This window comes from Drosophila willistoni (genome assembly GCF_018902025.1).
Source record: "Drosophila willistoni isolate 14030-0811.24 chromosome XL unlocalized genomic scaffold, UCI_dwil_1.1 Seg141, whole genome shotgun sequence".
Lineage (NCBI taxonomy): Eukaryota > Metazoa > Arthropoda > Insecta > Diptera > Drosophilidae > Drosophila > Drosophila willistoni.
Window position 1 is genome coordinate 15,169,175 of NW_025814052.1, and position 72,089 is coordinate 15,241,263.

The 72,089-nt window shown below is 37.5% G+C and overlaps 3 protein-coding genes across 3 annotated transcripts; 1 reads left to right on the forward strand and 2 right to left on the reverse strand.

Annotated features, from left to right (window-relative positions):
* Positions 1–4,818: 4,818 nt before the first annotated feature.
* On the reverse strand, positions 4,819–40,834 carry LOC6638071 (high affinity cGMP-specific 3',5'-cyclic phosphodiesterase 9A). Its single transcript, XM_023175438.2, has 9 exons — positions 40,216–40,834; positions 37,819–39,468; positions 22,225–22,550; positions 17,417–17,568; positions 17,244–17,351; positions 7,005–7,131; positions 6,639–6,934; positions 6,156–6,567; positions 4,819–6,084 (listed from the first exon to the last, which is right to left on the reverse strand). The coding sequence occupies exons 1-9, from the start codon at positions 40,520–40,522 to the stop codon at positions 4,819–4,821; spliced, it is 4,644 nt and encodes a 1,547-aa protein (XP_023031206.1). The 5' UTR covers positions 40,523–40,834.
* On the forward strand, positions 12,546–14,972 carry LOC6638072 (neprilysin-1). The gene has a single exon (XM_002061157.4). The coding sequence runs from the start codon at positions 12,711–12,713 to the stop codon at positions 14,814–14,816; it is 2,106 nt and encodes a 701-aa protein (XP_002061193.2). The 5' UTR covers positions 12,546–12,710; the 3' UTR covers positions 14,817–14,972.
* A 22,019-nt stretch (positions 40,835–62,853) lies between the features above and the next one.
* LOC111518508 lies at positions 62,854–64,535 on the reverse strand. The gene is made up of 2 exons (XM_023175445.2): positions 64,487–64,535; positions 62,854–64,149 (listed from the first exon to the last, which is right to left on the reverse strand). Exon 2 carries the CDS (start codon positions 64,042–64,044, stop codon positions 62,923–62,925), a length of 1,122 nt encoding a protein of 373 aa, XP_023031213.1. The 5' UTR covers positions 64,045–64,149; positions 64,487–64,535; the 3' UTR covers positions 62,854–62,922.
* Between the last annotated feature and the right edge of the window lie 7,554 nt (positions 64,536–72,089).

Below are 72,089 nucleotides of genomic sequence, written 5' to 3' on the forward strand. Positions count from 1 at the left end.
CTTTGTTGTTGTTTTGTGTGTTTTTAAAGGCTTTCACTTAGTCCCGAGATTCAGGCTCTATATAGTATCTGGTATCTGGTAAGTGAAATACATATACTATATACATATATGTTTGTATATATAGAGCAAGATTTGTATGCTGCTACATATGCGCATATGTATATATGTACATAGATAGACAGAGACGGAAATATGTATCTAGGGATAGAGAGCTATAGATGCACTACTGTGGTCCATTATCGGTGGTTTGCCTGTTGTTGGAATGCGTCTCGACAGTAGATCGCCCAATCTCCCACTCGGAGAAACGTTAGCAGATTCAATTTGCAATGCACAAAGTGTAATGCAAAGTCCTTTCATGTGATCCTTGTCTAGACATTATGTATACTAATCTAGGAAAAATGGAGACTGGGACATACATATTTATACATTTTAGGGGAACGAGGAAGAGAGAGAGAGGGAAAGAGGGAGAGGGATGCAATGTGGAAACCATTTTGGAAGTTTGTAGTCACTTGTTGCTGGCATTTATTTTCCGGTTTTTGTTTTCAGTATTCCCCTAATGTCTTTATTTTTGTTACATATTTACCTTGTTCGTTTTAGTCACATAAAAAAGTATAAAGTAAGATGCACGCCTTGAGCTCGATTGCTACGGGTTTTTGTTTTTGAATTTATCTTTAGTTAGTAGTTAGGTATTTAGTCGACAGGTAGTTGTGGTTGAGAAAGATAAGACGATGAAACAGAGAGAGAGAGAGAGAGACACCTATAACAGATACGATTTGTGAGGACTACATTTACTAATATATATCATGTCATTGACGTTTCGGATGTATCTGCGTGTGTGTGTTCTGTGTGCGTAGTTGTGTTTATGTTTGCTTTTGGTCCAAATTGCTTAGATATTCATGTTTTCTTTCGAGTCGTTTGGGCACAAACACACAAAGCACATATGAATTTTGCCTTGAACTATGTACTATGTTAATTTTGTTCGCATCATCATGACAGGTAGACACGGAGTAGTGATAATGCGGGCACGAGGCAAGAGGTGGTCTGAGTTTTGGGGGTTTAAGCACTTTTAATTGACTGCCAAAAAATAGACCCTAACTTTGTCGTATCTTTCTATTTTGTTTTTGTTTTGTGTTGTATTGTTGTTGTTTGTACAACGAGAAAAGCGTTTGGTTTAGTTTCCTTTTAGTTTAGTTTAAGTTTTTTGTTCTTGTTGTTGTTTCTAAGCTAATTTAATTTTTTTTTTTTTTTTGGGGGGGTTTTCTTATACATTTTGTAAAACACCTAGAATTTGTTGTTAAGTTATACATTTATATATAATTTAGTTAGTTTTTTTTTGAGTGGAAAGTTTTTTGTTTTCTTATTTTTTACGTTTTTTTTTGGGTTTTGTTTTTTATTTGTATTTAAATTCAAGTTTTAGTCTTTATGTTTTTCAGTTTTAAAACAAAGGGAAGTTGTTATTTGTTGTTTTGCTCTTATTGTTGTTTGTGGTGGTGGCAAGAAGAAGGATTTATATATCTTCGTTTTTCTTTTTTTTTTATTATTATGTATTATTTGTTTGAACATTCGAAGTTTGAGTTGATGTTTAACGCGGTGAAGAAAGTCAATGTTGTACAAAGACATATTAAAGACCAAAATACAATAAGGCAACAAATCAATTTTTGATGTGTTTGTTTAGTTTTGGTTTTTTTTTTCTCTTTTTTTTTGTTAAGTCTAAAGAAATCTAAATCTCAATCAATTCGTACATGTATACTTACACATATACGTCTTGACGTATATATGTACATATATACATATGTATATAGGTAAAAGAATTGTATTTTTACTTATAAATTAGCTGAAGTTTGAATCTAACTACATTAAAAAAAAAACACAAAAAAAAAACACAAAAAAAGTACAAATAATTACACGTTGACATTACAGTTCACATGCATAGATATATATATGCATATGTGTTAGTTTGAGTGTGTGTAAATGTGTGTGTGCGTGTAGTTAGATTATACCTCTAATAACACAAAGGTTTTAAGACTTTGGTTCGTTATATTTTGTCTGATCGTAAGTAATTACCAACTACAATAAACATACATTCATAAATTTATATATATGTATATACATATATGTATATATAATAGATAGAAAGTAGTCAATTGTCGATACATACACACAATCGCGCATATACACATAGAAATATATATATGGAAGGACACACACCCATTTAAATATTTTACTAGACGTTTAAATATACATTTACATACATTTCAAAATTTGTTGATATATGGTTTTGTGAATTTAAAAAAAAAACATGTATATGTTATACATATGTATGTATCTTTATATATATTTTTTTTCCATGTGTACAAACAGATTGATTTTCATATGTATGTATGTGTGTAAGTTTTAATATACTGTACCAAGTGCCAGCTTGGTTCATGCATTCATACATCTCTGGGCAAAATCCCTCTCTATGTCAACAATCCACTAAATCATTTTTCTTGCACTTGTATATAAGTGTGTGTGAGTACAGTACATTTATTTTTAATTACATACATAAATTTACATTGAAGAATAATTAGTTCATTAGTTGGCATTTTTATTTTGCCTTTCTTCCTTTATTTGATTTCCTTCTCGTGTGTTCTTTGTGTATCAGGATATGTGAAATAGTTTATCATACATATATAAGATTATTTAAAAAAAAGTTGTTTTGATGTCGTTTGTATTTGAATTATGTGTAGTTACCTCTGCAGACATAGGCATGCAGGTTTCTTTTGTGTTAATTCCTTCGTTTTTTATATTTACTTGTCTGTTTCTTTGTCTGGCTTAGAGAGTAAATGCAACTTGTTGGCTGTTTTCAAAAAAAACAAAAGTTGAATGAAATTTAAATCAAAGTAACTCAACAAAATAGTTATATTAAAAATAATATGCTCATTGAACATACTCTTCGAAGTCATTTGGATATACATCGTCATTGAAATCATTGCAATGTAGTCAGTTAATCTGAAAGTCTTAGATCTGACATTCAACAACGAGGGGCAAACGATACTCCCCAAAATATATGACATTGTTGTAAAAGTTTTTAAAGCATGATAAGAGTTGAATAAAATGACATCTTAAGTTCTTAAAAATAAATTTTCAAAAATATTTAAAACTAGCTGTTAAGTTCTATGTTGACTTGAAATTCATTTGGCAAGAGGAGAAAAGGAGGAAAGCAGCGACACATTGCATCGGCGTCATAATCAACATCATCCATGGTGCCAACCTGATAATTGAGTGCTGCAAGCAACAGCTTTACTACAGCAGCAGCGGCAGCAGCGGCAACAGCACCGAGTTTTGTAAAATCGAATTTAATAACCGTGAAAATAGACAAACTCTGGAGCCCAAATACACGCAGAGACCCCAATCTCGTTGGCAGAGAGAGGGAGTCAAAATCCGATGACATTGACGATGACTTTGAATAAGGGGCACAAGGGAATGGATGAATATCGAACAGGATGAGTGGGTAAATGTTGTTGCTGGTGTTTTCGATGGAAATGCGAAAACCACGTACAAGCAAATAGAATTAGACGTACATGGACAAAATGGGGCGGAGAATTCGAAGCCAAGGAAAGAGAGAGGGATAGCCGACAAAAATTAGTTTTGCGCAGTTATGCAGCAATCCTGACAGCCAGAGCAAAAAGTTACTCAATTCGAATGCCAAGGTGATGGAATAGCACATCGCATGGACACAGCAAATGGCCACGACTACTAATTGTAATTAAATGGGAAGTTATTGTCCTATTTTCTCAAAGTCAATTACTATTTGACTAGAAATTACTGCCATCAAATATTATGGTGTTTGACATGATGGTAAACAACACATTCGAAAAGAGACTTAGCTGAATTTCGATTCGCTTAGTTATTTTTGCGTTCTCTTATCAGTGTAATTCGGTTAATTATGACATCAAATTCAGATTTAAAGACAGTATTTGATTTATTGCAAGCAGTCTTGTTGCCATTCTTGTTTGCGATTAAACCAGTTTCAAAGTTACAATGGCCTTTGCATTTGTACCAAGGCAATATGTTGTGCAATTTTTAAAAATCTTTCATGATAATATTGAAAGATTGAGTGTATTCGATTTGCTGTTTTAGTTCGATAAAGATATGCAATTATTTAATATCTCATCTTTGTTTCCTTAAGACTTTCCATTGAACATATGTATTAGTCTATTAGATTTAGAAAGTTTTGAAAAACAAAAACAACGAAGTAATACTTACAAATTAATGTGTACAGAATATTTAGTTCTTTTGTTATTGATTGGTTTGTTTAATAAATGCGAAATAATGATCCGTTTTACTAAAAACTAAACTTAAACTTTCGGAAAAAAAAATAATATTAATAACAGAAGCTACTAAAAAATATGTAATAATAATTGAATGATACGAATATGTATAATTAAAAATCCTTTTAACAATGAGTTTGAATATGTTTTTCTCCTAAACATTCTCGGGTTCGGGCAATTTACGCTCACAGCAATGGCAAATGAGGGCATTTAAACGTTGCCCGATGGCCGACCACACCGTTATGGACATAGAGGATACCTCACAACTGGAACCCACGTCATGCTCTGCCTCAGATGTATCCACTTCAGGGCTTTGGTTCCCATCTGCCTCTACTTCTACCTCGGCCTCGTGGTCGATGACCTCGGTCTGTTGTTGCTGTGGTTGGATTAGGGTCATCAAATGGCATTGATTAGGTATCAAACTGTTCTTGGTGGTTGCGGTTGCAGCGGTGGTGGTTATGGTGGTGTTGGTGCTGGTTGTGTTGATGCTAGTGCTCCCCTGTTGTCAAATCTTTGGTCCTGCCTCCAATATTGAGACACTGGCCAAACCCATATCAATACTTAGACTAGATGCCAGGGCGGCAGCATTTGTTGTACCAGCAAAAGTCCCTCCTCCCACTCCATCTGCAGTAACAACACCAGTTGCTGCCTCGGAGCTGTGTAGGGTATTATTGCTGCTGCCATCATCTAGACGTGACGATTTGCGACTACTATCGCCCGAAGAATAACGTGTCAGGCCAGAAATACCGCCGCGACCGCTGCAGGGTACATCTAGGCTATACGCCCGATGGCGATGGGTGCTTGTAGCTGTCCCAAGTGCATCACCAGCATTACCAGAGACACCACCGGCATTCGATATGGTGCAGCAGGTGCTAAATTTACCAACGCCGACACCCTCTGAGCTGGTGGAACCAGACTTTGAACCAGCAGCAGTACCACCACCGCCACCGCCACCAGCAGCAGGAGCTCCAACGTCACCTGCAGCAGCATTATTGTTGGCGCGACCCGGACAAGGACTGCTGCGTGTGCTACCGAAACGTTTATTGCCCTTGTCAAAGCTAAAACTAAAGTAGTCGGAGAATTGACGTAGACGAGATTTCCATCCGCTACCGCTGCCGCTTCCACTGACCCCTGCGGCGCCGCCGGCAGTGCTGCTGCTGTTGCTGCCAACAATTGCGACAGCAGACGCTGGAGTTCGAGTGCTGCTATCGCTGCTCCTGGTGCTGCCATTGCTGGCCAATGTCTGATATGGTTGCTGCTGACTTGGGGAGATGTTGCCATTGGCCGATGATGACGTTGCTACTGCTGCAGCTACCAATTCGATAGCTCCTGTGGTAGTCAGTTGCTGTTTTAAATTGGTATTGGCATTTTTATCCTCATGTGGACGCATTGCTGTGGTAGTTGTCGTTGCCGTTGCTGCCGCGGCTACTGCGCCCGCCTCTAGACTGCTTCGATTGTGACGTCCATAGAAGACATTACTATCGGATATTACCTGCGGCAGGCCATCGGAGAGACGACGATTATTGCTGCTAGTGCTATATTGATCTAGGCTGACGGCACGATTGTTACCGAAATGACAGCGATTGCTATGATAGCCATGTATATTGCCATAGGAGTTGCGTATACGCTGACCACCGCCGCTGCTGCACAATTCCCCCACCATGGAGGGGCGTTTTTCGCGTGAAGATTTCCGCGACGTCGAATGGGAAGATTTGCTTCGATTGCTGCTGCCCTCGGTGTCCACTTTGAATTTGGAAGTCTTTTCGGCCACCTGTAAAAAAGAAAGCATCCCAACCAATCATTTAGCAAGTAATTAAAGGAAGAGAAAATGTTATTACTTACATCCACTTCAGTGGCTGTTTCTGAATCTCCGCTCTCACTACCCTCGGGCAGATCATGCAACTCAGCGGCCATTCCACCTGGTTCATCCACTGAAGTTCTCGATGCTGATTTCTGTGATGGAATGCTACGTCGTGATTTAACACTGATGCCAGAGCCAGAGCGTGGCATTTGTGGAGAAACATTGCCACCGCCAGATGCACTGCCAATTGTCGGTCCTCCTCCACTTCCGCCTCCAGGTGGAGCAGCAGGACTAGTTCCACCACTTGTAGATTTATCCAGTGTCATCGTTGTTTTGTCGTTGCCCGGTGTACTAACCAAAGCGGCATTTGAGTCCATGGTGCCACTATTGCTGTCCGAAGTGTTGCTATCTGCCACAGATTTTCGAGTCTTTGTCTGAGCATCGTTAAGGCGCCTTAAGAGGGAACAAGTATAACGTTGATTCTTCTCTTTCTCTCTCTCCCACTCTTTCATTTCCACTCTCACCTGTAGTACTCGAGAGCAATGCGCACTGGTATGATAATCAATTCTGTTAATTCCGGCACCAATTCACCAAGAGCCTCGAATAGCGGTAATAGCACCAAACCAATAAAACGCACTTGAGATCCCGGCTTGCTTACCTTATCCGGATCCATAAATGGTGTCACTGGTAATCCCTCCGATTTTTCAGCCGCACTTTGTGCGAAAAATTCTTGCAACAAACGATCCAGCCAAGGCTCAGCCACATCCATGGGTCGTGCTTCATTCGATATGTCGGCCACCTTGATAAGTATCATACACAGCTACACGAAAAATCGATCATTGATAACTTACTGTTCAACATTAATGAGTTTATCCGATTATTTGGCTTACCAGATTAATGTGTGCCCGATTTCCATAGTCGAAGTTGGGTGTAACTTCCATGAATTGAGTAAGAATCTCATTATGGCGTGCCATATCGGTGGCCAGAATGCACCGAATGATACCCTCACGTATGGTACTGGAAAAAAAAAAACGGTTAGAACTGATGTCTAGTGAAAGCAAGAAAGTTATAAAACTAGAGACACAATAACATACATAGTCCTTTAAATTTTTGGAAATATCTTGGGATCAGTTCAGCCATTAATGTCGATTGATATTTCTTCGCTACGTTTTTTTTTGTGTTTTCGGTAGTTTTGATAGTTAGTTTACTTTTCATGAAAGTCACCAAAAATGACAAAATAAAAGCAAAGAAACGGCAACTACCATTTTTCTAAAATAGCCATTCTTAGATACACTTAAATATCTATGTATAGTACCTGCACATAACGCACTGACATAATGAGCAGGCAAAGCGGCAAAAGGAGCAAAAGAAAAATATCAAATTGCATTTTGTTTTATAGCAACGGCGGCCCAAAGATGCGTCGTTGGCAACAAAGTCTGTGTAAGACGGATGGAAAGAGAGAGAGAGATAAAAAAAATTGTCGCCCAATATAAATACGGCTTCGTCAACAGCATCAACAAAAGCGACTACTTCCATTCGTAGAAAATTGAATTTTTCGTGTCAAGTGGCATTGACATTGGCGAGATAATGCGGTGGCAAGGTTGGGTACGGATTGGGGCATAGTGCGAGGACAAGCAGTGGAAACTCAACACCTGCCGCACACATACTGCAAAAAGAGCGTTGCATTTTATGCACCCCCACTGTCGGAGTGGTAAATATTTTCCTGTTTTCCTCTCTTTACCTTAAGGAAGGGGGAAAGGCTGCAACAAAAGCTGAATGCTAAAGCAGTAAGAAACTGAAGTCTTGGGGTAGCGAGCCTGCTGTAGATTTAAATGTGCTCCTTATTGTTGCTGACATCGGCAAGATTTAGTTTTATTAATACAGAAATTCCATGGGTCCACCTGTTTCACTTATTTTTTTTTTTATCAATTTAAAAAAAATAAAAACAATAATTGTGAATGTTTGTTATTATTTTGTCTTCTGAATTCTGTTCAGTTCAGACCACCAACAGGACGGCATGCTCAGTTGAAAACTCCTGGCAGCCAGAAAAGCAAAAGATTCCTTTATAGAAGAGTACATAAATATATATATGTATGTACTTTGCAAAAATTCTTTGAATTTCGCTAAGCCAAAAAGCGCCTTTAATTAATATGAAAAAATGTAAACATTTTAATTACATAATCAAGGAAACAGTGCCTGGGCAACAGACAGATTGATGGAGAGACTCAGTAAGATAGTGATGGGAAGATATTTACATGTATAAAGGTATAGCATAGCAAGAATTTCAATCAAAATTCAACAAAATTATTATGATAATGACACTCTGCATGCTAATTATGATTATGATAGAAATGATTAAACGAATGAAGGCTGCCCGTGAGCACGGATAAAACTTAAAGCCCAGATGCTTCAACATAATCAAAGCCAAAAAATATAAATCATCAACAAAGTATAAGAGAGTGAGTGTGTAAAAGAGATGATGGCGGAAAGAAATATAAAAGTAAGAAATTCAACTGGGTTGTGGCAGCGAGGGAGTAGTTGGGGAAAAATTGCAAATTAGTTTTAAGTTGAGTTTATTTGGTGCTTTTCATAATTAGCGCATAATAGTTGCCATTCTAAGGCAGAGAAAACTTTACTTGACGCACAAACACGCACACATACACACACCGACCCACTGGCACCATTCATCATTATCATCATCCTGCTAATCCTGTTTATCATTTATCAAAAACTTTGGCCAACTGTAACCATGTAAATTCTATTTAAAGAAAATCCCTGCAACAACTGATGCAAAAGTGTAAAATCTGAACTTAAACAACAAGTTGCGTGGATTCCCTATCTTTCTGCTTTTCTTTCTTTCTTTTTCTATGAATTATTGCAACAAATAATTATTATAAAATTAAAAACAATAAGTAAGATGTTCCAAAGTAATATTAAGCAAAGTAAATATATATTCATCTGCATTTTAATATATTTACTTTGCTTATATATTAAAATGCAGATGAGTATATATTTGCTTATTTGCGATTTAATCCGATTGGCAGACAGATTGCCTCTCCAAGGCAAGGCAAAGCAATGAAAGCCATGGACAAGGGCATTTGAGCAGAGGAAGCGGAAACAGGACTGGATTTTAGGAATCAAGTTCAAAAACTGAAGAAATTATTTAACTGATTAAAATTTTGCGGCCTGGTCAATAGTTTTTCAATGTTTTAATAAAGTTCTATAAATTGTTGGCTTTAACTTAACAACAAAAAATAAGGCGAAAAGTATGCTGGAAACATTGAAATGGACAGTCAATCGAAAAATCTTTTCTACTAAAAGTCACACACATATCTATATGCATATGTATATGTTGCAAGAAAGGCCACCGTTTATACTGAAACCGTATCATACTATAGTGTGGTAAGAGAGAAAGAGACGAAGATCGCCTAATAAACAGAAATAATGGCAGACACGAAAATATATATATGTACATACATACATATGTATGTACATACATTGTAAATGCATATATCGGTTGTACTACCCTCTATTATGATGTCTGACGTTCAATTGGGTAAAATCCAATTTTGCAGTCGCAGTTGCAGTTGCAGTTTCAGTTTTGCAAATTGCAATATCAAAAGCCATTGGTAATCCCTTTCTGGCTGCTGCTCTATGCTTCGGCATTTGCATTCTCATTTCATAGCTGGACTTAGAGCCCTATTGCTTTGTCCATTGTTGTTGGGATTCAGCTTAAGTTGGCTTCGGTTTGATTAGGTCCAAAATATTTGCTTTGTTGGTAATTAAATCTCAATTGAAATGCGGTTGGTTGTCGAGTGGGTCCTTGGCTAGTTTCAAATAAGTACTAATTAATTGAAAGTTGTTACAAGGTGCCACTCTCTTGCACATACACACACACATGCATGTATACATTTAAATTGAATAGGAGTATATGACACTTAAAAGAATGTGCAAATTCTCAACAATTACATTATCTGCAGGTGTCATTAATTTGGAAGGCCTTTGTACATGTAATACTGATTGATTAACTATGTAACAGCTTATATGTATACCTGTTGATATATTGACTCTAGTACGAATGCATTAGTTTTTGCTACAACTACGATAGCTGGCAAAATATCGATGACTGTTCTTGAGTCCAATCGTTACATGTGAATCTAAGGGGAGGCTCGTCTCATGCAATGTTTATACCATGCACCCATAGGGTGAAATGGTATATAAACGTCGCAAAAATGTATGTAGCAGGTAGAAGGAAGCATATCCGATCCCATAAAGTATATGTATTCTTGATGAGGATCAGCAGCCGAGTCGATCCGTATGAACACGCAGATTTCGGAGCGTCACCAAATTTGGTACTTAGACTCCTGTAATACCTACGGTGTTCAAGTTCATTTCAAATTTACCACGCTGCCTTCCCCCTCGAAAATCAATTAAAACTTATTTTCTCGAAAAATAACAAAGCTAGAACCCCCAAAGTTGATATTAGATTATTGGTATTTAACATTTTTGTCACGCTTACTTTGGCCTCTAGAATCTAGAAAAAACCAATTGCCTCCTGCAATTTTTTGACTATCAAAACCAAATTCCGCACACTAATGAGCCCTATTAATATCTACCAATCCACCAAATTTTAGAAACAAAGAAAATATACGTATAAACGTTTTACTTGGCGGTCCATAAGGGCGAAGTTGGCCGTAGGCTAGTGGCGGCGCTAGAGTGCTCGTGTGTTTTTGTGCGGGTGAGCGAGATAGCACATGCTGTGAGTCGATTTTAATAGACAAGCATTTGTTGTTCGAAATATAAAAAATCTTTTTACCTGCTGCATGGTATACCGAAGTCGGCGAGACGACTAACTTACTTCACTGGTTTTGAATTCGTTGAAATAATCGATACTTGTGGCAATGAGTGGGGGCACATTTGGTTTGATTTGATCAAAGATATTGTAACATAATGTCAATTAAATATATTTGATTTAGATGTTCTTCTTTTATTCAGGACATCAAAGCAGTTAGGGACAGAGGCGAGACAGAGAGAAAGAGTCTGAAGATTGCAGCCCACGTGTAATCAATTAATCATCGCTTATACGCCACGTAAAATGAAATTAGCTACACATCTGTGCTGGCCGGCCGTACCACTCAATAGTAGCTTAAGCCCAATATCAATTCCAATCGCCTCAATCTTAAATGAATCCCTGTGTGGAATGCCGTTTCCCTACACCTCTCTCCTTCTCTATTTATTGATGGGATTTGCCAGAGAGAGGCAGACAATGAGCTCCCTGAACTCGCTTTTAATAATATTGAGACACAATTTTACACTTATCAAGCATGCTATATGCATTCACACACAACAAACATACAAACCCACAAGCACACAAACATATACATATGTACATATATGTGTTTGCATACACTTCAAATCAAAGCTTGGACATACACAAAAGGCAGATGCGCACCAAGGATAGTTGGTTTGATTTCTTGTAAGAAGGAGAAGTGGTGCTAAAACAGAGAAAGCCAGCCAGAGAAAGTAAGAGAGAAGGTAAACAAGTAGACATGGCCTGGCATTCATTCATTTGCATCCTTGGCTTTGCTTTATTGTCACTGACTTTTCTAATTTTTGTTCTTTTCTTTTCAATCCGCTTTTTCTTAGCAGGGCTCTTGCTTTAAAAAATTCATGTTTCATCTGTCTTACCGGGCATGGTAGAAATCGAAGCTCGTCAAATGGTTGGGTCATCGATTCAAACAAATCAAAATTAGATTAACCTTTGAATCTGTCATTGAAAGCCTAATCGACTATATATGGTATGGTAAATACTGTTTATGCTTTTCAATACTTAACAAAACGAATGATTTTATAATAGAAAACGTTTAGAAATGTTTTTAAATATATATCGTTAGTCGATTATCAAGTTTGAATTTGTAATAAAAATCGATCCAGTTTGACACAATAATATTCATTTAAAGAACATGCGGAGCATTAAGTATTTTTCAATGATGTTTATATATAATAAATTAAATTGGTTTTCGATGCGTTCATAAAAAATGGATTTTCTTGGCTTACAATTAAACCGATTAATACACGACGCATTTTATACGAAAAAGGGGAACATCTGCATTTGCAATTTCATGTGTTTTGGCTTCATTGACCCATATTTAAGGAAAAGTTTATGCAACGTTAATGAGAAGCAAAGTTTGTGAACAAGGAAGTCCAACAGCAAGTTGGTTTTGAATTGATTTATTTTGGTTTCAAAAACGTGAACAGTACCAGATGAAAACTGTGTGACAACCCTCGTTGTTTGAGAGAGGATGGGCTTGGAATTCGCATTGGCATTGCGCCAACCTGAATGTCAGTCGTCGGTTTATCAGTAGAAAAATGTTGATACTGTGCTTATCAACGAATAGCCAACGGACAGCACCGAATAGCGCGGCAACCTCAGCCGCGTGTAAAAATTAAAAAAAAAAAAACAACGCTTAGGAAACGCAAACACACAACTTTGGTCGTGCAGAGTAAACAGACGCAGCTAAAACTAAACAAAAAGTTAAATAAACTTTAGTTATTGCAAAGGAGAGAATACCGTCACCGAGGACTTAGAGCAAATTATGGCAAGGCAAAGGATCTTTCGATGGCTTTATCTGTTTATTTGCATGATTGCGTGCCAAGCGGAAACAAAATCAGATAATAACAATTGCCAACAACAGATAGACGATCAATTGGATACCAGCAAGGCGCAATGCGAAAACTTCTATGAATATGCCTGTGGTAATTGGTATGTATCCCGTGAACTGCGCACTTTGGGTGCCTATGATATGCGTACACAGATGAGAGCACTCAATAGGCAGCTAATAGTTAGATATTTCGAGAGGCAGCAGCTGCAGGAAAATCCGGCGGAAAAACCGGATGAGCATCAACAGTTGGTTAAATTCTATGCTAGTTGCCTCGCCGGACGTCAATCATTGCGCGTCTATACGGATGCTTTAAAGCAACTGCCCCTTATTGAATGGCCGATTTTTCTCCTGGCCAATCAATCATCAACATTGTCAACGGGAAACCATTTCGATTGGGCCAGAGCCAATGCTGGCTTACGGGGCTACGGAGCCCAGGGTCTGTGGCGCCTAGTGGTTCAGGCCAATTGGCAGGCCTCCGAGCAACAGATTCTCTATATGCTCGCACCCACATTCGATCGACTGTCCGATGAGGAGTCCGAGTTTCTGCATCAAAGATATTTAAAATATTTACTCCTCGAGTTGGGTCTCAAGGTGCGCAGAGCTGCCTCTCTAGCCGAACAACTGGTAAATTTCGAGCGACAATTACGAAGACTCGTTTTGGACAACAATGACCAGACGGAAGCCGATCAGTCTTTGGTGCTGCGCGAACCGCAAATGTTGCGGCAATTGTTGATCCAGCTGCCTCAGTTGCGTTTGCAAGAATATTTCGATTCTTTACTTGAACAACAGGCGCATGGTGAAATATTGATTGTGGCTGATATGCATTACCTCAAAGGACTCCAACGTTTGCTACGTTCTGCGGATCAATTTATAATGTCTACTTGGATGCTTCTGCAATTGCCTATACATTTTGAGTTGCACTCACATGAGGATGCCACATTGAGTCAACAGCGAATGCAATGCCTGGACAAGGTGAATCATTTATTGCCACGCCAATTGGCTCATTTGCAATATTCACTGTACCATCAAGAACTGAAGGCAGATGGAGTGGAAGATGCTCATGCAGTAATGATGCATCGTGTGCAGCAACTTTTCATCAATCTCAAACTGCAGTTCGAGCGTCTACTGAACGAAACAACTATATTTGATAGAGATTTAGTTACCCAAAATAGGGCCAGAGACAAGTTGCGAGCCATGCGTCTGATCCAGCCCTGGTCAGAAGATCCTAGACACAGAGTACCACCATCATCTTCCGCCGACACCGGTGGCAGTCATTTCCTACCACTCAGCAGCAACTATGATGAGAATCTACTGAGCTTATCAAAACGCGAGACTCTTTTGCAGTTTCGTGAGGTTCTAGATTGTGTTCATTTACCCTGCATTGTTTCCAGTTCCAGTACCAGCGCCAACTCCATATCATCCGGGCCATTAGATGTTAATGCCTATTATCGTCTTAGTCTTAATGCCATAGTTTTGCCAATGGGTCTACTTCGCTCCCCATTGATTGACAATTGCGCCCCTATTGACGCAGGCTTGGGCTATATACTGGCCCATGAGATGATTCATGCTTTCGACTATGATGGCATCAATTATGATGCCGATGGTAGCTTGGCTAACGGCCAATGGCCAGCTAGAGCCATTATACGGTTCGGTTTGCGTGCCGGATGCTATCTGGGCACAAGATACAGCAATGCTACATTGACCATTAACGAGAATATTGCGGATAGTGAGGGTTTGCGTCTAGCCTTTGAGACATATCGACACAGATACCAGCAATTAGTGGAGCAGCAGCAGCAGGGACAGCAACAGAAAAACCAATTCGCTAGTACAACCTTTCTGGACCAAAAATTCTTCATCAAGTTTGCCCAAAATTGGTGCGGACAGGCGGCAGGTAGCTCCTCCTCTATAGGTACACAATTGCATGCCTCGCATCGGGAACGTGTCAACAATGTGCTTGGTAACTTTCCCGAATTCGCTGAAGCCTTTCAATGCAAAGTGGGAAGTGCTATGGATCCAAGAGATAAATGTCGCATTTGGTAGGCAGACTGAAAAAGAGCCTCACGATTAGGGTGAAGAAGTCAATTATTCAAGATATGAATCAACCAATTACTTTACAAATACATCAATAGAGAGGCAATAATATAAAAAAAAAAATCAGATAAAAATAAAAAAAAATTTTCTTATCTATGCCAAAAATAAGTAGTAAGAAATTACTATTCACTGATATTTGACTGATTGCCGTAAAGTCTCGTATGTGAAATTGGGTAGGGGTTGCTTCAAAAAGTTTAGCTTTAAAGACCTCCGAATTTGGCTTAGTTTGGGGGAAAACAAAGAAACGACACTATGTTACAAATTGTTGCATTTGCCAGACGCCCATAGGAAGGATACAAACACCATAAATACACACAAACACACACGCATATATGCCTATATACACAAGTATTTCTCGTTTTTCGTTCTTGTTTCGAAAATGGCGGTTGGCCGCAATCAAATGAAATGCAGCCACACGGAACATAGTTTGTTGTGCTGTTGCTGTCCTCCTTCTTACCCACACACAAAACACATACTGCACAAACACATCTATATACATTCGGTTGCAACACGAACGAAATGAAACGTAACGTAACGAGCAAGCGAAAATGTACCAGCAAAAATAAAAATAGGTTTGGATGTAAGTGGGCGGCAAAGCAAAAGTATACATATTTCGTACCCTCTACGTAAGCACATACATAGGTATACCAAGTTAAATCAACAATATAAATCCCACACAACGATACGACGCAAGAAACATAGCATAAAAGTTGTTGCAACAAATGTTGCAGCATAACAAAAATTTGTGTGCCGTTTTTTTTTTGCAGCTTGTGTGCATTCAATCAATTGCCCCAATTTGAGCATTCAAATTTTCTGTATGTGTGTGTGTGTGTGGCCAGTCGCTTGAATCTGGCGAATTAAAAAACTGAAATATTTCGCACCAAGCTACTTGTCTTTGTGCAATGATACTGTTGAATAATCGGTAATGATAACTAACTGGCAACTGAGAACTTTTAATGTTCACTCATCATTCGCTCTCTCTCTCTCTCTCTCTCTGTCTGTACACATATTATGTATTTCCATGCTTTCCATACATATATTCTTGGGAAAGTTTTGCCATCAAAAACCTCCAAAAGTATGCAATAGTTTATGCAAAGCAAGCATTGCACGTTGAAGATGAGGGTGCAGACGAAAGGACAAGCATGAAAGGAATAAAGATGATTCAAAAAAAAAAAAAAAAAAAAACAACGAGAAAAACGAAGCGAAATAAGAAGAAACTGCCAAGGGCACGACAAACTGCTGTTGATTACAATATTACATAATGACGTTGTTGCTCCTGTTGGATGCTCGTAATAACTATAACTATCAGCATCAACATCATTATCATCATCAGCAGCATGAGGATAGCAATGAGAATGAGGTCGCTCTTCTGCCTGGCAGAAGAATCAAGTCAATCCTAACTTTAGGAACTAAACTAAAACAAAACAAATTTACAAGAAAAAATTAAAACTATTTTTACAGGCTAATCCTTTTAATTATAGTTTTTTGTTCCCGCATAATCGAATGGCAAAATATATTATTTCTCCTACGAACAAACGAAATCAAAATAGGCCAAGTTTAGTGAAGCCTTTTGCGTTAGCGATAGTACAAGATCGGTAATAAAGAAGCTGTTTTAAGAATTGGTCATGTGTAACCTCTATGAATTAAAGTCGTTTCAGTGCAATGAACTAAGTACATTAATAGGCCAGGTCGGAGGAGGAAAATTCGGGGAATTGTTCTCTTGAATATTTTGTCCAGAGCTTTTACAGTAACCACAGATATACGTACTTATAAAAAAGAATATATCAATAAATATTTGATGATCTTTTCAAGAAGATGGTGGTAACGGTTTACAGCTTAATCCCCATTTACCGTACACGCAATGTATTTCGCATGCATTTTGCAATGTTGGCAAGGACAATCTCATGAGTTCGTTGGCTGTGTTTCTGTTGACATTGACTATCCTTCACTTAAGTGGAACCTTTTTCCTTTAATTTTTGTTTTCAACCTCTCTTGGATTTTATTTTCTGTCTTTTCGTTAAATACCAAATCGATATACTTTACAGTCGGCTTGTTTGAACAGGGATTGGTGCAAGGTATACAGGAGGCAGATGGAGAGCAGAGCAAAACCGATGGAGGTTGGAGTGGAAAGCGCCGTTGCAGCTGGCAACTGTTAATTACCACGGCAATGGGGCAACATTTAATGCAACACCATTTCGTACGTGCCGCGCATAAAGTGGCCCAGCCCAAGTAAAGTTGGCAAATTAATTGCCTTTGGTGTTTCAACTGACTTGCAATAACAGCACACTCACATACACGCGCACACACACACTCGCACACTCAGTTGGAGTTTGACTTTTTTCTTGTTTTCTTCGGTGTTGCTTTTCTCACACTTACTTGAAGGTGTCACGGTTAAAGTTCTTGAATATATTACATTCGGGATGCTCCAGTAAGCGGAAGGCTATCGAACAATGATGATTCTCTAGCGGGGAAATGTCATTATATCTGAAAAATCACAAATAATTTTGTACACTCTTGTCTAACAATGTCTAACAATGTATTTGCATTACCTGAGTGCTAGTTCAGTTCGTGCATTAATCTGATAGATATTATTATATCCTGGATGGTCCAGGTCATGGCAAATGCAGGACACCAATAGTATTAGACATTCCAAATCCCCAATACGGGTTAGTAGATTTGCTTGACGTGTTATGGCATACATCTGCAGAAATAACAAGATAGAGAATAAACAAATTATAAGTAATTAGGTATACTATTTGGCAAAATGTATTATGTAATAACTTTGAAATCAAATGCCTTTCTACTAAATTTAGTTCCAATTACTGCTAAAAAGCTAACGTAACAGAAACCCGCAATGGTGGCAATCGTACGGGATTAATATTTTTTTTTTATTTAACAACAAGAACTTCATTTATTGGTTTCGATTATTTCGACCATTTTGTTAGGATATGTGTTGCGTGATCCTCTTAGTACTGATACTACTTAATAATTTAGTCTTGGCTTAGACACCAATATGCGATTTAATATCTTCATGTTGCATTCCTCGGTAGATGAGTTAATAAGTGATCCTGGTACGTTTTTAAAAGTTTAACCCTCTGTCATCGATTTGTTTAGATTGACTTCGTTGAGCGTTCCGTTTAAAGCGAATTTCTCCTGAGGTTTTTGTCTAATGTTACAAGCCATTTAACGTAAATCGCATTGGATGTAGTTAAACGTTTTTTTTTTTTTGCCGCTACCAAATGCAGGCAGGTGAATAAAGTTGAAGGCAGCCATGTCAGCAACTCCTGCAACTCTGTCACTCAGTCACTTTCTCCGTCTCTGTCTATACTCCGTGTGCCAACTTAATTTGTCTGCAGCGAAACCTTTGCAATTACGAGTTACCCATCACATTGAACCATCGAAGCATGGAAGCATTGAAGCACCCAAAACACCCAACACTACCCAACAAGCTGCTATCTACTTTCCCTGACATTGCCATTGGCAAAGTTCTCGTCATCGTCGACGTCGTTGCTGCTGCTTTTTCTGGTCTTGCCCCTGTTGCTGTTGCAAATGAAAATGACTTGCTCCAAGACCCTTAAGGAATTTCAACAGCGTTCAATTGAAGCTTTTTGAAATACAAAAGCAGCGTAAAGTTTGCTTTGCGCTTTGCTGCGCACCAAAGTTGCACTGTTCCTGTGATTCTGTCAGAGTGTATGGGTGTGCGATGAAGAGCCTGATGCGGACGGGGGCAGAGAGACACATAGAGACGAGTGGTCGTAAAAGTTGTTGCACAACTTTTGGCGTTGCTGCTGCCGGCTCTGCGTTCACTTTGCCATTAAACAGTCAATGTATCGGGTGAAGGGACGCAGTGAGCTCGTGGGCAGGGGGTAGCTATAAATTTATGCAAATGCAAATGCTGTTTGCATTTGGAATTTCACAAGTTTATCTAAATTCATTGTCAACAAAAACAGATGCACAAAGAGAGACTAGTGGGAATCCATACTTTCCCTCCCTTCCTTTTTTACTCCATCTTTATGTCTGATTCACTCTCATAGGAATTTGAAAACTTTCAAGGGAAATCAACTGCATCAGCGACGACAACAACGAGAGCGACTGCACTTTGACCATTTGCCTGGAAATTAGTCAAAGTGTTAGACCATGCCCTCAATCTGCGCCCCTAACGTTTTGGATCCTTCTGCCCACATTAGACCACCCTTTCCCACTTCGTCTCTACCCTGTTCTGTTCAATAATTCATTTTGACTTTTATTTCTCTCGTTCTTTTTATTCGACTTATTTTTATGCTTCTTCTTTTTTTTGTATGCTCCTCTTTTGGTTGCTGGTTGAGGAAAAGCCGCTTAACGGCTTCCCTGTCATGTCCTGTTCTGATACAAACACACACACAGACACACGCGTACGCACATATGGGAGTCCCACGCCTATGCAAATTGCCGCCCATTGAATTGTAAAATACGCGCCGTCGCATATGTATGCATAGCGGCCATTTTACAGCTTAGTTTGCTTCCTAACGGACACAATGGGTAAGGGAAATCGGAAGGGCCTAAGGGGGTGCTCTTTGAACAGATGTGTTGTTGTGTGTGATGTTATTGTTAGCTCTGCTGCCGCTCTGCTGTAGTTCGAAATGTTTGACATACAATAAAACTTATGAAATCCTCAAATTTGAAAAACAGCATTACGATCTCGACTTACCGATTTCCTGTAACCCGTAAGGATATTCAAGGTAAGAAAACGTGCGAAAATAGTTTTTGCCCTTATATACCCTTTGTTAGCCACTAAGAACCGAGGGTATGAAAATAAAGCTAAATAAAAATATATTTCTATAGGGGTTTCAGTTTAAAAGCTGTTCAATTATGCAGACCCACAAACATTTTTATTACCCTCCACGGGAAGGCGGTTGTTGGGTATTCCGGGTATTAATTCCGATATCTAGCCCTATTGATATGCGGCTTTTTGCCCAGAACACTAAAAACATTAAAAATGTCAGACTGGACACGTCACTAAAATTTTTTGTTGGAAAGCTTTTTTTAAAATATTTTTTAAATGAATGGTTTAATGGTCAGTAAATTGCAAAAGTGTAGAAACCTTGCATTGGACTGATTCGATTTCGATTTTATGGAAAACGGTTTTATTGAAAGTAGGTAATACTAATGGGAAGATATTTAATATCTCTCTCTCTGTAAGAAAATTTGCACCGAAAAATTTCTATTCAAACGCAATGCAAATGCAAAATTCATAATTTCCTTGGTATCAAAAGGGGAGGCTGTTAGTTCCTAAGACCGATCTGTAATGGTTACCAGGAATCAAAACCGCCTATTGTCTCAAACATAGTGCGTTTGAAGGCCGACAAATTTAGTGCCAAAAGCAAAAACAATAACAATGGCATTGACAACAATAACAGTTGTAGTTATAATAATAATAATGATAACAATAATAATCATAATGCAATTGTTAATCCTTTTGCCGCTTGTTGTATGTTGGAGAAACCTCAGACGGACCGCAGTGCGTATGCGTAATGCCTAACAATTGGTTGTAGCAAAGGATAGAAATTCATGACATTCTTCTCTGACCTTCTCACTCTCTTTCTTCTCATCTTCTCATTCTATTATTTGCCATTGTTGCACATTTCATGCTTGGCCTTGCCAGTATATGTGTGTGTAAAATATAATTTATTAAAGTTTTTCGCTTTACTTTTACGCTCTCTTTTTATTTTTCCTTTCCTAGCAGCTTCCTTCAATTGACTGCTTCAAATGCAGTCTTTTGGCTTAATGTGGCCAAAAATGTATATTTCATATAAGAAAATGTTAAGTGCTTATTGTATAAGTATGTATATAATAATAATAACAATAAGCAGTAACAAGAAAGCTGAATAAAATCCAAATGTAGGTTAAAAAGTTGGCCAAGAAAGAAAAATGAAATGAAAAGAAATAGAAAGAAAAAGAGAAGAGGAAGAGAGGGACAAAAAAAAAGAGAAATATGTGTTTCCTTGGCACTTGAGCAGCCAAGTGGGTCGATGAGCCGAGTTGAGCTACACGCTGCAGGAGGTGGGGTGAAAAAATAGGCAAGGTCTAAGCATTTTTTTTTTTTCGAAAATGGGAGGAGCGTGAGGCGAAACGTGAACTGACCCACTGACAGTCAGGACTATTTTCTTACAGAGTGTGTGTGAGTGTGAGTGACCAGTTCTATCTATCTCTCTCTGACTTTATCACTTTTGCATTTACCATTCGCGTCACCATTTCGCAGTCTTTTTTATACCCTTGCAAAAAACAGGTATATTATCTTTGGTCAGAAGTGTGCCACGCATAGAATAAAGCATCACAGACGATAAAAAGTAAATGAATTGCTCGTTAGATTCTGCAAGGGCCTCGGCCTTAGCCGTGTCGGACCACTGTACTATAAAGCTTCAGAAACGGCAAGCTTAAACTTAATTATTTTCTAAGTTTTTGTCATAAAAATTAATATTTGCGGAAAAACTTCCGCCTTGACGCCTGTAGGTAAGGAAAGAGTAACCACGCAAGTTTATACAAGCCATAACCCTCTTATTATTATTTTTTTTGGTTATCTAAGCGAAAAGTGTTGCTATTTAGAAAACAACAACGAAAAGAAACAAATTTTGTCTTGTTTGTCTTTCTTTTGTGTCTTGGCGTCTTGGCAGTAAAAATAGGCCTTGCCCACTGCCTTACAACCACTCCACCAACCCATCAGCCCTTAGACAACCATTACCCCTTAGTCATATGTGAGTGTGTGTTTGTGCATGGCGGGCATATCCGTGTCCGTTTTTATTTGTGTTGGTTTGCCCTTTGGCGCTTTCAGTTTATTTTTGTGTTGCATACAACTAGGCGGCTCTCATTGTTCAACATTGTCTCATCGGTCGCTTTATACACAAAGATATATGTATGTATGAATTCACCTCTATATTCTATATATGTATATATTTATATAACATTTTTTAGTTTATATGAATGTATATATAGTTTTTAGTACATACTCTTCTTTTCTCATTGTATATCGATTGCAGCTAGAAGAAGGCCAAAATGTTACAACCTTCCAATTGCTATTTGTCAATATATCATAATTTTCTTTGAAATTTAAAATTTTTCAAAATATTATTTTCACACAAAATTCGGGCTTCGATAGGTTTCTTGGAATCGACAATATTTTAGACTTAATCTACATATACCTACATATGTAGATATGCATATTTCAGTATTGAGGTAAGTCTTTAAAATATTTTTTATTAATATATTTTCAAATCTAGTTATGATTTCAATTTTTTAATAAGAATCATTGTATCTGTAGTTTTTGTTTCAGACTCAAAATATAAAAATAAATTTATTTGAAATATCTCCGGGCGACACTTACCATTTGAGCTACGCAAAAACAATGCCGAAAATTATGAAATGGCACCTCATTATAGTGTTTGTATACCTCATAGAGCCATTCCCGTAGCGTATCAACCGGTATGCTAAACTTCTCAATAAAACCCAATTCGATGAACATGGTCTGCATTAGATGAATAACATCCGCATCGCTCCATTCGTATGAATCGAAAGCTGGCAGACGCAATGCTGCCTTCACTTCGTCGGAGAAATTGGTATCACAAATTTCCAGAAAGCGACGCTTCACTTCCTGATGCTTTGGTAGACTGCTTTTACGATGCGGTGGCCCCAATGGCCGCTTGGAGAGGCCTGCAAATACAACAACAGCAGCAAATCAAATACATCAACAAAATTAGAAAAAAGGTGAAGGTGATCAAAATTTTAGGCAAAAGTGGTATCAAACTTCAGTCAAGCGGAAATTTGTTGACAGACATTATTATCATCATAACAATCATCAGCATCATCATCATCATTGCAATTAACATAATCGACATCCACATGGACTATCGGCAATAAATAAATCAACAAATTGAAACAGGAAATAAAGCTTGAAAGCTGGAACTCGGTAACTGGTTGGGACCATAGAAGAGAAGAAGAAGATGGACAAAAGAAGAGGAGTACAGGGTGTAGTCATGGCAATTTGGATTATTGCAAGATGAATTGGCCCCTGCCCTTAGTAAGGAGTGGAGTGATAGCAGTGTCACCGCAACCAAATCAAAGTTCATAACGAAATGTCGGAAATATACTCTGGCCCAGACTCTGATTTAGACTGGGATTCAGAGAGGGCCACTCGGACAGCAGGTAGAAGTGAATACCACCCCCTTGGTCACCACACCATTCACGTCATCAACATTCGATGTGTTTTCCGTTTTTTGATTTTTTTGCCATAGGCGGGAAATTAAATTTTCAATCGGCCGCTCGCTTCGATGAATGAAAATGAAATAAAGGCAGCAGCAGCATCAAATAAAAAAACAAACAGAAATAAAGTATAAGAAAAACAAACAATGCACAAAAGCAATTGCGCAGGAACTCTCATCCACATATACACACACACAGGTGTGATTCAAATTAGTTAATTTTCTTTCTTTCTCTTTTTATTATTAAGTGGAAAAAACCTGGACATTGCGCCATCTGTGACTCTGATAATCTCTGATAAGCTGTCTTAGCCACGATTACAAAGCAGGCTCAGAGAGATCAGATAAATCTAATGATAATAATGTAGTTCCCTGCATTCAGAGATATCTTTACTGTCGAATCACTCAATAATCATGTCTATTGTGGATTACTTAATGTGCAAGCAACATAACAAACACAAACAAAAATAACAACATCTTATATAGCAGCAGGATTTGTCATTTGTTGCATATTGAATGTGCTTTTTCTATCGAAAGACAGAAGTGGCAGCTGCGGCCTAGGGTATGAGATTGGCTGAACATTGTGTTAAATAATTAATTACAATCCATTAATTAATTAGACAACAGAACAACCGACGGGGGTCATTAGGTTAAACACAGCACAAACACGAAGCAGAACACATAAAAAAAATTAAGTGAGCAAGTCGTCGTCTTTGGTATACCATGCACCAAGTGAAATAACTGTCTCTAATCTATAACGCCAAATGTATACAAAACTTTGTTTATATAGTCCATAGGCAGCATATAATATCTCGCTCACTCTTGCAGTGTAGGGGCACTCTACCGCCACCGCCCACCGGCGATTACCTAGTGAAAAACGTAAACGCTTGGCTATTTTTAAATAAGTATTTCTTTAAACGAATATTTAGCGGAAGGGGACAAAAATGATAATTTCACGACTTTAATATACCATTTCACCCCATGAGTGCATGGTATAAAAATACAAACACAAGCCAAACCGAAAAAGAAATAAAAGGGGACCAAAGGAGAACAAAAACAACTTTTCTACATAATGTGGCCATAATCAACCTGGTCAGCCCTTTTCCGTTGGTTTTTTTTCGATACCCTCGATTTAGATCCATCAAATTCTTTTAGCTCTGACTGACTAATTTCGCATTCTTGCCGATACTTTTGCTCTATGTAAGATTTTTCCTGCCATTGGGGTAAAAAGTGTTACCTTTAACCAATTGGAAAAAATAATTTAGCTCTTAGTTGAGTCAAGCCAACTTGAATTTATTTTGTACAGGGTATTCGAAAGTCGTTTACCCACAGAATGAAGTTTTTTCTTTCTTACCTTTGGTTTTCTTTCTATTTTTCTCGGGATTTTGTTTTGGCTCCTTTTTTCATTGGAGGCTCAACACTCATATTTTATTGCATATTGTTAGGCGTGAAGTTATGAGCTTGTACGCGGTATTGCCTACTACTTCGATGTCCCTTTAACGTCCATCACCAACGTCACCATTACACTTGCATAATTAATGGTGTTTGTCACAAACACAAGAACAACGAGTAAAAAGGATAGCAAAAAAATTTAATACAGTGGAATAGAATATGAAAGGGTAGAATAGAAGAGTATGCGAATTTTGGAAGAATGATTGTTCTAAAGGTCTAACCGGGCGGATAGGCCGATGCTAAATGAGCTGCTACCTTGTGCATTGATTAATAGCTTTTTGCTTTCGGGTTTGCTTGGAGAAGAAGTCAGAATCATTTTGATAATTGCTAACAATTTGAAGTAGCCTCATTTTATCCCCGCTCGTTTCCTTTTCCTCTCCAACTCTAACTACTCTTTCCCTTTCTTTCAATGCTCAGTTTCTCGTTTTGTTTAAATCTAAACAAGCTTGATGGCTGACAAGACCCCAAAGGAAATGGGTGTTTTTTTTTTGTTTCTGGTTTCGTTCAAAGAAGTTTAAAAAAATGTGCGTAAAGATCCTGTAGGGTATGGGCTATATGCAAAAACAATGGCAATGAAATGGTTTGGTAACTTGACCAAACTGCATTTTATGGCAAAAAAAAAAACTTGTCCGGCCTGATAAATGACCAAAAAGTTGAGTGGTGTAGAGCCCCACCCAGTCTCACCCACTCAAAAAACACGTACACACTGCTTTAATGCAATTGCAATATTTGGCTGCAAATTTTTGTTGTCGTTACTACGTTTCTCTGTTTCTCTCTACAAAATATTGCGGTTCATTTATCACTAGACGGTTTTCGTGTCCCTTGTTCTTTCTGTCTCTTTGTGTTCAGGACTATGTGTGTGTATACACAAATTGCCAGTTAAAACTACCCAAAAATTGCCGTTTGGCTTCTTTGATATCTACATTTTGTTTGCTTTTCATATGCCACAATTACTTTGATTGCTAATCAACTAGAAGAGACCCCAAACGATAATTGGGTTAAACGTATGTGCGGTTTTTTGTGTGTGACTGCAAGATGCAAGCGTAACATAATTGACAGTTAATATTTTCAATTTTCCAGCTGGGGCTGTTGAATGGAGCAAAAAAGGGAAGAAAATGCATCTGAAACGCAATGACAGTTTCTCCAATTTTATTTTTTATGTTTTTTTCTACGTTGCACTTCAATGCGTTGTAGCTGGAAGACGATGGCCTGAAAGGGAGCGCAATGCAATTGGGCCAGGGGTATGAGTTTTTGTTTGCAGAATTCATCGATCAAATTGTCAGCGTAATGGAGTACTGTTTCCTTCTGTCCTTATATGTATGTAGGTGTGCGTGTGTAAAAAGGCTGCGGCCGTGTAGATGTGTAATTCAATTTTATGTTAACGCAAACAAAGTGATGAAGTTTTCTTGATGGAAAAGTAGAACATAGCAGTTGGCAGATAGCAAATAGGCAATACATATATGTTAAAGTTGTGTTTGTTGTTATTAAAGAGCACAAGACTTTAAAGTATAGGTATATATATTAAGCAAATTTTTTTTGTGAGAAAACAAAAATCTAAAAGCATTTAACTTCTTATGGAAACAAAGAAAAAACGCATAAGAAATGGAGTGTTGAGAGACTTTAGTTCTTTAATAAACAAACAAAACCAGTGACAAGAATCATTCCCCCTTGCAAAACGTATCTCCACAAGAAAAGAAAATGGAAAAAAGGGTAGCAACTAAATCAAGCAGCTACTTTCGGGGACAATAGTAGATCACTAAGAACTAGGCGTAGGACTAATTTTACTATTCATTAGTAAAATTAAACTATTAAATATTAATAGTTCGCGTCATTGCAATCATCTAAAAATAAACCGAAAGCGGTAGAAGCCCATGCAAAAATCGCTATCTGTGTAAAATTGGAGGTGAAAGACAAATTCGACGGCTGAGGTTGAGGTTGAAGTTTCGCCTTGGACAAATCAATCTGTAACTTATTAAGAAAACCAATTCAAAGGGAAAAGCGAAGCCAAACCCAAACCACTTTCCATTTCATTTGCTGATGTGGCTGTGGCTCTTTCACCCACTCGCCCACTTAGTTCCGCAGTCACTCTGCTGTGCTTGCACACACACACACACACTCACACATTACACACCATGGCGGCTTAATTAAAAATTGTAAGTGGCAGTAAATTAATTATAACCATGACCCACAAAGTGTTTGGCTTGCAGCTGCCAACAAGGCACGCTCACATGTGGGTGGATGGGTATTTGGGTGGTTGTATGGCTCCCAAGTGGTGCTCACCTGGGATGGCAATACTCTGGATTTTCGTTAAGTTCAGTTTAGTTCGGGCTTTTTGTTTTCTGATTTCTGTTTTGTGCTCTTGGGCTCTTTGCAATTTATTTTTCTTCTTTGTAGTACATCGAAAGCAACGGTTTTTATCAAATATTGACACCCAGCTAGTCTGCTGTGTTACGTATTGCAAGGGTGTGGTATATGGGTATTGTAGTCAAGACAATTTTATTTTATGTAAAACTCGTTAAACTATCATTGAAAAATTTACCTGCAAGCTGATTTAGTCATAAACACTTTTCTTGCTCTATCATATTTCATTAAAGAACTTTTTTCTTTCCTTCTTTTTCTTTATGGCGACATGGAAAAGCAAATTATGTAAATTCAACTTTAGTGAAATCGGTATCAATATTAAAAGCTGTCGTCTTAAATAAATAAATAATCCTAATTATCTACATTCGTGCTAGATGATAGTAGAGCAGAATGTAAAAAGAGTCTTGCAAAGATCGTGAGTGAGGAGAAAAATACCGGTATTAAAGAGTTTATTTGCTATGAAAAAATGTACTTTTTGCCCTTCCAGCTCCGCCAACTTCCTTGCCAAACCTACCTTGCATAATAAGCTCTTTTAAATAATATTTTTTTTTTTTTTATTGTTATACTTTTTTGATCACTGAATCCTTTATTTATTTTCACTTGTTATTGTTGTTGCTGTTATCGAAAAGGCAAGCTTTTAACCCATAACAGATTTTTAATTGACTTTCGTTGACTTGTAATTAATATTTTCCTCCCACGATGTTCGATGTTGGTGTTGGTGTTGGTGTTGTGACATTGTCCCTACAAATACAAGTCGACACTTCACGGTATTGACTATTTATAACCCAAATATATAGTTGTATTTGCATTTGTCCATCTCCCTTGCACTCGCTCCGCCGTATTCATATATATTTTTAGCCATTTCAGTGTGTGTCTGTATTAGTTACTTAGCTCTACCATTTATTTTACATATTACACTTGTCCCATTCTCAGTTAGTCGTAACGTGGAAATGTACCAGGTCAAAGCTATGAAAGGGGAGAAAAAGACACTCACGAATCGGTTGAACAACACGTCGTATGCGTGATATGTTTAGGAATGGTGCTGGAGAGTGAGTTTTAATTGAAACTTTCTTGGATAAATTGCCCGATTTCTTTTTGGTTTGCAGCCTTAATTTTATTTTGATTGGATTCAACAAATTGTTGCTGCTTTTCGGTTTAATCCATTTTATATGTTTTGTCATTATTTAACTTACATAGCCATGAAGGAGAGCAGTATATGATAAAATGAGGATCAGAGAGCACAAACAACAATATTGAAAAAGAGAAAAAAAGGCAGAAAGAAGAAGAAGCAACAATGAGGCTCGAACTCTAACCCAAGGAGCGTCCGTCAAGTTCATGATGAAGTGCATTATAACTGATTAAATTTTTACTCTGGCAAACATTCTTCTTCCCGTTTGCTGCTGTTTGTATACTTATACATACATACTTGTACATACAAACAAACATAAACATATATGGGAAAAGGGGCTGGTGTGTGGCTGTGTGTGTGGGTAATACATTTTGTGAGATTAAACGCTTTGTGCTGATTAAATGAGTTTAGAGAACTTGCAGCCGTCCAACTTTTCCTTGTGCCCATGGCGCAGACTTACATCTTTTTCAGTCTAACACACAAGCACATATACATACACACACACACAAACACATGCGCGGTTGACATTTTCCGGGTTGTTCGTTCGCGTCCCTGTTGCAAATTAATAGCTTAACCCAAATGAAGTTTTCATGTGCGTCCATGCTGTTTTTATACCCTTACAGAGGGTATTCTAAAATTGATCAGAATTTGTAACACAGAGAAGACAAAGTCGACATGCCAATGTTCGTCTGTTTAAAACAATCTTAGCGCTCGTTTTGGTTTGTTTCAGGCTTATCTGCTGACTTAAATCCGTTTCACCTAAATTTAGTGAAATGGTATGAAAACTGCTCCACATAATGAATAACAATTAGTTATTAAAAAAATTGCATAAAATAATATTAGATTGTAAGGTGGTATTTGCTGCTTGCTTACCATATTTAACAACCCAGAGAACAATCTTTGATTGTTATTTTAAACGCAATTTTCAGGTCGGGCACATGAAACGTAAACCGAAATGCAATTAACAAGGTTTGGTCTTGAGTTTGGTGCGGGGTCTGGATCTGAAACTGGGATTTAAAGTCGTGCTCAATTTTCTCCCTCCGTTGTCTGCTTATTTTATTTTATTTATCACATTCTACTCGCATCCCCAGATCCGCAAATTTATGTAAATCAACGAAATTCGAGCAGCTAAATGCGAGAACAGGGAGATAGCGCGAACGAGAGAAGGAGTCTGTCTCCTGAAGAGCGGTGGGAGAGGGAAATTTAATTGCTTTAACTGTCAATAAATGTATTATGTGCGCGTAGAGGCCGTTGGGAGATCTGCAGTCAAGTTTTGACAGCTGTCAAATTTGTTGTATATTTTGCCTTCTTTCCTTTTCTGGTTTTTTTTTATTTCTTTTTTCTCTCTTTTGGAAAAATTTGCGAAACGGAAACAATTGTTTTGGTATCCTTAGTGGAATCGTGGCTGGTGTCTATTATATGCGGATGATGATTATGAATGATTATGGTAGACAACGCAGCATGTCAAAAAAATTAGCGCATATGTAATATAGACCGTAAGAGAGAATGAGAAAGAGTCAGCGTAAAAGAGGATGGTCGAGGAGAGTTGGTCCATTGTGTCTGGTTGTCAATGCCATCGTCATCATCATCGTTCTCTTTATCCTCCTGCGGCCTTTATCTATCTAGATTCTTCTCATTTCTCCTCATCAAAGTCAATTTCCTTGTTGATTTTTGCTTATTTGCGCATCTAAATGGATTTTTATCGCAATATTTTCCGGCTCTAGGCATCATCAGCTTCAATCCTCTCACACACACACACATACACACACACACAGAAATAGACATAGAGACAGAGAATATGCTCAAATTTGTGGTAATTTTTGTGTGTATTTGCGTGTAAGTATGTGAATGTGCGCCTATACTGATTGCCAAATCCTTCAACATCCGCAAAAGCCAAAGTTAATGAAAACCAACTTTAGCAACTACCTGTCAGCTAACTACCTCACAGTAGCTTATCAGCATATTTAAAACAAATGCCGTGAGAACCTTTTTCATATTTTGTGCCCTCTTCAATGTCTGTATGGAGGTATGAACTACTAGATATTTAGCCAAACAAACAATTTATGTTTAACAATTTGAATTATAGGTTATAAACTTTGGTTTAAATTTAATGAAGTTAAATGTTGATGCAGATGCAAAAACAAAAACAAAAAGTGTTATTTCTAACATACTTCTTCGGGCTATTTTTACAGCTAATAGATGAAAGTGAATATTTCTGAGTTACATCGATATCCATATTTTTTTAGGATACGATTTTTAAATTTTGCATTCTAATTGATATAGTTATTGATTATTCAATGGATGCCTGATTTAAATGAATGGTTGCTGGATAAATTTAATGTATTATAGAAGTCATTTGCATATATTTTAATAACAACGTGTGTTTGGGGTGAGTGAATTTTTATGTGCGTGAGCGTGGGTATTTGGGTGTGAGGTATCCATGTGTTTATGTATGTGTGATGATTGGCAACGTATTGACTTTTCTGTGAGGGCGTGACAGCAGCGAGCAGTAAATTAAAAACGCAGGGCATATTGAAAAACACCAATATTCACATACACACGCTCATCCACCTTTACACTGGTTTGTCTGTGTGTGTGTGTGTGTGTGTGTGTGGTTTGTGTATATACAGCCAGAGGGGTAAATCCAAATTTGATTTTTCATTGTTGCTCCTCTTGCGTTGTTGTTTGGAGCTCGGAGCGAAACAAAAAAAAAAAAAAAACAAAGCAAAATAAAAATCAAACCAAACATAACGAAACGCAAAAAAATGAAAGGTTGGCTTGTTTTGTTTTTAACCTGAACTCGAACTTTTGCATACCGCCATACACATGTATACGTATGTATGTATATATGTATATATGTACATATGTACACATATGTATGTGTACGCAAGTATGTGTAATAAAAAATTGGCTTCAGCGTTTCAAATGCAAATAATGTATAAAGATAAAGAACTGGTTGCCACTAATGATGGCATAATGCGAAATAAAAGGATTGTCCAGCATATGTTACGAAAAAAAACCAAAATAACAAAAATGAAGTATGAAATGAAAAGAAATGGGCTTTAACATTTTTCTATCAAAGTTTTTTTTAAATATATTTTTTTATTTCATTTTAAAATCTCTAAAAAAAAAATAGCATACTTAAGAGAGCAAAAGCTTTTACGTGGGAATATCCACGGCTGGCATAATAAAACAAGATCCAGCAACACAACACACGCATACACATACGCACAAAGAGAAAGAGAAATAAACGAGAAGTGGAAAGCAAACGGCAAAACCACAGCTAGAACATAAACATAATTACGAGTTCTAAAGTTTCGCCCCAGCAGAAAATGAAAACTTTTTCTTTGGACACTTGTCCAACTGACCTCACCTACATACCCCAAGAGCCCATCCATATCATTTGATTTCTATGTGCTTGGATATTGCTCTATTTATATTAATAATAATAAAGTACATACATAGAAACATACGAATGCAAAGTAAACTTTTGTCCCCACTCAAATAGCTGATGCATATTTCTTTTTATTTAAGCCATTTTATTAAGTGAAAATAATTATTTAGTTTAAATGAAAGTTGCTGAAATTTTCAGTAAAAGAAACCTGAAACCGAACTGTCAATCAATTGGCACACATTCGCACGCACATGAATTCATCTCATTTCATTTAATTTTTTTCCCTCTAACCCAATGTATTTTATCGAATTTTATGCAAGTTTTGTTGTCCTTTTCATCGTTTTCACCTGGCATATTTCTCACATGTGTTGTTGCTGTTATTTCTTTTGGTTATTTATTTTATTCATAACATACACACACATACATATACAAACCAATCCATACAGTATGTATGTATATGCTTCAGCTAGAGAGAGAGCATATATTATTTTTCCTGTTGTCGTAATTTATACGTGTTGTTTATTTTATACCAATTTAATGGCAACTACTCCATGCCTGTATCTCTCTACCTCTCTCTCCCACTCTCTCTCGCTCTAACGCTCTCTTTCTCTGTCTCATTGTCTCCTTTTATATGTGTGTATGTGACTTGTACAACAGAGTGTTGTTATTGTAGTTGTTGCAGCTACTGCTTTTCTTGTTTTTGGTGTTTTTGTATTTTGACATGCAGTCACGTCCATTAGTTGGATATGATATGTAAGCAGATGAAATACTTACATTATCATACTCAAACTCACCCTCGTCTCTTCCGATATCTATATGCGTAAGTATATGTACATATATAGGACAAATATAAGATACTTATAGTGCGGACATACATGTACATATGTATGTATGCAATTCGCTAACGGGCAAGCCGATTTCGCAAAATCTTTGAGATCTTCTCTATGAAATGTTTGTATAACGATCTTATCTCATTGAGTATTATCAATAAACTTATAATATAAATTCCTAAAATGAAGACGCATTATTCAGAAAATACATTATATATACAAAGGAAACAATTGATTCACAATAAACTATATGTATATATAAATATTCAAAGATCGTTAAAACTGCCGATACAACTGTCGAAAAGATTAACAAACGTAGAAGAATAAAATTTATTCAATAAATTGCTTGGTCATATCTTTGATATCAATGGCTTTATTGGAATGGAAATGGAATTTTCTGACTCTTGTTGTGGAGTATTCAATTTGTCGATTTAAACCAAGAACTTTGGTAATTTTTATGTAATGTGCTTATAAGTATCAACTTTACTTATAAGCACATTTTTTTATTCGTTATGACTTGTGCTATTTTCATTTAAGTATAATATACAAATACCTAAACACTATTACCATTTATTGGAATTTGATATAAATATAAATTATAAATTGTGTATATTGTACAAAAAGGTGGGAAAACAAATTTCTAGCTAATTTCTGGCTTATTATAAAAAATCATCTCTTTTTCCATTTGCCTTCCCCTTCGTCGCTTTTCGAGTAGTTGTTGTGGTCCAAAATGAAATGTTGGAAAACCATTAAAATTAAATCCAGAATTAAAAAGGCAGCAGCAGCAACAACCATAAAACTCTCGTGCCAGAGTAGCATAAAAAGTTGAAAAGTTGTTGCTGCTGTAGCATTGGGGGTTTGTCATAACTGTTAGTCCGCCCGCCGGTTAGTCATTCCGTTGCCTAGGTAAATGCGAATAATTAAAAATGAAATATTCATGTCATCTTTTTAATTTTCGTTTTCATTTTTTTAATACGCTTATACATACACAGCTCTCTGACTCATATTATGGCAAAGATTGGTTGGCATGGTTGGGTTATATCTGACAATTTTAGTCAAGTTGATCAGCAGAGTTTATTATCGGAGAACCTGAGATTTGGTGGTTGAGTGAAGGGAAGCGGTAAGTAAAAGCAAGACGGAGTAATGGTGATTTTACTGTTTAAGTTGATGGGTAAAAGTTCGCAATTGCCAATTCGTTTTCCATTTCGTTTTTAGTTTTTTCCTACCTTCAATGTACCATCATCTAATCCACAATATTCCCATCCTAAAATCCCTGCGGCCTCGTGCCATCGGTTAGACACTTTGAAGATGTCAACGGTAACATCTACTGGCAATAAGGGGCGAGTTGTTTGCGGTCTCGCTTCAGGTGCGCTGCTGCAGATTCGTGAATGGTTTTGAATTTAAATTTTTACGTTGTGGCAGCATGAGCAGAGTTTGACACCTTCCTGCCAATTTGGCTACCACTCGAACTGACACAGCCACTACAATCGTTTCATTTCGTTCCGTTTTGTGGCGTCCTGTCCCATCCAGACACTGTCCCGTACTGCCCTGTCCTGTGCTGTCCTGTGCTGTCCTGTTGGTTGTTGGGTCGTGTGCTGTCTTTGCTTTTGCCTTGGCAGCCAATAAAATCGTTTTAGTATATTAATTAAAAGCGCTGGGTAAATTCGCAAAAAGCGGGTGGTCTCCTAAACATTCTCCAGGTCTCACTGGCAGCAGGTTGCGTGTCAAGTTTTGTTCCTCCCCCCTCAACTGTCGCAGACAATTCACAGATGTGAGCAGGACCAGGAAATGGACATGGGGTTGGGACTGAAACTAGAACTGGCTTACAAATTGTTCTGTTCACATGCTTTTTACAAGCATATTTCAGTATCTCGCTTACCCAAGCATATGAGCACACTAGCGCCGCCAACGGCTATCTCCGGCCTTATGGAAAAACGTTATTTTTTGTCCGATTTTTATCAAATTTAGTATTTTGCTGGATATTAGTATCAAATTAAAATATGCCAAATTTAATTGCACAAGGTAAAAAATTACGAGAGATAATCGAGTTTTTCAAGCTCGGCAAAATTTTTACACATACAAAATATGCGCATTTACTAAGCAAATATACATACCAAATATGGTGTCTCTAGCTAGAATAGTTTTTGAGATAAGCACTTTTTTTAAATTGCGGTGGCGGAAAGGGGCGTGGCAAAAATTTTAAATAAATTTGATCACTTTACATACTACACGAGTTTACATACCAAATTTGGTGGCTCTAGCTTTTACAGTCTCCGAAAACTAGGTGTTCATACGGACAGACGGACGGGCGGACGGGCGGACATGGCTAGATCGACTCGACTGTAGATGCTGATCAAGAATATTTATACTTTATGGGGTCGGAAAAGCTTCACTCTGCCTGTAACATACATTTTGGCGACTTTAATATACCATTTCACCCTATGTAATGTGTATGGTATAAAGATAATCACAGGCAACAGAAAGAAGAGGAAGAGGAGCGCTAAGAACAGCAGTTTAACAGCGAAGGTTCAAAGGTCCCCTGGCAGCTAGAGTAATCGCTTTCTGGGATCTTTCACTCGTTCTAGTTCTCTCAGTTTCTATCTCTTTCCTTCTGGTTTTGTGTTGCACCATTTCGCATTAATTGGCAAGGCAGTTTTATTTTATATGCGCTATGAACCTTTCCTGCCTCCTTTGTGTGTATAAACAAATATGTCCATCTATTTTAATGCCTGTAATCCACTTAGTTCCTATATGAAATCGGTCTGATAATGACATTGACAAACGCAACCGCAATATTTCTCATATTTCAATTTTACATCCTAATTATGCCAAAGAGTTAGAATGCAAACGCCAAACCGAATATTTTAATATGGCATCTTTAACTGAATTTAATAAAGATGTTACCTACAGAAAGCTAAAGCTTTTTAAATTAGCCCATGAACAGAGAGAGAATAAGGAGTAGATAATTCTACGTAATTGGCAGTTGAGTTCTTCTGTGTATATATCACCAATTTCAATTCACTTGGGCGAGTAACAATTGAGACAATATAAACGAGTCAAGTCGTGCTGATCAAAAGTGTATATACTTTATATTGCGTTGCACCCTTCTGACCAAAGTCAATTAAAAAGGATATACCTTTTTGCGAGGGTATAAAAAGTGTGCTTTTCATAACTTTTTTGATCGAACACCCCCCCGAAAATATATTCCAAGTCCGTCCATGCTTTGTATGCACTCTGTCTCCCTCTTAAAGCAATCTGGTAATCTAAGTCTAGGTTTCAAAAATGCAAGTTACAAACTAATTCGCAGTGGGATACAGTTTCAGAAAGTTTAAAAAATGCCAAGAAGTTTACGGAATTTTAATAATTTCAAACCAAAATAGTTGCTTCAAGTATTAAATAGAGGAAAGGCGTCGGAAAAGCATAAAATAAAAACCAGCAACAACATGGAACAGCACAAGCATAAAACAAAAAGGTAAAATCTGTTCATTTGTACACTTTAATTCAATTCGCAAGAACAACACAAACATACCAACAAACACAAACACATGTATATAGACTTATAGAATAGTATTAGGAATAGTATGAAAGCGTGTGAGAGAAGGAGTGGGAATAATTCGTTTTGATTTGGTCAACACTTTATCACTTAATGCTGTTTTGTGGCAATTTATTTTTTATTCCTCATCCTACATCTCCTCTCCATGACGCTTCCTTCTATTACCATCTTCGTTCGTTTTCACTTTTCTCTCTTATTGTCGGTTTTGCTTTGATTTTCTCTTGGCCAACACTTGTTAAGTGAAACAATTGAATTGTTAACTGAACAATAAAGTATTTTATTATTATTAGATTTTTGCCTTTTGCCCTTAACAGAACACACATATACACACACTTCCCTCTCCTACGCCTCCTTCTCTCTGTATATCTCATTCTATCTACTGCTGTTCTCTATATGTTATCCGGGTCTTAAGTGCCTAACGATTTGGCTGAGAGGGAGAACTCTTGGCTCTGGCTCTGGCTCTGGCGCTTGGTGATATGGCATTTTGGCGGCTGTCTCGAGTAGATTTCTTCTTTGCTTTTCTGGTTATTTGTCATTTTGTATTAGGCCTACCCCCACACAAGCCCTCTTTCCCTTACTTCCTCTCTCTTTTTTTTCATTCCTTTGTTTAGCTCTCTTTTCTTTTGTTGTCAAGTGTTGAAAATTGTTGTTGGCTTTTTTTATTCTTTTGAGGCAATTTATGGCCATTTTGCGTTTTGTGGCTGGGCAATTTATGAGTTTTTGGCCTTTGACATATATATTTTATATACATATTTAGGCTTCCTATATCTATACAGTATAAACCTTGTTTCATTTTTAATTTATGATTTCTACTGGGCCCAAAACCAATTAACCAAAAAACACTACAAAAAATGGATAATATTCAAAATTATTTAAAGCTAGGAAAAAAGAGCGAGAGAGGGGAAACATGTTTTTTGGAAAAGCAAGATCGGCTCAATTGAGTCAAAGGAAAATTAACTAGCGTTGCTCAATTTAGGCAATACTGTTTCTTCCCCCACCAATAAACCAAAAATAAGCGAGATAAAGCAATTTAATTGAAATGTTCAAAGTACAGCAATGTGGATAAATGTCAGCTAAACAGAGGACAAAGGCAAGGACAAAGAAAACTGGACAAACAGACGGTCAGTTATTGGACTGCTGAGTAAACGTAAACGTAAACAAAGCGCTCAATAACTCGCATCGGTACAAAGGCAACTTTGTTGTTGTTTGTTGGTTTAAACTCTTTTTCTCTCTCCTTTTTAATGACATATAGCAGTTGTTGGTCGTCGCCGTCACCCCTGTCCTTGGCACACACAACACCTAAAAGGCGTATACCTTAAAGGAGCTGCAGGAGGAGCCTTTCGATAAGCTCAAGTTGCACTAAATTACACGCGGCCTGACAGCAAGTCAGTTAATCAAAATGATGCGTCAGTACATCGTACATAGATGAATTTCTTAATGTCTATAATATGGACTCTAAGTACATACATATATCACTTGTGGATAAGTCGACGCAGTGAACTGAACGGAAAGGGCTCACTCGGCAATTGTGTGAAAGTGTAATTCTATTCCATTTGCCATTGTTGCTGCATTAAATTGTCCAACCATTTGGCTTTTGCATTTTCCATTTTCTGTTTTTTTTCGCTTTCGTTTACACCTCATTTGAGACGATTACCGCAAATAATGGAAAAGTGGTAACACTTGACTTGATCAAACACAGGACGCAAATATTATCAAAAGTTTTAAACGAAATCTGATGCAATGATTTCAATTATTTGAAATATTTACCAACTATCAGTATCCACAGTCTAATACTTATAATCAGCTCCCGTGAGATTTTACTTGCTCTACTTAGAGTATACTCTATTGTCTTAAAATTATGTTTACTTCTGTTAAATTTTTTTTTGCTTTATCTGAATATTTGCATAAAAGTTGGTCTTGAACTTAAACTTTAATGCGTAAATAAGTTAAATTCAGTTGACAAGTTAATGTTTTGTAATTTCTTAAATTCATGAATGTACTCACATAACCAATTCATGCGCTCCGTGTACTCAACCTTGCGCTTTAGATCCTTGACCAGAGCGCGAAAATCATCATCGTTGAAATGACATTGAATGATCGTGTTGTTCAGTTGCAATATGCTATACTCATTGTTACCATTCCCATTGTTTGATGCAGCCGCTGCAGCGGCAATTGTTGCCATGGCATCTCTGGCACCATTTAGCGCATTCGATTCGATATCCGTTGAGCTGGCGCGCAGCTTATTCGCTGTGGTAACCCCAATGTGGCTCATGCCACCAATGCCTATGCCACCGATACCGATGCCCATTGCATTTGAATCGCCATCAACATTGTTGCAGGATTTACTTAAAATGATAGTGGCTCGATTGGCAATCGAATTGGCGGCCAGTAAATGTTCACCAGCAGCTCCACAGCTACCGCGATGGAACGGCAGGTTGCCTGTTGTGGAAACTGTGTTGTTACTGCCGCTGGTTGTTGCTGTTGTCGTGGCACAATTGTTATTCTTTAGTGTGATGCAGTGCAGCTGATTGGAGAGAGCAGCCGAACAGTCGCTGGCACGACGGCGACGTGGATTATCATTGCCCGTTGCAGCATCGGACAGTGAAATGGGCTGTAGGAAAGCACCGACAACAGTGCTGCTGCTGCTACTCGTGGGCAACTGTTGCTGCTGTTGTTGTTGCTGTTGGCTATCGTCAGCTGTCATATTCGACAAGGATGTGGACATGGTTAGGGCAAAACCGTTATTGTTATTATTATGATTGTTATTATTTCGTGAATCGGAGGTGACAAAATGATGATTTTGTTGTTGCTGATGTTGATGCTGGCGATGTATGACTGTCAAGTTACTGCGGTGCTGATGCTCTGCTTGAAATTGATCCTCGTAAAATTGTATGAGTAATTCTTCGAGCAGGCCAATTGACGAACTGGTATTAATTGATGCGGAGGCCGAAAATGAAACAGAACCAGACGCTGTTGGTGTAGCACTGGCTGCTGTCGAGCTAGTCGACGATTTGCGGAGCACAGTTGTTGCTGTTGCAGTCGTTGTTGCTGTTGTCGTCGTTGCTATGGCCACTTCCACCTGATCCACCCGATGTATTATATCGTCCGCTCCTACTACTCCAGTTGCTATTGAATTCGCTTCGTCAAAGTCGTCCTCTTCTTCGGCTTCGACTTCTTCCTCTTCTTCGCGCTCAATGCTTAGTGAGCGATTGCTACCGCTAGCACTATTGATGCTACCAGTAATACTTACAGCTGCAACTGTTGTTGATGTTGGTCCTGGTAGAGCTGCACCAACGGCAACAGCTGCCGCAGCCAGGAGCAAAGCTCTTTCGCGTTCTTTACCCGGATCGAATATCGAATGCTTTAATATAATCTCTTGCAATTGCCGGCGCTGACGACGGGCACTATATGGATTTTTTAAACGGAAGTCACCATAAAATTTGGCCAATCGACGTACACGTGACGCTATATAGCCAATTTTACGCAATAATCGCACATCAGCGCTTAACGCAGCGGAAGCAGCGGCAACTACTGGCACAGAAACTGGCGGTAAATAGCTTGGAGCGTTATTGTATTGTTGTCTCTGCGGCGCCGAGTATAAAGGTATTGGTGCGGATATCGGCTTGGCCTGAGGTGCCGGTGCAGGAGCTGAAGCTGCAATTAGAGTAGAAATAGGAACAGATAGAATAATTAAATAAATGATTAATGATGGTGTGCACATGTGCTTCTTTAAGATTATAAATTATAATAAATTTATTATGAAGTTGAAGTCCATATAAATGCAATGAATTTATTTCTTTCAGGTAGATTTACCATTTTCAAATTTCAAATGCAAAAGATCCATATAGAGGGTTTGTAATGATTGTGATAAAATTGATTCCGATTATATAAATGTTAGTAATTATTATATAAAAATGAAGTAAGCAAGTCGTCTCGCCGACTTGGGTATACCACGCACCAGGTGATTGATTGTATTGCGATCGTCAACAAACTACAGGAGGAAATCGGTTTTTTCTAAATTATGGAGACGGAAATGGGCGTGGCCACATATTAAAGTGGTCAAAATTCAAATTAACTCTATTCATTTACATACTACACGAGTCTGCATACCAAATTTGGTGGCTCTAGCTTTTATAGTCTCCGAGGTCTGCGTGATCATACAGACGGACGGACGGACGGACGGACGGACGGACGGACAGACGGACATGGCTAGATCAACTCGGCTGTTGATCCTGATTTAGAATATTTATACTTCATTGGAGAAGCTTTCTTCTGCCTGTTACATACATTTTGGCGACTTTAATATACCATTTCACCCTATGGGTGCATGATCGCATATTGGATCAGATCATACTCTATGGCGAAAATAACTATTGGAAAAAAAATTTAGTTTACACTTACATTGGCTAGTTTCAGCCTCAGCATCGCTTGTAAGCACTTCCGCTGCTGCTATGGTAGTTGCTGCTGCTGTCGTTGTTGTTGTTGCCGCTATAACTGTTGTTGTGGTGGCTGCTGCATTGATTTCCGTTTCAGTTATTGTTGTTGTAGTTATAATTGTAAGAGTCTCAAGTGGTTTCTCGTCTTTACTGCTGGTTGTTGCTGTTGCTGTTGCTGTTGCTGTTGCTGCTGCTGCTGCTGCCGCTGATGTTGCTGCTGCACTGCTGCCACGTCGACTGCTACTGCTGCTGCAGCCGCTGTCTTGGTACATTTATAAGCAACCCTCGCTAACCGGTCTCCTGCTCTTGTTGTTGTTGTTGCTGCTACTGCTGTTTGTAATTGTAATGATTATTTGATATTCTTTCGCTGCCGTTGCATAAATTAATTTATATGTTCAAATGCTATGGAGAAACAGGGACAGAGAGAGCGAGTGTGAAGGTAGGGCTGTGTTGGGGGTACTTTCAGGGGAGTAAGCGCAAGAGCGAGAGAGTAAATATGGCCAGAACCAGGAAAGCTACATGTACATTGCTCGTTTTGTTGTAGTTATATTTTGTTCCTTTTCTTTTATTTGATTTTGCTTTATTTCTTACTTGCTTTTTGTTGTTGCTGTTTTGAATTTTTACGAGGCTGGCGCCTTTTTATGACCGTTTCTTTTCTTACTTGCAAGTTGTTTTTGATGTTTATGCCCCGCGTGCCTCCCCTTCACCGATGTCCAGGATATGCCGAGCAGAGCAGCGCAGACCAGAGATATAGGAAAGCAGAAAGTTATGCAAATTTCCCCGTCGGCTCTTTCTCGCTATATCGCTTTCCGTAACTCCTCCTAGCGCCCCGTTCGCTCAAGTCAATTTAGTGGAAAAGTTGCGTTCTCTTTTTTTTGGCATATTTCAAACGGATACTCTCTAGCTTCAGCTTGTTGCTGCTGTTGCTGCTGCTCCTGTTGTCGTCTGTGTTTTACATTTTATTGTATTTTAATTTGTATTATTCAACTGTTTGTCTGCTTCGTCAGTTACACACCCACCGACATAGTCTGCCACTTCCTCCCTGTCCTACTCAATCGACAAACGCAGACTCAAACACGGACACACATGCAAGTTAAAGTTGCTTTTGATTATAGATGACACCGGGGTCACTTCCGTTTCCGCTTACTAAAACAGTTGTAATGCCGTCGCCTTGTCCAACGAGGGAAAATCTCTCTGAAATTAAAAGAAATAAAAATAAAAAAATTACATAAATATACATTTAGGAAGTTGGGCAAAGGGTTTTTAAAAAAAAAATTTTCAATTCAAACCGTGAACTCGATTCTTACCTGAGAAGAAGGTACCACTTTACCCACTTCAAATCATTTTACTAATTCAAGTCGAATTTTTATACCATACAACCATAGGTTGAAATGGTAAATACTCGTTTAGTTAGCGCGTAGAAACTAATTGTTCAAAGTTTTTGCCACGCCCCGAAATTTACATGGAACTGACTTTCTTAAAACCTATGACAGCTACCGACATTAAATTTGGTATGTAAATTAGCTTAATAGACCCGCAGATATTGACTATTTAAAAATTTTAACACGCCCACTTCCGCCCCCGAAAATGAAATAAAGCTGATTTTCTCGAAATGTGGGGAAATGTGTTTGTCAATTCATTAAACTGGAAATAGAAAATTTCATTAAAAGTTTTGATTTATCTGCCAAGGGCGAGGGTCTTTTAAGATGATGCAATCTATTTCTTGTTCTTGTTATCCTTTTTCCCCTCAAGGACATGTCATTCTTTCTTGTCAATCATTCACGCAATTCTCTGTTGACATTTGAACAGATTTAGCTCATTTGCCATTTTCGAGATTTTTTTTAAACATTTTTCTTCGTTTTTCCTGCCACACTCCCCACGCGACCAAACACACTCATCATTTGGTTATATAATTTACAATGGCAGGACAACACAGGACGACGACAAAATGTCGGTAAATCAATCACAAAAACTTTGCACATATAAACAAACGTAAAGATAACGAAGGAGATACGGCACTGAAGCGGAGATAGAAAGAATTGCTGCGCAGTATCAACAAATAAACACATGGATAAATAGAAAATACACACAATGTAAATATTTTATGAAATATTTTTACTACTTTCTTCTTTAGTTCTTTCTCGTTTGTTGTGAGCGAGTGTTGTGACAATCGATTGGAATGTGCAGCGAAGGGAAAGGTAATGGTGCAGATGAGAGTGAAGGTAAAGCAAACTCTGGCCACGGGCCTGTGGCCACTGGACAATCCCAATAAGCGACGATGTTGCCTCAACCGCAGATACAAAGGCATGCTCAATGGGTGGTAGGTTGGGCCGTGGTGATAAAAGCCATGGGTAAACAACAGGCAATTGCACAAAGCAACGCAGACAGTTACCGCAGCAGCAGCAGCAACAGCACGAATTGTCGACGACTTTGACCAACGTTGACAATGACAGCAAATGTCAAACAGTTGCCATGCCGCTTCTTCCCTTTCTTTCCTTTCCTCTCCTTGTCTTCTCCATCCATCTCTCGAGTTTTCCATTAAGTGCATTGCCAACTCTGTCAGTCAGTCAGTCAGTGAGGCAGTCTATCAGTCCATCTGTGCCTGTCTTCCTCTTCAATGTGAGCCAGAGACAAAAGGATTCCACATGGCAACAGCAAGCAACATCCGACGGGATCATCCTTTTGTTTCAGCCAAGGCGACTAGTGGATGTCAGTCTTGTCGCTTTCTTTGATAATAAAACACCTTCTGCGGGGGTGGGTAAAATCAATGATGACCAAAAAGCTTCTATCTGGTCGGCTCAACATTTATTCATTGAGTTTCAATGAGAATTAAATTCAATTGAATTTGTACCCATTCTCGAAACCAATCAATGTAAAATCGTTATACACCCTGTAATTGCCCAGAGGTGAACTTAACTGCCTAGTTTAAGACTACAGCGACATCAAGTAGACGGATATTGATATGCCCAATCTTTTGAACTACTGAAGGGTATCTTGTAATCGGATCCCCAATTTAACATATGGAATTTGTTCACTTTACTTCACATTTATCCAATTCGAAATTGCTTCGGCCAGAGTCTCGCTTTCATAAATTCTTAATTCTTGTTAGGGTTTTTGGACTTCTTTCAGATTTTTGCACTTTCGTTGGGATTTTTTTCTTTTTCTTTTTTTTCTATTTCTTTTATTATACGTTTCCTCCATTCCCGTGTCTTCTTTGAGTCCAGTTAACGTGCGTCTTTGGTATGCCGGCAATTTTTGACACGACCAAATGAAAAAAACTTTTTTCTTTCCTCTTCTAGTCAAACAATAAAAAGGGACAAAAAAGGGACATTCAAAAGATACAAGTAAAAGAAAAAATATAAAAATGCTGAGCAATATTTTGTGTTTTGTTTTGTTGTTTGCTTGTTACATTTAATTATGGGCAATTTCATTAAAGCTCAGAAACAAACACGCATACACTCGTAGGATGGTGGCAGGAGGCAGAGTAGTACAAAGAGTGCGCGGAGAGGAGGGGAGAGGGATATGAAATGGCAGCGAAAGTGAAAGTGTCAATATGGAGCCGCAGGTGGCAAAATTGCCGCCGCCTGTCATGGGCCTCCGACAAAATGCAAACGCAAACACAAAAACACGCCGTGCGGCAAAGCCTTGTCCTCAAAAAAAAAAAAAAACGGAAAAAAACATCCATGCAAACCTGAAGCCACAAAATCCCCAAACCGTTGAAAACTCGAAGCACCCGCCACCACTACACAGATCCGCACCTGCACCCGCACCCTGATTCCCTCTCTCTACAACCCAATCATCCTCTAAACCAACCAAAAACCTTTGTGCAGGGCCAACTGTTGAATGGCGGCGGCTAGCAACTTGGATGCCATGTCGTTGTTGTTTTTGCAGCTTTTTATTGTTGTTGTTGTTGTTCATTTTTATTTTCCATTTTATTTATTTACCGCGAAATGAAATGTTTTTAATAAGCTGCTTCAGTTTGACCTTAGCCAAGAGCATAAAAGTGAAAAAAAGCAGCGGCAATGGCAAAAGCTGTGGCAGAAGGCAAAACAAATATTAATGAGTGAAAGTAATTCTTATAGCGAGGTTTACCTCTAAAATTCACACCACATATAAGTTAGGCCCACTTTTATGTAGTCTTTGTTCAAAACGTATTGCAAAAAGGGAATATTAATTTAACGACTAGGCAAGTTCTTACAGTGATTTTTTATACCATACACCCATAGGGTGAAATGGTATATTAAAGTCGCCAAAATGTATGTAACAGGCAGAAGGAAGCATCTCCGACCCCACAAAGTATATATATTCTTGATCAGGATCAACAACCGAGTCGATCTAGCCATGTCCGTCTGTCCGTCCGTCCGTCCGTCCGTCCGTCTGTCCGTCTGTCCGTATGAACACCTAGATCTCGGAGACTATAAGAGCTAGAGCCACCAAAATGGTATGTAGACTCGTGTAGTATGTAGAGTGATCAAGTTTATTTCAAATTTTTGCCACGCCCCTTTCCGCCCCCGCAATTTAAAAAAAGCGTTTATCTCAAAAACTATTCCAGCTAGAGACACCATATTTATTTGGTATGTATATTCGCTTAGTAATTGCACACATTTTGTATGTATAAAAATTTTGCCACGCCCTTTTCCGCCCCCGTAATTTGAAAAACTTGATTATCTCCCGTATTTTTTTACCTCATGCAATCAAATTTGGCACACTTAAATTTAATACTAATATCTAGCAAAATACCAAATTTGATCAAAATCGGATAAAAAACAGTCGAGTTATGCATATAAACGTTTTTCCATAAGGCCGGAGTTGGCCGTTGGCTGGTGGGGGCGCTAGGGTGCTCGTATGATTGAGTGAGCGAGATACTAAGATATGCTTGTAAGAAGCATGTGAAAATGCTTGAAATATTTGCTTCACTGGTGTATGGTATACCAAAGTCGGCGAGACGACTTACTTACTTCATTTTTCATTAAATTCGTTATTTTTTGAGCTATTGTCATAAAAACTAATATTTGTTGATTTCGTACACCTACGAATGACTGTACTTTGATTAACTATAATTTGATCGAAATCGGATGACTATATCATATAGCTCTCATAGGAAAGATGGGTCGAAAACAGTGACTTTTATTAATGACTTCCTTACTTTTTACATGTTTGCCCTGAAACGTGTTTAATTTTAATAAAGCTTGTAATGACCGTGCCAAATTTGATCAAAATCGGATAACTATGTTATATAACTGTCATATAAACTTATGTTGAAATAGCATGCTACATGCGCCGCATTGATGCAGGCTAAGGTTGTTGGCCATTGTGTTGTATGTTTTTAAACTTTCAAAAATTTCGAACATTTAGCTTCCTGAGAAGAGATAAATAAATATAATATATAAATAAATTTTTTTTTTTTAAAAACGAGTTTAGGACTTACAACGTAAACTTTTGCCGATGACACGGCAATCCTCAGCAGATCCAAATGCCCAATACAAGGCCAAAAATTAGAGGAACACCTCAAGGTGGTAGAGGAATGGCTAGCAACCTGGCGTATCCTTGTCAACGAGCAGAAATGCAAACATGTTACATTTACGCTTAACAGAAAAAACTGTCCAGCTCTGATGCTAAACAACGTACCAGTTCCCCAAGCCGTGGATTTCACTTACTTTGGCATCCACCTAGACAGAAGACTAACTTGTCGCAAGCACATCGAAGCAAAAAAGTCACAGCTTACACTGAAAGCGAGTAGCCTACATTGGATCATCAATGCTCGGTCCTCTCTACGTCTGGAGTATGAAGTCCTCCTATACAACTCCGTACTGAAACCCATCTGGACTTACGGAGCCGTACTATGGGGAAATGCAAGTACCAGCAATGTCGATGTTATACAAAGAGCGCAGTCAAAGATTTTAAGATCAATCACGGGGGCCCCGTGGTATATACGAAACGACAACATTCAAAATGATCTAAATATACCTAAACTGGATGCACACCCAAATGTTCTTGCCAATTCCCTTACGCGAACTAATAATAGAACTCGTCTTAAAAGAAATGACAGACCAACCCAATAGCAAGTGATTAGGGCCGCCTGCAATATCCCCAGGATATATCTTAGGTACTAGACTAAGAAAAATATCTGAAACTTGTTGTTAGGCTCTAATTTAAGAGTAGATTCAACAAATATATATTAAACGTTAAAAAAAAAAATAAATAAAATAAAATAAATTTTTAGGTGAAAGAATATATCGTGTTCCAGCCGGATGAAATGATTGGCAATAGTTTTTACTCCTTTCCTTACAGTTGACTTGCAGAAGTAAATCAAGAGAAAAAGTTTCTTTTTCATAGAAAAGCTATGAAATTATTAAAGCATATTTTAGAAGAATCTTTTTAAAATTCAATATCAATCTTATTAGATTCGAATATTCAATTAAAAATAAAATAAGTTGAACTAGTAAGAAATATTTCTAATTGTAGCAAAAGAGTAAGCAAAGGGAACTGATGAGCTTTGCTTAAAGAATTTCAAACTTTCAATTATAAGTCAAAAAAATAAAAATAATTGCCAACATATGTCCACATCAAATAGCAATCTAACGCACAATTTCATCTCTCTTCTACGTCTGGGCTTGGGTGTGGGTCTGGCTCTGCCTCTGTGTTGAGTGTTGTCTGGTTTGGATTGGTTCAGTTGGGGACTGAAGGCGGGTGCCTTAAATGCATCATCAAAATGTGCAGCCTAGTTTTAGACTTGATGGCGAACAGCGACACACATTTTGCGGTTGATATGAATATCGATTCAGCTTGGCCACTTTCACGTTAACTGTGCCACATGAGAGAGCCAAACCGAGCCTGCTGTACCCACCACCTCTTGACACCCTTCTCTCTCTATCTCTCTCTGTCTCTCTCTCTCTCTGTCTCTCTCTTTCTCTCTCTCTCTCTCTTTCCTTTTATGCCTCTGTTAGTCGCACAGTGAATCGTTACGCTTCGTTCACTTGGTATGTAAACTAGAACTTTGTATAAATTTATGTGCACAACAATGTTTATGTTGTTGAATAAACGAGCAGTTTTTGCATGCGGCCAACGTGGGGACCAACAGACCAATACTACGGAGTGTGTGTGTGTGTGTTTGCGACTCTCTCTCTCTCTCTCTCTCTGTGTGTATGCAGCAGTAATGGCAGGATGCAACATGAAAATGGCGTGCGGCTGGCAATGTTTTATTTGCTCTTGTTTTTCCTTACGACGCCCCCTACACCGACCGAAAGCCCTTCTCACACAACTGATCTGCTTTTTGCATGTCTCTCTTCCCCGTTTACCTTATTCCCTCTTTTCTTCTTTTTTTTTTTTTGAGTGCATTCGCTTTAAATAGAAATATGCCAGAGCGAGAGGGTGTCGAAAAAAGGGTAGTCTCATGCGTTTACTCTTAATATGATTTGGCTTGGTTTGGCTCAGGGAAGATTTTCTATTTCAAGTAACTGAAATCACCTAACAGGCCCCTAAATAATAAACCACAAAGAATCTAATTATGCTGATTTTGACGCAACGACAGGCAAAGGAAAGTAATTTATAAACACTTTTTTTGGCCTGAAACTAACAGCAAGTTATATTGAGCTATTTCTTTCACCCTTTAACCTTTTTGAATTCTTACTTTTCTTTTTGGGTGATAAGGGAAGATGTGGAGTTAAATGGAAAGCAGTTTGTAACGCCAAACAGCAGACGCATTGTCTGATCCTTTGATTTTATGATACATACACACCCACACCCACGCAATGTGAGACACGCATAGACATCGACACACATGCAAAAGCATAGTATATACACAGGCGTTCAATCAAACTAAACGCAAACAGAAGCAAGAAACATTCACAGAGAGCCAGAGAAGGAGAGAAGAAGAGAGAGAGAGACGTGGTTATGGGGTCTGGGGAAAGCCAAGCCAACGAACCGTACTAAAATAAACAGGGATATAAGCATGGGCATACGAAAGGACATGGACACGCAGCCAAGAACTTACTTAAGCGAGTGATTTTCAGATTTTCCGCTTTTGCTCTGTGCATGTGTGTGTGTGCTTTTAATTTCTATTTCGTGCCAATAATGGAAAGCTGTTTCTGCTGGTCTTGTTGCTTCATTTAAGATAAACCGGAAAAAAATTTAAAACGGGAATAACCCAGGACTGTATTTGTTAACTAGCTGATTAATATTGACGCGTTGGTATTGCCAGATCACATTTGGTTAGAGGATGCTTATCGAAAATCACATTTCACCACTAATTCCACTCTAAGCTTTTAAACCGATTTCCCAACTCGATTTTGCTTTCTCGGCAGAAGGCAGTTGCTAAAAATTCTGTTGAAAGTAAAATTTTCGTAATATGTGGATGCTTTCATGCATAAAAAAACAGGGAATAAGACAGCGTGCGGGTGTGCGAAAATGTGTATGTATTTGGTTGGAATGGCCTTTGTGCCTCGAGCACTCACATACTAAGAAAGAGTGTGACACACACCTTGAATGCTAGTTTTTTTTTTTTTTTTTGCGGGGGGCATCATTCATCATGTCTCCCGGGCTAGTTGTAAATAATGTTACCCACAAGGATTCTTCTTATACGCTGATTATGGTGATAAATCAAAAGTATTTTTTTTTACTATCCTCCATCTACTTCCTACCCACTAACCAGACACTCGTCACCCTCAATCCACACTTGTGTGTGTTGTTGTCTTTCTCTTGTCTTGCCGATGAATTCTGTAAATTTTGTTCGTAACTTTGTATATGCAAATTACATTTGTTCATCATAAGACTAGAGAATTTTTTCTCGTCTTTTAGTTTTTTATCTGAGAATTTTTTTCTGTTTTCAGTTTGAGTGGGAAAATTGTTATTAAGCCGACAACTAAAGTTCTGGGCAATTCTATAAATAAGTTTAGGCAAAAACAAAAACAAGGACCAATGGGGGAAATGTGTGGATATGGGTGCTTGTAGGTGGGTTTTAGTGTAGGTGTGTGTATGAGTCTGGGGCTAGAATGTCAAATAGTAGTGAAATTGGTTAGCTCCGCACGGAACATAATGAGCTTTACTCCTGAAGAGGGCTAATTAACAAACAGCAGCAGAAACATTTTCGGCCATGTTGCAATTAGTAAAGCAAATTCATCTATTTGGCTTTTCCACAAAAAAGACTTGGCAAGCAATATGAATAGAATTTTTTATCTTTAATAATTTAAGTAAATCTTCAGCTAAACTTTCAATTAAATAAAACCTGAATTAATCAAAAAGAAACGAAGGAAACCCATAGAGGACAGACAGAGAAAGAAAGTAGAATGACGGATAGCCTGGGATGACAGGTAAGTTGTGGATGGGCATACACACGTGTGCAAATAACAATAATCAAGGCACATACACACACACCCACATAAACACCCGCACTAACATAAACACCCCCACACACATCCACTTATCGTGTCAACGGCCAAAACAAATGATGATGCGAGTCAAATGAAATGTCCACAAGCAGAGGAGCAAGGAGCAAAAAAAAAAGTAAAAATAAAAACTAGAAATACGAATAAAAATAACAGTCAAGGCACTAAACGAAATCGAGCTGCCAGGAAATAAAGACAATATTTGTCAAGCACCAGCACTTACACACACACACAACCCGGAACCTTATGCCAGAAAGTAAAGATGCAAAAAGGAAAGGAAAAAGAAAAATTGCCAGTCAAACGATTTTTGTAAGCAGTTTCGAAAGAAGATAGACGCAGAGGCTGTTTATATGTGTGTGTCTGTGTTTGTGTGTGGGAGGTATGCGACAAGTCCGAAAAATATATTTGCCAAGGATGACTGTCGCACAGGACTTTGTAACCGCCAAGCAAACAGGCAGCCTAATCAAAAGTAACACACACAAACACATTGCATGCATTGCAAGCAACTTCTGCTATGTCCAAAAGCAAACCAAGTCAACAAAACGCAAACTATTTGTTGGCCATGCTGCGAGTCTGTGTATGTGTGTCTGTGTGTGTGTGTTTGTGAGTGGGTGTGTGTTTGGTTGACTGTTGGCCTCACCAACCTTCCTACATCCTCTCAATCTTTCTCTCCCTCGTTTGGGGTCCCTCGTCTTGTTCAATGTTCAAACGGCTGACTTTGCGTCTGGTTGCTCTGTCAGCCAATTTGACAGTTACCAGTTACAACATTGTTACAACCACACACACATGCAAATGTACACAAATTGCGTGTTGCTCTTCCTTCTCCAACTCGCCTTCCTCCTGTAGAGACAACTTAAATTATTGTTAAGCGCCATGAAATATTGTTTTGTTTCTTTCTTAAAAATTTCTGAAAATATGCATCGAAAATATTTTATAATTAAATAAAAGAACATCTTTATGTAGCATATAGAATATTTTTCATTGTCATCGTCATATTTTCAAGCAATCCAAATCAATATACATAAGTAGCTCAATTCAATTTATTTATATGTTTTTTTAGTAAGTCTATTTTTAATTATATTGGTAAGCCTATAATTTTTTACTAGGTCCCAATATGTGTTTTAGCCGAAAGATGTGGTTTGTTGTTGAAATTTCCTGATCGAATAAAGTGAAATGTTCGCCTAAAATAGGAAGGATAGGCTATTGTTCAAACAAGTTTCTATTCAGTTGGTACTGCTGATAGGCATTTCCAGAGACAAGGAGAACCCCTATAATACTTGAAAAACAAATACTGGTGTATTTTAATTAAAAAGAAGTAGAGATTTGATATTAGAAATTTACTTCTCTTGTGTAATTTTTGGAATAACAGAACAAAACGAGAAAACAGTGGGACGGATGGTTACACACTCACGAGACCTACACGCAAATGACAGTTAATGGTTTAATGAAATGCTGTTGAGTTTTCGCAGCTGCTTGCCTGCTGACCTGGTCACCACTAACACCCGCCTTTGTAACCTGCCATCTCCTATCCACAGAGCGGAACTCAGAACTAAGCGACGCTAAGTCATGGGCTGTCCTTCTTCTCTTACTCCTCTATGTCCTTCTCTTTGCTGCTGTTGTCTTTGTTGCATTTAAATTAATAGCATGATATGAATAGGTGCGGTTGTCTGTGTTTGCGTGTGTCCTACAGCACACCACATATCCTTGTCAGGCAACCAGAAAGCAAGTGACAGCAGCAAGTTGCAGTTGCCAGATGCAGTTAACAGTTGCCCGCATTGAAGAAGGATATGATTTACCCATTTAGCTATACACAAATATACGCACACACACTCAATTAGAAACTGAAATAATCTTTTTGAATCCAATACAAATAGAAAATTAGACATCAAAATTAAATTCGGCCATTTCTGATTTCTCAATAATGTTTATAAGGCAAAATTACATAAAAAATAATGAACAATTTTATTTAAAAGTCAAATTCATCAAGATTGAGCTGTTAACCACTGCCATATGTAAGGAAAATTTTTCAAGAAAATATATCTGACAAATGACATGTATGTACGAATGTAGAACATACTATTATACATAAACTTGACATTAAAAGACAAATATGATTTCCCTTTAGGGGTTTCGGGGCACCTTATTTTTGACTAGATGCGTATGTACGTAAATTTATAAATATTTAAAATGAAAAGTGGCAAAAAACAAAAACACGAAAATCAATATAAACAGGTCGACCAACCAATCGTTTTACGCGTCCACATATGCATGTATAATATCATGTACACACAAGCATTTATTTATAATATGTATGCATACATATATATTTATTTTTATCCATTTACACATATAGACATATGTGTACAATTCATAAAATAGAAAAGCGATTAAAACTCTTTCGCTCTTTCAGGCCAAGAATTTCAAGTGCAGTGAAAACAAAATGCATAAATGATTAAAAACTTTGCCACACAATTTGCCACATTTCCCCTTTTTGTTAGACATACATAGGGAAGGGCAGACTAAGCCCTAAAGTTAAAGTGTGAACACCAATACCTTTTAACTTTATCACCATTGTGACAAACTTCGTCATGGGGTTCTACCCCCACTGCAGCTGCAGGTCAAACATGAAAATTAAATTCAATCATGAAGTTAAATATTTTCAGTCATTGAGTTTGTTCCATCAATTTCCTCTTACTCTGCTCTTCATTAGTTATTGAGTAAGTAGATTTCTAATGGCATTGTCAGGCAATTTTAAATTAATAGAAGCAAAGTGAAAATTAATAAATAGAAAGGGAATATTTTCACGTTGTCGTCTTGCTTTCCCCGAAGTTACTCAGGCAACTTGCTCAAGCTTATTAAAATGCTGTTGCACAGTCAATTCAAATCGTCTACCAAATGAATGTGGCTTAACAGGGGAAGTAGAAAGAGCGAACTAAAATCCGCTTTACTGCTTGCAGTGTTTTGAAATACCAGCTGCACCATCATACTTATATCGATTCAATTTAAAACAGCAAATTGTATATGATCAAGCCTTAGTCCATCATCCCACCATCTCTATCAAACGTAGCATCATAATCTTCGTCATCATCTTGCAGACACTTCCTGCAGTTCTGCCTTTCCAACTCCTGAATCCTCCTGACCACCCTTTTATGTTATCACAGCATAGCCGCAACTTTCATATCGCTTAATCCCAATCCGGAACTCTGCTCTGAAAAAACCAAAGCCAAATTGTATTGTATGCTATTAGCGGAAATAATCACAGTGCAGCAGCAGTTTGAAAGGCCACACGAAGGTCACCTTAAGCAGGTGAAGAAATATATAGAAATACAAGGAGGCCGCCCAAGTTACGGATGAAGTAAAAAGTGTTGCCTACTTTTTTGTTTGTTAGACCAAAAGTAGCTTAGTAACCGACCTTGATTAGAAAGTTATTGGGATGACACTTTGTATTCATGCTTTTAATTACCTTTGTAAAAGAAAGTATGAAAATTGTTAGGATCGGGTCTGCCATAAAATTAAAGTACTATACAACAATCAGGTAAAGGAGTTGCAGTATCCTGCTATAGTTTTTTTAAACACATCCCCAAATCTTTGTCAAATGCAATGTGCCTGTGGCGCTCTCTTAGTGTCTCTCTTTTTGCTGGTTTTCGTGGAAAATAAACGCTGTATCTGCTATGGCTTTTTGTATGATTCATATCGATGGACTTTCGTTGAAGCGATTGCAATGTTCCTCGGGCACGCACCGAAGACAACGACAACAAAAAGGGACAAATGGGCAAAAAAGGAAAACATTTGCGACGTGCTCACACAATGCAGCAAATCTATGACTCAATCTTGGTTGACGGCTGTGGCGATGGTTAAACAAAAAGCAGTTAAAAACACTAAGCGGTGGTCCCGTCTGCTTCATCTTGCCTCTCATAATAAAGCAGCGGCGGGACTAGACGTTAGTGTCTGTGTGGTGGGGAGGTAGAGGTCTAGGGGAAGGCCGAGAGTGCTGGCAGCAGTTGCAGCCATAAAAAGGCAAAATGTCAAGACAATGCCCCATGTTGTAACAGTTGTAAGCTGATGACGATGAGGACGACGAGGACGACGAGGACGATGTGTAGATGATGTCGGAGATGATGGCGAATGGAGATGAGGAACACAAAAAAGTAATTGAATTTCTGTTGACAGATTTTAACGCACAATATCCTGCAGGGACATTGTTGCTAAAAAAAAAAATTAAGTTAGTAAGTCGACTCGCCGACTTGGGTATACCATACACCAGGTGAAACAAATATGTCAAACAATCGATCTTTTCTAAATTATGGGGGCGGAAATGATGCTGTAGATGCTGATCAAAAATATATATACTTTATGGGGTCGGAGAAGCTTCCTTCTGCCTGTTACATACATTTTAGCGACTTTAATATACCATTTCACCCTATGGGTGTATGGTATAAAAAGTAAGAAAAAGCGACAAACCAAACGGGAAAAAACACACTAAGCAGATATGATTGTTAAAAAAAAAAAAACAGAAACCAATGTCAAACAGAAGGTTGGCAGGTGGGTAGGCGTGGCAGGTTGCTATTAAAAGTTGTGCAACTCAATTATGTTATATATGATTGTTTTCACTTTACTTTTGAATACAATTTTCAGAATATAATCTATATATGTATGTATAAATATAGTTTTAATCTTTTTCAAGAAGTACACCAAAACATCCATTTAACTTCATAAGAAGCTTAAGGGCCACATGCACATTCACATTGAAACTGACATACAGATATTATTAAAGTAAAACGATTTTTCATGTAGTTGGGTAATGATATTGTTGCCCCTGATGTGCGTAGTACAAGTTTTTATGTATGTTTATTCCAGACACACGCCGTCACCCTACACCATTGCCCTCGATCCGACCTGAAGTGAACTGTACTGAACCTGAATTAAACTGTTTGATTGAGTGACTGACTGACTGAACTGAACTGACAAAAAGAACAAGTAGTAGCAGTAGAAAAGAGAGAGAGAATAAGAGAGAGACGGGGAAACCTTTCACCAATCACCATCGCCACCAAACATTTCCATCCCCATCTCGTCATCATCATTGCCATCCTCATCGTCAACTCCATCGTTCTTATGTATGCCAAATTGTGCAAGGCTCTTAATGCGCTTACATGGAAAATCAATTCGTTCAAAGAAGCAAAAACACAGCAGCAGCCCAGATGGTATGTGTGTGGTATATGCAGCTATATAAAATATAAGCATGCCTGTATATATATGGGCAACCAAAATGACCAAAGCTAAAAGTCAGAATAGTTAAAAGTTATAACCAAAAGTCAACTTTGAACAGCAATATGATATTTTCTCTTTCTGTAGTTACGTTTTTCCTCATCGCAGATGTAGTTGGTTTCTATTGGATACAACTAGCTTAAAGATACAAATTTATGTTGCAGTTACATAAAATTATTCAACAGTTATGTGAAACTGTTCCTATCCTATGATAGTCGATGGGGACCTTTTCTGTCCTAACTTCATTCTGTTGGTAAAAAATACGCAAATATTTTGGTCCGAAATTTAAAGCTTATATAAAATTAAACCGGCAAAGAGCCAAAGACAAAATAAATAGAAGTACTTCGTAGTACCACTTCCCAACTTTTATAAAGAGTCTCACTCACTTACAGAAAGATAAAGATAAAAAGGGTGAAACATCTTTCTTCGATCGAAGACGCGACCCGTTTGGACTGAAATGAACCAGAAAATGAAAAGCATAATATGCCAGCAGCAGGTTAAATCCGACACTGACACAAACATAGTCAATTTAGGTTGAAATTCAACATGAAACTAAGCAATTGTTCTTCATCTGCTTAACAATTAGTTTTGAATCATTTCATTTGTTTCTATCTTGGTTTTGCTCGTACCTATTCTACATATTCGTTTGACAGTTCTCGTTTTCCGTTTTTAGTTAATTTATTATTCATTTTCAAAAAGCAGGACCCCAAAACGAAAGAAAGAACTAAAAACAGAAATTCACCAAAGTTAATTTGTTGGACTTGCATTGGTCGAATAACCAACCAACTATATATACCAGAGTACTCTTCCCCTACTCTTCCCCCTTTAGTCATCTCTAACGTTGGACCCTCTTTTATAGCTGTTTCTCTGCTCTCTTTCTGTCCGTATTTTTTCTTGCTTTCGTTTTCTCATGCCATTAAATTGAGCTGGCAATAAAATAAAAACAAAAGCCAGAGAATCATGCCGAATTTGTTTCACACTTTGCTTAATCTCATTTTGACTCGACAACTTTCCTCGAGTTGACTATTTTAATTAAACATAATTTTTTTCAATTCCCAACTGTTTGTTCCAATGTAACCCATAAAGCTTATTTTTTTATTTTCAGTTTAATTTTTTATGTTAATCTACTAAACGAAGTTTTGTTGAACAATTTCTATCTTCTTGATAAATATATTTAGAGATGCTTGAACGAATACACCTTCTCTCGACAAGAGTATAAAACAAAAAAAAAGCAAAAGAGACTCAAAAAGAAAACTGTTTGGTTTTAAATTCATGTGGCCCCATCTCAGGTCCCCGGTGTTCCTCACAGTTGCAGCTCACAGTCCCCGGTTCCGGCTTTAATGTATGAAGCATAGTAAAGCTTGTGCGTATGTGAATGAGTTTGTATTCGTGAATGTAGATGGCTCAATGTGTGGCACTTGAGAAAGGTCAGTTTTAGCACCATGGGAAATGGATATCCTTATTACACACGCATATATGTGCCCAAGCAACGTTAAGGAGAAGTAGGATGACCAAGCGTAGAATTTCAGTACAGGCAAACACACGCACACACATTCATGTTCAATACTTCTGAATCCAAAGTTGTAGTTCTTTAACCACTTAAAAATTCACTTTGGATTTCAAGCAGGTCCCTCTTCTAGGTTCTAATTTTCAACAATTATTGCAATAATACAAAACCAAAAAATGTAAACCAAATAAAAAAATGTTCAAGACAATGTACAAAATATAGTAATTAATTAAAATAAAGTTTTACTTTGGCTTAACTTGATAATGAATTTCACTTAATGTCTAGTAGATGAAACCCACTATCAAGTTAAGCCGAAGAAAAATTTTATTTCCTAAAATTACTGTGCCTTTTTATTAATGGGGAAAATTTAAAGATTTTTAATAGCCTTTGTGTCGGTTGTAAAGATCAATTTGCAAAAAAAAAAAATGTATTGTCTAAGGAGGAAATATTACTTTTATTTATATATTTATAATATAATTTGACAGGATTGCCGCACAAGGGTGTGTGTAGGGACACACACACACACGCATGCAAAAAAAAAAAAAAACACCAACATACAGTGTGCCTCAATCAAAAGCAGCAGCGGCAGCGGCTTTTGCATTTATAAGCCGCATCGCAAACCAAAGGATGAGGGCAAAGTATAAAAGCCTTGAAAACGATTCAAGTTGGCCCACCCAAAACCACACACATACATTTTGTTCTCAATTTTATTTAGACTCTTGTATATGTCCGTTTGAATTAATATTACAATGTCCTTAAGGTTTATTCGGCTTGATATTCCTTTTTATCTTTATATATATGTATCTAGTACATTTTTTTGTTGAGGGTTGACTTACTCCCCTTTCTTCTTATTCTTCTTCTAGCTGGCTGAAGTCGGTCTCTGATTCCGATTTCGATTTCTTTTCGCCTTATGGCTGTTCTTTCATATACGTATGTATGTATATTATATATATTTCTTTTTTTTTATATTTATGCTCTGTTCTTATTGTTCGTTGTTTTTGTTCTCTTGTCTTTATTCTTATTTTATTTCTTTGTCATATTAAAAATTCATACAAATGTAAAACGAAAATCCTCAAGACAATCATAAAAATACAAAATACAAAAAAAAAAAAAACAAAAGGGTTCTTAAATAGCAAAAAGAAAACACACACAAGAAGGCAAAAAAGTAAAACAAACAATACACAGCAAAGGAAAAAACGATGAGGCGCAAAACGTTTGCAAATAAAAATAAAATATAATTTCAGCTTCAAAATCCTCCCACATATGTGAGGGTGAAGTGTGGAGGATATCTGGTGTTGGCTGTAAGGGTCGCTTATGTTTTTTTTTTCTTATGTATATTTGTCGAAATGCCAAATCAAAGCCTCTTTTTAAGAACGCTTCAGGAGTTAGTCTTGTGACTAACTCGACTGTGAAATTTGCCTATCCTTAGCATAGGGTCTCTGTCGTTGGCACAGATACAAATACACCAGACATCCATCATTGGATTGGCCAGAATCTGGACTGCGTGGGAAAGACTGAATCAATTAGTATTTGGATGACTTCAAATAAACTCAAGCCATAAAAATTTTAAAGAAAACATATAAATACATATTAACATTATTTTTCGCAATTTATTTTTTATCTAATTCTTGAAAACTATGTTACGATTTTTTACTAAAATCCAAGCTCCAGAACACTGATCTTTAATAATTTATTACCTAAATAAACTTCACTTCATTTCAGAGTGAATGCCTTGAGGACGTACGTATATACTAGAAAGAGTATTGGGAAGATAGATACATACATACATCGTTGGCAGAACAGTTATTATCATAGGCAAAAAGAAAATATAAAAGTAAGACAAATTATGCCAACTTCTATGTCTTGAGTACGTGGCGTATGCGTGATTTTTACAGTCATGTACTGACAATCACTTGGCCCGAAGTGATAATGATAATGATGATAACGATAACGTTAATGATGTTGATGGCAATGATGATGATAAACGTGTCTGGGATGGCAGGACTTGGTGTTGTTGATGTTGTTGCAGGCGAAGCTCATAAAAATTCTAAAAACAATAAACGTCAATTTTTCATGGCGGCTAATTCTAGGGAAGCTGTTTGCTCCCTGCTCCTCGCCTGCGGCTAACAACGCGCAAACAAAAGCCACAGGAAAATGCAAAGCCGAAGAGGATAAGCAGGCAAACAGTCAGTCAGGAAGAAAGAAAAACGATAGGGGGAGGCAGGCAAAGAGCTAAAGTGAAGGCGGAACATTTAACTAGGTTGACACTTAGCCCCAGCCTGCGGGCCAGGATATGCTTTAATGATTCATACTTGAATGACATTGAGCAATCCAGCAAGAGAGAGAGAGAGACTGATTGGACTTTTATTTTATTAGAATACAATTTGCTCTAGCTAAAACTTTCATCGTGCCTTACGTGTATGTTTGTGTATTTTTGTAGTTAGTAGTCTCTGATTTAGTAAATTAAATTTGTCAAAGCTATTTTCATTTGATTCACCAAATTTCTAGGCATCTTTCTAAATATAATTCGGAAATGAATCCAAAATTGATTGTCAGCAACAGGAAATAGAGCTAAAATAGAGACAAAATGTTAGTACAAGCTCTCGAAATTTAATACATCTCGAAGCCATAGCAAAAATAATTACCGAGAATATTGAATTAGATAAGCAGTTGACTAGAGTAAAATTGAAATTGAGGCCAATTTTGACAATTGCCAAAAACGTTGACAACAATTAGACGATAGTGCAGCCAAGCAATTGGATGCCGGTTTAAAAATCGAAAACAATCTAATGACCAAAACAATCCAATCGACCGAAAATCGTCAGCGACCGCAATTGAAAAGAGAACATGACTGTGATCTCTAGTGTTTGCACTATATGTTTGAGCATCTGCTCGTTAAGTCCAAAACCACTCAATAGAAGGCAGTGGATAAGGGGGGGGATGGGGTAAGGAAAAGTGATGATGATTTTCATGTTGCCACTAGCAATACGCAGAGCATCAACGCAATAATTATCATGAGCAAGGTGAGCTGCTCCAGCTGTCGCATCACCTGCCACTTGGCCAATTGACTCGCAACATTTTCGTTTGTCCTTACTCTATTTTACTCTTTTGGTTTTATCATCATGGTCAGGCAAATGTAAGGAAGTTTAGATAGAGGAAAACGGTACATTTTCCTAAACCACATAAAAAATTTTTTATCTGTGTCACAAATTAGCAATTTTTAATTAAAAAGTTATTACCAGTAACTTTATGTGGTGTTTGGCAAAACCTTAGTCTGCAATTGTTGGAAAATCGGTAAAAAGCAATTACAGCTAGTAGTGTATTCGTAAAGACCACAACAGACATGAGGCATAAATTAATTTGTGGACACAATTACAGCAATGGCTGGGGGTTTGATAAGAAGAACGGGGTGAAGGTGCGCAGAAAAATCGATGAGTAAATAAACTATAAATATATCAATTAACGTGGCGAACAAAGGTAAAATCTATTTATTTATTCATTCTTTATTTAATTTGTTCTGGGCCCAAGCAACACATGAAAGCTGCATACGAAGCTTATGCCAAGAGAGCGAGACTTTTGGCAATCCATTGAGCAATTTATTTATTGGTTTTCTCTGACTCTTCCCTCTAAAACAGTATTTAATATCTGCCGTGACATCTTTAACTCAACTATTAAAGGTTATGCTCATCATAAATACATATAAAACATATACAAAAAAGTCTACCATGTTAACTCTCTGTGACCACAAAAACAACAACACCGACAACAATTGCATATTGTTAAATAAATGTAAATTTAATGAGGGGAATACATAATCACAATGAAGAGAAGGAGAATGGTGAGGAAAAGGAGGGGTAAGAGAATGAGTAGGAAGACGCAACCAAGTGGCACAAATGAGAGCAACAAGCGACATTCTATAGGACTCTCTCTCTCTATCTCTCTTCCTGCTCTCTGCTTTATTCATCTCATCGCAGTGCTCCAATACAACCACCCACCCACCACATAAAGTGAAGCCAATCAAACAGTCAGCGGTTGTCAATTAAACTTAATTATGTTGTCCAGGCAACAGCAGGCATCAGGCAGTTGCAAGATGTTCTTGCCACTGGGATGATGACTATGCTTATATTTCATGTACGATCTGCCCCCTATATATGTACGTCTCAAGTAGGTATGTGTGTCTGCGAGTATCAACTCAGTTTATCGAACACACTATTAACATGCTTATCGAAAATCATTTATTCATTTACTGTTATACGGTGTAATGCTAATATATAAATATTTTCAAACCATTATCACTAGAATCAATAATCCGATTTAATTGATATTTTTCGTCCCGTTACTTAATATGTACATATATGTATATAGATATATAATATATATTTTTCATATTGTAACCAAGACCAAAATTCGAACCGATTACTTAGTGTCGATAAACGGTTTTTAAAATTTGTCGAATGGAATAGCACGCTTACTCATTCATTCTTATAGCTAAACAAAAGTTTAAAAGCGAATGTCAAAAAGGGACTATTACTTAGGAAAGACCTCGACCAAGCCCACAAAAGTACCAGTTCAATAAACTATGAATATTACTTGGTATTTGTGTGGTTTTTTCGGACAAAAGTTCTGCTGTATTTTATTGCGTCTGGCTCACTGAATGGAATTGGAATGGGAATAAGTAAAAGTTATATATTATCGCTAACAACAAAATGCCAAACTGCTATTAAATTGCAACTAAAAGAGAAGGAAGAAGACAAAGAACGCCAAAAACATAATACAAAAGTTCGCTCGCATAAAAAGAAGAAAAAACAAAAACAAAGTTGTCTAGTTACAAGGTTTCGTGTAGATTTTCATTAGCCTCGGCAATTGAGTAAAAACGAAATAAAATGCCACAGACAGATAGCAAAAGCGGTGGGAATGAAGGGTTTACTTGGGTAGAGATGATTTGGTAGGAGAGATGGACTCCTACCTGTTGCCAGTTGGAGGCAATCGAAGTTCATTCCTTTGTAGCATTGCTCAAACGATGTTGGTCAAATAAATTTATAGCATTTAAGTTTCACTCACGCAATACTAAAAGACGACACAGACTTATGATGTAGAGTAAGGAACGGCCCAGCTCGACTTGGGCCACCCTCTTTCACCCCACACCATTGTGCACAGGGCGTATGCGTGTTATAAAAATAAAAATGGTTGCTATACATACTTGTCTAAATGAGGGGAGTGGAAGCAGGAGGGTGCACCCTAGCTACTCACTAGGATGGGTTTCGTATTTTTAGCAACACGTAGGTCTCTGAACTTCAGAACGAAAAAATGAAATCTCACTAAATACATATGTACATATGTAGTTCATTAAATTTGTAAGATGAATCATATTAGCGTTGCTTTAAGAATTTCTGTCCCTTCGTTCTCTTTCTGCTTACTTATTAGCCCTGTCTGCCGCTACCCCACATCCACATTCGTTATGTGTCCTTTTTTTTAGTTTTTTTGCGCTAGACGGCCATACTTAACGGCTTTAAAAACTTGACGACAAAAGCATTTAAAATTAATGCGGCATGACCGCTTGGCCAAGCCAAGCAAACTTTTGCCGACAGTCGCACTTTATAGCGAGGATGGGCATAAACCAACCCCAAAAGACACGACTTACTTTCGCTGCGAAGCCAATCCATACAAAACTTCATACTCTGCCACTTATTGATCGCTATGTCTGCGTTTTAGGAGTTAAAGGCAATACTAATACCTGTTTCAATCCAAAGTAATATTGGCCATTTAATGTGAGCATAATTGGCTTGTTGCATATTTTATCGCTTAATTGCCTCACATTGTGTGTGTGGGAGTGAGAGACTTTGGAAATGTAACCAAATAAACAGCCATTACACTAAATGAAACAATTCTTCCATTTTTCGGGGGGCATTAGCAATATTGCCGTCTGCCGTCGCCCGTCTGCCGTCTTCCACATGTTTTTTGGTTCTTCTCCTGTTTTCCCCTCTTTTCCTTCCCCTGAACTAGTGAGCAATTAATTGTTTTAACTATGAAAACGGCGGCTAATTGAAGTCAGAGATAAATAAATGTTAAAATCGTACAGCTCTAAGTCTGCTCTTTTGTCCCATCAAATTGTATTTGCTTTGTTATTCGCCTGGAAACATTTTCTAATCACTCTGATGATGTCAAATTGATCAATTCTAGAATTAATTTAAAATACTACACACTACGAGGTAACTTCGTTCACTAATAACAGTCTCATAATAATTTATAATTGCGGGGCTTGGATCATAAGAAGGGAGATGTAGGTAAAAATAAGTAGACTACATAGATACTGACTTTCTTACTAAAAAACTCGAATTTAGTTTCTCCTAATTTGACTCAAAATGCACTAATAACGAACCAATATAAAAAAATACTCTCACACAGTGTTATTAAATTGCAGAAAGATGATGAAAAACACACTTTTGCCTCTTGTAGCCTTTATCATTTAACACTTTATTGACTCGAACATTTGTTTGTATTTTTTTGTTTTTGTATTTTAGATCCTTTTGTGATAACATTGATGATGCCTGAAAGTGGTCTGCTTGGGAACTAAAATCGGTTCCATTGGCACTAGTGATTGGGATGATGATGGCGCTGCTGCCTGCCGATTAATAATCTTGCTGTCATGCACCTCGGTCAGGATTTGACTGATGCCAGACAAAAGCAATTGTTCGGCCTGGCAGCGTTGGGCCATCAGCTGATCAAAGTAATGTGTGGCATGAGTCAGAAGCGGATCGACACCCAAATAGTTGCAGGCCAATATCAATTCGACCAGTTGGCTTAGACCGCCCTCAGCCAAGAAACTTTCATCCCACGTTGGATTTGGATTGCTCGGAAGGGGTAGGGAATGGGCCAGCTGTTGAATATTATCGTGACGATGTCGCTGCATCCATTGGAGAAGACGCAGCACTGTGCACGACCTGATAGCCGATAACTGGATGGGTTTACGATGCTGACGCATAAACAGGGAATAGCGATTCATCAATTGACACGGTATATTTACTTGACGACTGTCGCTGCAATTAAATCGATGGAATTGCAGTGGAATCGATGATACTTGTTTCTGTTTGACCATCGTTGATTTGACTGATTTGGTCTTGGAATCACCAAATGCATTCATTAGATGGCGATTTAAATATGGAAAGGGCAGAAATAAGGATAAACTTAATGACATGCTTGAGCTGGAGCTGGAGCTGGAGCGGGAGCTTGAAGAAGAGGATGAGCAAGAGGAATATGAGTAAAAGGAATTCTCAAAGAATGAGTCCCTCTCCTCGATTATTTGCTGGCGTTTGCGTTGCAAATCCTTTTGCCGCTGATGCAAACGCTGATGGGTATTCTGGGTGCACTGCATTTGTATCGTTCGACAAACTGGTATATGAGAAACGGTGGGGCGCCATGGATTTAGTATACCTTCCCATTTCGCCTTAATTGCTTTCTTTTGACCTGTCAAACGAAGATGCTGCTGCTGCTGCTGCTGCTGTTGCTGCGACTGCTGCGGGTGCTGCGGCTGCCGCTGCTGCAGCTTTAGCTGTAGATGCTGATTATATGGAAGCGTAACCAGCCTGGGTATTTGCGAACCCAATCCTGGTATCGATTCTGCTGCAAGTCCCTTGATCATATTCCATTCATCTCTCTCCGTCTTCGCACTCGCTTTGGCTATGGCTCGTCGTCTAACATATGGACTGGTCGCAGGTAATGGGATTCTTGATTTTAACTGCGACTTCTGTTTAATCATGCTTATTAACAATTAATTAATATTACTTATTCTTAGTATCAACTCGAAAAAAAAAACAAAGAAAAAACAAAAAAAAAACAAAAACAAAAAAGACAATGCCGACCAAAGTTTTTTGCGATCTTTTTTCTTCCTTTTTTTGCTATTCTATTTTTGTCCTTTTTCGAGGAGATGATTTCTTTTTTTGTTTTTTGGTTGTCTGAAACGTTGCCTTCACTTTAAACAAAATTTATTATTGGATGCCGTGTATAAGGATGACCTTTGTATTGAATTGGTTATTGTTTGTTTATGCAATTTGCTGAGAAATGTAAAAGAGTATGAAAATTACTTGAAGTATTGATTCGTGTTTTAAAGGTGCATATTTCTCGAATAAATTACAATTACTGAATGACTGACTATACGAAACCCACGTTGTTAACCTCAATTCTAGGATTTTTGAAGTTTTAAATCCTAGCTAACTTGATTCTCTTTAAACAAAAATCTACAATTCTGTTTCATTCTTAATTTTTTTGGCTTATCGACCATAGAACTCGATCAGTTCAATAATCTATTACGCAAATTCACTTGATAAGATAGAACGCAAAGATTTTGGCATTTTTTTTAAATATTGGATACTACATGGGAATTTATCCAGGTTCTGAACTGCAATAGGTTCTCTTCGATCTATCTCGCAACATTTCCGATAGGTTTCTTATAATATAATCTCTTTTTTTTTTGCAAGAATATTTATATGCGTATATATCACAACCAGATTAAGGAAAGGGAGCGTAAGAAAAGGTAGTTGACCTCAATAAAATGCTACGTGCAACAGTTTTCCAATTTTCATGGCGGTGTGGAAGGCGTAGAGAATAAAAGGGCCAAAGAGGTTGGTCCATTAAAAACTCATTTAAATTGAATTTGCCGGAGAACCAAATGTTTAAGCTGAAAAGAAGCCAAGTGGCTATATTTTAATTTGAATGGTAGTAGCACGAGCGAGAGGAAATAGGAGATCAGAGAAAAGCAAGGGAAGAGATACATAGGTTAATTATAAATCTTTGGTTAGTTGCATTGCCTGTGCGATTGCGCCAAGGTTGCGCTCTTTTTATATAAATCTTTAAATGGGTTGAATGGAATTAACTCGAAATTGCAGAACTCGAATCCAAACTAACAATCGACAGAGACAACGAATGGTAGAATAATGATAGAATAGACAGCGAGAGAGAGAGAAAAAAAAAGAGAAATGAACAGTGTCTCTACATGCATAATACATAATACATCAAGTAAGAGGAGAAGAAGTAAAGTCAGAGAAAAGCTAACAACGGAAGCAAGTCAATTTGCATTGCGGCTTAAATGTAGAAAACCGACCTCGACCCCCGCCGAACCTACATTCAAAGTGCAGGACAAAAGGCAAAAAGCAACTGCAAAAGGGATTTTCCTAGTTGCCTTGGTGGTATATTGGTTGGTTGGTTCGTTGGTTGGACAAATTCAATTAAAAATCCACAAAGCATATATTCTGCCAGCTCGAATAAAATACAATTATTCGACATGCCCTATAATTACAAAGACTAAAAGATTACCAATTACATAGCGCACACATATATAAGAGTACAAGATTTTTAACTAGCTATTGAAATCTATAATGATATAAGATAATTTCCATAATTTTCCATACCTTTTTGAAGGGTATTTTCAATCTCATTTCTCTCTTTCTATTTACCATAATGTTAATTTCATTTACGCCAACAAATTGGGAAACGAAATTGAACAAATGCAATTATTTGCATATATAAAAGCCAATGAATAAGTATTTTATGTCACATATCGATAGATATATGTAGCTATATACATATGTATACATGTATACACAATATATTGTATATATATTTTTGGTTTCATTCTTTGTTGAAAGCTAATTGAGCATAATGCAATTTAAAATGGACGAAAACAGATTGGGAAAATTGCGTCCATAAGAATTTTACTTGTGCTGGGAGTTAAAAATGTTATTTAACAAAATGAAGCGTCAAACAATGCGCTTAAAACTAATAAACAGTAGAGATGTACATGGTAGAATATGTACCATAATCAACCACAGACAACCCAAGTACCCAGAATGGGTTTAAAGCAAGCAAGAATCAAAAACGCATGTACATACATCAAGTTACAAAAATCCATGGACCAGTTTAATTAGACCCCCAGCTACACATTCCCATCTCTTTGCATTTGTTTTTATATACATATATTCATATATATATCTGACATGATAGTTAGATATGTAAGAAAAGGGTATTCTAATCGATCTTTTAAGTGGGTGGGAATTATGTATAGAGAGTATAGACGTATAGAGAACCGAGGTGATTGTCTCAAAAATGTAATAAACCTTTTCCATGCCTTTGATAGAACAGTTATTTCTACTAATTAGACGAAATTATCTTAGAAACCGACTGCATAAGTCTCTGTAAGAAGGCTGTTCAATAGTATTCACGATTTTCAATGTGATGAGGAATCTAATAAACTTCCTAGCCAAGTTTCGATACTTACGGCTGACGACTTTACTTCTGATACAACTTTAATCAAAAATCAGTAATGACAGCTCGTCTCACCTGAAAGTATAAAGAGAAAAGTTAAATTTAATTTCAATTTCGATACATCTAATTGAAAGGGATTGATATACATGCAATTAGAAATTTATCGATGCATCCCATAAATAAATTCTATCAACTAATTATAGCCTTGTCTTCCAAAGCCGAATAATTGTTCTGTGGCCTGTCGGGCGAAAATTGAGATACATGTACATATGTATGTATATGTGTGTATGAATATATATTGAGGCATGCTAAGTATAATATGTACATATATCATTTGGGTTTACTTGTGCTTTTGCCTCTGGCCCGAGGCAAGATGTTTAATAATTTAGCCAGTTCTCGGCAAAAGATTCTGTTGCTGTTGTTATCAATGCCATTATGCGTGAAGGCGGCGGCAGGTCTCTGGCATTTCATGCGAATTTAATGTACTTTTTGATGCAGTTGTGCATAAGAAATCAGTTGCAGCCCTAGCACCAGAGAAGGAACCAGAGAGATGAAGAAAGATTGAAAGAGGTGAAGAGCAATGCAAAGAGAAATGGACTTACAATTTCCATATGTGATATGTATTTGTATTTGCAGGTGTGTGTGTGTGTGTGTGCGTTAACCAAGCAACTCAGCCAATGTCTCACGTTTTGCATTGAATTTGTGCTTTTTCTTGTGTGGAACCTTTCTTTATCTTAACATAAACAATACCAACAGCACAAGACACAGACTAATGGGTGAAGATATAATGTATGTGTGTTTGTTCGTATGTGCCACGCCCACACATTACCACCCCCTAATGCCAACGCTGACAGCCGGCAAATGCAAATGCAAATGCGGTTAGGTTTCAACATTTGCATGACGTTGACGACCACTGCGTATTAGCAAACCTCTCACTCTGCATGCTACATTCAGCCGTCTTCGACATTACTGGTATTTACAAAATGGCTAAACTGCAACATGGCTGCCATTCACACCTAATGACATTTTAAATAAAGAGCTCTCTCCTTCTTTGTACGTCTCCTGTACTTTATACCTGCGACACATTGAGTTTTTCCTCGTTGTTTTGTATAGCTCTCAGTTTGGGGAGTGTTTAAGATAAGGAAATATGAAAATGTTATTAGAATTAAGAAAAATGTTTTCTAGATCTAGATACACACATTCGTTTGTATAACACACTTTTAGCGTAATGCTGGGCCATTTCTCTACAAAATCATTTCATACTGTGCACAGCTGTGCAGGGCACAGAAAAAATGGATGTATGGATGAGTGGAAATGGCGACAGGCCAACTGCACCCTAGAAGTGGTACAGCACTCGCCCATTTGCTGCATTCGACCTTACCATTTTGTTTATTCATGTCAGTATATTGCAATTATGATATTAAAAGGTTTTCAGCATTAAAGAAAATGTTCACTCAATGTTAATTAAAGTTTACAGACAACAAACACAAGCCACAAACAACTGAAATTTGATCCACTCTTACTGTGAATTTCTATAATTTATAAACTTTCTTGATTCGAACAACAATTTATTTTTCGTCGATGTTTTACAATTTTTTAACATAAATTGGCCAGTTATCTAATGTTATCTGTGGTAGTATATAGAAAACGAAGCAAAAACTATTCTACGCGAGTCGTCTACTACACTTTTACTTGGCAATAATTTAATGAAGATCTAAAAATATACAAAAATATCACAAAATATGTATATGTATATATAAGTACATATTTTCAATGGTCGGCTGGCGCACTTTATTCAATGGTCGATAAGCACTAATTTAAAACGGGTTAAAAATCTAAAGAAAACCCATATGGGAATCATCCAAAAACGAATCTTCTATATGTATATAAAAAATATATATGTATAAAAATGTTGTGTGAGTACCTACAATCGCTATGCATTCAGAAGCTACTGAACCAATTGCGTTCAAATTTTGACACACTGTGGAGTCAGGTTCAAGCATGGTTTTTGTCTACTGTTTATGTCGCTGTCATACTCGCGAGCTCGAACAAATTACATAAAGTCTGTATATACTTACATATGTACATATATGTACATACATATGTACATATGTTGATGGATGTATGAATCTATGGATGTAAAGCAGGGGCCCAGTGAAAACAATTAGAGTTTTCCACATATTCTCTTTTGATGCGCTTTGCTCTCATTTCTTACATTTAATGCAATGAAGCGACATTAATTTCTATTTTGTTTGTACACAAGGCCTAGAATGGGAAATTGAACAATGGGATTTCTTTTGGCTTTTCTTCTGCGCTCCCTCCGCGTCTTTTTAGCTCCTTTATGCCATATTTATATTTGTTTTGTGTGGGTATGTGTTTTTTCTTTTTTTGGCATCCCAGGGATTTCAAATGGCAGTTAATTGGCGCATAACTTGGCCCCTCCGCAACCGCAGAACAACAACACCAAACAAACAAGCAAGCTCAAAATACAAACACAAAAATTCCCCCTACATTTTCATATGGCAAAACAAGTCAAAAAGACTACCAAGACTACCAAAAATACCCTTTAAAGCAAAGCATCCTAATTTAATTAAACTTTTTAATGTACATACATAGGTATATATCTTTGACTGTATACTGGATACTTGCCAAGTGCAGTCTATAATAAAAGTTAGCTGATTTTGTCTGATTGGTATACTTCTTCTCTTTGGGGCTGCCTATAGGGTATTCAAGGAAAAAGAAAGAGAATGAAAACCCAAGCGCCTAATCTACAATTGACACACATATGACTAAACAATGCAAAACTCTTTTACACCCCTTCTGCCGGCTCCCATATCCCTTGACAGAGCTCAACCAAGCGGGCAACTTGCTCTTGGTATGTGTGTATGTGTAACATTTTTCTCATTATTTATGCGCGACCTTGTTTTGCGCCATTTTTATTATTTTGCTAATTTCGAGCGCATTATAAAAAACCAACACACACCGACTTCGCCATGAAAGGGAAGCACACACATAAAAAAATAAATAAATAAGGCCCAAACAAAGCATACTAATTTCATTTCATTTACTTGAAGCCTTTCAAAAGGCAAGGAATAGATACACCTACATACATAGAACAAAATTTCATTAGTTTTGTTAAAAAAAAAAATAATTACATATGATAAGAATTTTTCTACTTGAATGGAGGGAAGCGTATTCTCTAGGCAACTTGAAACGTCATGAAACTGCAAACTGCTGCTTGCTTTTTATTTTTGGTTAAGAGCCTTTAACCTATTTTCCTATATTTCTCTCCTTCTATGCTTCCTCTTCTTCATCATTTTCTTGCTGTGCGCAATTTATCAAGAAATTAATGTAAGCATACACACACACACACCCGAATCATGGTGTGTAAGCGTAAAAAAATTTGCATGTTTCCCCATCTTAATTTCTTAAGTCTTCTTTGTTTGTTTTGCATATATGTATAAAACCTTAAGCGGGCCCTCCTAGTTAACTTGGCCAACTGCTTCTCATCTAACAAATGACAATATCGATGCGAAGCGGATAGAGGATAAGTGATCCTCTTACTTCATCATCATTATCGTTATTTATTAAGCTGCTCAATTCTTAAATGTTCATACGGGTTTACTCAATATATTCCATATGCTCAGTGGCATCATTATTAAAAATATAATGGCACGAAAATATAAATGAAATTTTTTGTTTATATAACTTGTTTCTTGATGTAACTTTGTCTCCCCTTTTTCGCTTCAATTGGTTGTGTAATTCTAAGCCAGATTTATCCGTGAGGGAAGATCATTGCAACTCTGAAGTCTTTAGTAAATCCTGATGTTACTAGCACTTGGTGGCAATACAGATAAGCTGCCCATCTTTGTCGCTACCTAAATTTGACAGCAAGGCAAATAGAGTTTCATAAATTTAATACCAAAAACATGAAAAACATGTAAATGGGATATTCATCATAGTGCTTCATCTTCTTTTTTCTGCAATAAGCCACATTTGTTCTACTATTTAACAATGTCTTGACAACCATCAATTGCATTGTTTCCACAAAAGTCAAACTCTATTGCTCTATTGGATTTTTACTATAATTCCAATGCGAATAAATATACATACATATGTATAAATATATTAAACATGACAAAAATTTATGCTTGACAGGCTGCGAAGACGGCAACAAAGATGCAACTTTTATGACAATGCTGCAACGCTACTTGTCTATCTAGTTTATATATCTAGTTGTTTAGTTGCTAAGTTGTCTGCTTGGTTCATCTCATTTACACGCTCTGCATCCCTCTCCTCCCGGCAGTAATATCAAGAACAAAGTAACAAACACGTGCAAAATTTTGATTGGCAGCTGCTTTTGTCTTTTTTGGGCCTTTTTCAGAAAACTTTTACACGTGCAAAATGAAATACCAAATTTCAAAAACATAAACTATAACAAAATGTGTATTGACAACAAAATGATTAACGAATGCCCTGGAAAGTTGCTCAATTTAGTTCAATTTGGTTGTGTTTGCTTTAGGATGTTTGGCACTTAATATATAAAAATCACCTCAAGTAATACCAATAGTTAAAAAAGAGACAATTAAATAGTGGTAAAAAGGGAATTTCATACTACAGCAGTAGTCATATCCATCGTGCATTTTAATAATTATGCATAAAAATTGATGGGTAGTAAAATTTGTATGCATGCAAGGGTTCGATGAGGGCAATGACGAAAAATTCACACTTTACAAAAATGTTATGTTCATTTCACCCTGTAACGAGGTGGGGATGAGTGTTGTTGATGTACGCCGGCCTTCTTAAATATTATTTGATGCCCTAATTCAATACTTGGAAAAAGACTAAACCTATGATTAAATAAGGGGTCGTAGGTAAAGTAAAATATTAATATGGCCAATAAAAAAGGATGCGTTGCATTTCACACCTTGGGCCATGTTCTACTACATGAGCAAATCGTGTCTTTGTTTTGCTTTTATTATGGTAAATGAAATATTAAGTTTTAGAGACAGTTCAATACACATACACAGCGTTGAAAACTATGTTAGGCCACAAGGCAAAACCTAAAAGAAAACCGCAAACTAAATGGAGCATGAAAGTTGAGTCAGAAGAAAGTAGGGATTTAGACAGGGAAGCGGGTTGTACGGATGGCCATAGGTTCCTTCTACTATGGAGGTTTTCAACTTTATCCACGTAGTTCATCTACTTCTCCTTTTAGGCCACAACCCCTTCCACTAGCCATATGCATTTCCATTTTCATTACCCAAATGAAATTTTTATATATGTGTGTAAGAGTGTAGTATCGTTCTGTTGGTTTATATATGTGAAACGTCGCAAGGAACACAAAATCATAACTCGAAATGCGTTAAAATGCATATAAAAAATGTATAGCCTACACTTAGGCGCACATTAAATGACATGCCTGTC

Excerpts from the sequence above, each read along its gene's own strand:
- LOC6638072 (XM_002061157.4), top strand. The coding sequence starts at position 12,711 with ATGGCAAGGCAAAGGATCTTTCGATGGCTTTATCTGTTTATTTGCATG.
- LOC6638071 (XM_023175438.2), bottom strand. The coding sequence starts at position 40,522 with ATGTACCAAGACAGCGGCTGCAGCAGCAGTAGCAGTCGACGTGGCAGC. Across the intron at positions 39,469-40,215 it reads TGAGGCTGAAACTAGCCAAT|CTTCAGCTCCTGCACCGGCA; the intron begins GTAAGTGTAAAC and ends CTCTAATTGCAG. Across the intron at positions 7,132-17,243 it reads TTTAACCGTGACACCTTCAA|TACCATACGTGAGGGTATCA; the intron begins GTAAGTGTGAGA and ends TTTTTTTTCCAG.
- LOC111518508 (XM_023175445.2), bottom strand. The coding sequence starts at position 64,044 with ATGATCAAGGGACTTGCAGCAGAATCGATACCAGGATTGGGTTCGCAA.